We start from the raw sequence: 72,089 nt of genomic DNA, 5'->3' as shown, positions 1-72,089 counted from the left end.
AGATAAGCTGGAAAAACTAGGTGGAGGATTTAAGCAAAAAAGATAAGCCTGTCAACATAATAAAGAGCTGGAGGAAAGAAGAAGGAAGTAAAGAGAAAAGATTCCTCTTACAGAACAGAGGAAGTGTCTTTTGAGAAGTGGCTGTGACTTATCAAAGTGGTCCAATCAGGACTTTTTCAGGTAATTCTGGCACAGATTATCTCTTCTCTACTAGCTAAAAAGAGAAAGCATGTAGACCAGGGAGAGGATTTCTTAATCTCAGCGCTACTGACATTTTGGGCTGAATAATTCTTTATTGTGGAGAGCTGTCCTGTGTATTCCTAGCTTCTACCTACTACATGCCAGTAACATCCGGCCCCTTCTCTCCAATCGTAACAATTAAAAACGTCTCCTGACATTGCCAAATGTCCCCTAGGGGTGCAAAATTGCCCCCATTTGAGAACTACTGCCTCAACAGTAGTAATGTAAAGATAGGGCAAGAAAACTAAATGTTGAATCAAGCTATGTTCAGAGACTGCAATGTGCTGATCAGCCCTGTGGCCAAACCACTCCAAACCATGAGGACACCTGCAGAACTAAGGAAGAGTCCTGCTGGGATTACTAACAAACCATTTGCCCATACTGTGAAGGGGAAACAGGAAAACAGCCTTTAAGTCATGCACTACATAAAATAAACACAATCATTCATTCCCTGGAGCTAAAACCATGGGGATCCCAGGCTAACACACCTTTTCACTTTTCATTCTACATACCTTTAATTTTCACACTGTATACCCATACCAGCAAAGGAAAATGGGTAAACAAAGTCAAAGTCTTTAAACAGTACTTCATAGAAACTAAGAATAATATATAAACTGAATTCCCTGAACACTCAGGGCCTTTTTTTTTTCTTTGCTTTCTCTGTCTAGGTCTTTTCTCGGTCCCTCATTCTCTCTCTCTCTCTCTCTCTATCCCTCTGAGTCTTTCTCAGGCTCTCTCACAATTTGTCCCTGAGAGGAGACAATGCTCTGTCTTTGAAGTGGGACTTGAATCTCCACTTGGCAGGGCAAGGGTGAGGGGAGAAGGTGGCAGATTCGCCCTGTCCTGCATCAGTAGTAGCTGAGTAGCAACATGGGCAATCTGAGTAGCAAACCCTCAGCAGAACAGAGCCAACTCTCAGCCAGCAGAACTGAGAAAAGGAGAAAGGCATAATAGTGTGGGTCACATTGTTTGTGCCCAGAAAAAAAGCCTCTCATGAGACCAGGCTTAACCTGAGCCTCTACATGACTTTATAAATCCCCACTTTTGTTTTTTGATTAAGCTAGTATAGGTTGATTATTTTGTTGTTTGCATCAGAAATCACCCTCTCTAATGCCCTTAAAGTTTTTCAAGAGAATCAAGGTTGGCAGATAAATTGGCTAAAAGAATTGAAATTCCTAAAAACATCTTCAGCTGGTTAGAAGAATGGGTCACTTACCTAGAGTTTCAGATGGTAAAATGGTCACTTGAGAGAAATCAAAATCCCAAGCTGGCACTATTTTCGGGAGTGGAGTCCAAGTTCATAACCACATACAGGTTGCAGGAAGTACATACTGAGAATTCAATACATACACTCACTTGAAACTCATGAACCATATGGTTGGGACACTTCTGAAACCCAAGGTCTTGGGTCACACAAAGAAAATTCATTCCCACTTCGTTAAAAATTACTTAACAGGTTGAGATCTTATGTTGATGGATATGGGATTCCAAAGTAAGCTGTGAGGCAGACTTCCATATAGAAATTTCAAAGGAAGTGGTGAAGAACAAGTCAGATGATTCTTAAACCTTTCATCCACATCAAGGAGATATTGGTGAATGATTTCTTTGGAGATAGTTATTGGCATGCCAAGACCTACTTCACACAACGGGGAGAGAGAGACAGAAGTAAGGGCAGACATCACGTACTAGAGTCTGATTCTCATCTAAGAAATCTAATATTCAAGAAACAATGTGGTATGCTGTGAACAGACACTCTGGGAATACTCTCACTACGTGGTATCTGCCCTCCAGAATGTGTTGAGGCAAAAGATGCATACGTGTTTCCCATGGACTGAATGGAGGAAAGAGTTGATATAGGGTTCACCAAGAGGTGTGAACAGGTCTCAGCGGGGAGAAACTGAAGGTACCACCAGATCCTAGGAGCTATAAAAATGGCAGGAGACAGCTGAAGGCATGTGTATCACCTAGATAAAGGGAACATTAGACAGGTGGGAAGAGAAATCTTGGAAGAATCCGTAAAAACGCCCAAGGAAAACAAGTCAATTTTGAACATTTGCCAGGCCCAGATATTACAGAGCCAATGAACGACAGTAGCAATAAGTTAAGAATGTTTCCCTCCTCTTATCTTTCCTCCAGCCCCACGGGGATCAGAAATCATTCTCATTGAACTGACAGAAAAGAACTGGGGAAAGAAAGAACCCAACCATGGCCCTTTTTCCAGGAAAACCTACTGAGAAGAGGAGCAAGTTCTTGGCCTTTTAAAGAAAATTGAAGTGCTGATTATTACATAGGACTGGATATATATGACTGTGCTTTCAGTGTAAAGTGACTGTAGAACTTTTTATTTCTTAAAGTATAAAAATGGCATTGGGCTTGCACAAGTTTACACCCAATGGCAAGGAAAAACCAGACTAACTGAGAAAATTTTAAAAGGTGGTAGAAATAAAAGTAAAATTGCTTTCTGACAATATACTTACCCAAAGTACCAGTTATTTTTACAATTCATATGAGGGAACTAAACTCATGAGAGAAGAGACAACAAAGGCAACAAATTTCAGAAGTTTACGCCCCTAATAAAAATCAGTCTTTTAAAAAATCCTTTAAAAAACTATGTTTTAATTTTTAAATATAAAGTAATAAAATGTATTAGACAAGACTGGGCATTATTTTAAAAGAACAAGAACACTTAAAAAAACTAGAAGTTTGAAGACAAAAGATATAGTTCATGAAATAAAAATAATCAAAGGTAGGTTGGACAGCAGACTAGACACTGGGGAAAAGAAATTTAGTGACTTGGATGATAAATCTTAGGAAATCATTCAGAGCTTCTCTGAGCTTTTCAAAGATGCCGGTGTCCCAGCACTGTTGAGTTTTTCTCAGGATCTATTCTTTCATATGTTTCCCCCCAATTGCCATCAGTTTATATCAGCTAGGTTCTGCAGCTTGGGGGAGTAGAGTGCTATTTCCTCCCAGAGCAATGACCTAATTTCTTCAGTTGGGTTGCTCTGTGACTTGGTTGTAACTCTTGGTCAGGAGGCAATGAGGGGCAAGACCGTGAGGAAGATAAGGATCATCTGGTGAGGCTTTGTAGGTTTCCAAACAAAAGCAGGCTGTCTTCCCCTAACAAAGGAGAAATTCTGCTTCTGTCGGCCCAGGGTTATACAGGAATCTAGGGCACCCAACATTCTGAGGCCTGTCTATTCAAATGTCCTAATACTAGAACTCAGAGTTTTCTCCCATCAGGGCCCTGGCATTGGCATAGAAGACCTGGGGGAATTGTGCGTTCAGTCTCCTTTGTAACATTACTATTCTTACATCTTGGAAATTACCATCCTTACAATTGGTTCCTAAGTTGGACTTCAGCACTATCTGCCCTGCAGCTGCAAGAGATGAATCGCTTTAAAAACTGCCTTGGGGGCTTTCCAACATTCACAGTGTGCCTGAGTTGACAGCCAAATTGAGCCTACATTTTCTATTTTCAGGGCTTCTGTATCAGTCAGAGTTTGATCAGAAAAATAGAACCACTAGAAATGATCTAGAATAGGGGCTTTATTACAGAGATTCAACCTTACACAATTGTGGGAAATGGTTATATAGTCTATGTTTAGCTGTTGCCTCTGCATCCAGTGCTAAAACTGAAGTAGCCAGGCAAGCAGTCTGGCACAGGAGTCAGAGAAGCTGAAGGGGGAGATCTTGTGAGAACTGCAAGAGCTGCGGGCTGGCAGCTGCTTCACACCCCCAAGGTGAGCCAGTAGATCAGCAACAACATTCATAAGCTGCAACAGCGGATAATACTCCTGCTCACCTTCTGCTATGATCTGAATGTCTGTGTCTCCCCCAGAACTCATGATTAAATCTTAATAATCAATGCAATGGTGGTGGATTAGGAGGTGGGGCCTTAGGGATGAGTTTAGATCATGAGGAAGTATCCTTCATTAGTGGGATTATATATGTCTCTTATGAAAGAATGGGTCTCTTATAAAAAGAGACCTACAGGGCTTCTTATCCCCTTCTACCATATGAGGATGTAATAAGAAGTCTGTGACTTATAAGAGGGCCCTCACTAGACCATGCTGAAAGCCTGTTCTTGGACTTCTGGCTTCCAGAACTGTGAGAAATAAATTTCTGTTATTTATAAGCTCTCTGGTCTGCGGTATTTTGTCATAACAGCTTGAGTGGACTAAGATACCTTCTGATTGTGAAATAAATATGGCTGCCTTTCAAATTTCACACAAATGCACGTGGCCCAAATTAAACCACACTGTGTAGGGAAGAGAATTCTGGGAAATGTAGTTCCGGCTTAGCTCAGGCAACAGCATATTCACCATAGCTCCTAAAGCAGGTAATGAAAGTCAACCCGACCCTACAATCCTTATAATTAGCATTGTCCCCATATTATTCAAGTGTCAAAGCTACTGCATAAGCCTCTCAGGCCACTGTTTTCCCAGTAGGATTCTAATAACTGTGGTGTTACTGGAGGTCAGAAGTCATCACCCCACTTAACACGAGCAGTGGGATCCCCATTCCCTGCAGACCAGAGAGTGATCTCATTCCAGAATGCATTCTGAAGTGCTGCTTTCTAGACCATTTTGGCCTGAATTTCCCCTGGAAAGCAGAACTTGCGACAGGGGCTTGTGTCCAGGCAGCTAATTTGGGAGGTAACTCCAGGGATAGGAATGGTGACAGGGGAGAAGGAAAGTCACTGTGGGAAACTGGGACTCGATCTTGCCAGAATCTCTGAGAAGCTGAGTAAAATGCACCTCAGAATCATTCGCAGGAGAGAAAAATAAAGAGATTATTTATGAATAAAGGGAGTATTTATCTACCTTCTCCCAATTCACATTGGACAAAGTTTGCTCCCTAAGTGTTATCTTCCTTTCACCTTCAGGAGGCAAATGCACGAGTGTAACGGAGGTTCTGTAGGCATCCAGACATGGTGACCTCATAGAAGCCCAGGACAGAAAGTGAAAGCCAGACAGTACAGCTGAGCCAGCAGCATCAGATTTCACCTGCACAGAGCTGGTGGCTGCAAGAATGGCCTGAGTGAAAGGCGAAGAGCAAGGATGTGAAATGGGGCAGAAGTGCTGTCCAAGACAAGAAGGAAGAACAGAAGGAAAAGGAAGAGGCTACAAAGAAGAAACAGAAATAACAAAAGCTTCAGTTCCTGAAATAATGCCTGACCAGGTGGGAATCAGAGTTTCAGCAAGCAGAGGGTCAATTTAACAAGCAGTTACTACCACAGACCTTCAGGCAGTCCCAGCCTCAGGCTGATGACACATGGGAGATCAGTATCAGTCTCCACATACACCTCCCTAAGTCTCCCTAAGATAGCTATTCCCGCACATACACCTCTAAAGTCTCCCTAAGATAGCTATTCCCGTTGCTCTCCTAAGTTATATTAAATTAGTCTGCAGCCATACTCCAGGTGAAAGTAAATGAGGCTCATAATGATAAGGTCCAACACCAGATGTCTAAGTGACCCAGTTACTTACATTTTATTGCCTAAGGACTAAGAGAGAGAAATAAAGAGAGAAAGAGACTACTTGGGCTGTGAAGCAAGGATCAGGAGGCTATATCCATGGGATGGTTCAGAAGAATGAAGATCTAATCGCCCTTGCTAATGAATCATACCAAGAGCCCTTCAACACAGCTTCAACTCTTCCTTGACATGTTTCCATTTTTCTACTTTGTCTCTAAAGAACAGCTTGGGGGAAAAGGTAGGGGCCTGAGAAAGGTTTATTTGAGAATACTGACCTATCAGAGCCCACCCATATAAAGAGACTCCTTTTTCTCTGGCAGCCACCTTAGAAATGTCTCTAGAGAGGGCAACAGCTCCTCTAAGATGTGTAATCCTTATCAATGCAGCAAAAGGGCTATCAAAGCAACAAAGATCACATGGCTGTTAAGATAAAGGTTTGGCAGTTCCAGGCTGAGCTTATCAACGTTTAGCAGTAAGAGAGTTTTGTTGCTTCGACTGCATTTAAAAAGTTCATTGATTTGTAGCTAATACCAAGTTGTCATAGTTTCATGAGTAACAGCTTGCGGTTTGCAGAATCAAAGCCTTTTCCTGAATCAATAATAGCAGATTCATTGAGGTGGTCTGAGCATCTGCAGAAAGGAGAGAAGCCAAGAAAGATACCCAAGTAGAGAGAAGAAGTAAATTTGGTCAGACCATAAGTGGTCTATAAAAGAAGAAAAACGACACTCTCCTTCCCAAAGCAGCAAAAATTGAGCCTATTAAAAATTTCAAATGATTTGTAAAGAGATCATTGTTTTGGGGAAAATGTATAGATTAAATATGTGCATATATACATGTAATAAATTGATACTTTGATCTTAAAAAATAAGATTTTTTAAAGCTCATCAGTTGGCTTAATCTTCATCAGGAAGCTTTTCCACATCCCGAGCTTGGCACGATTGAGCATTTTTCTGACCCAGCTTCTTGGAAAATATTGACCTGTACTTCTCTATTTTCCCTGGGGGAAAATAGGCACACTGTAGGCACACACACACACACACACACACACACATTGTCCTGACCCCACTAAGATGTATTTCTCATAATAGTTTAGTATCGTGTTAGACTTTCACAGCATTTTCTATGCATAAATTTGAGCTTCATAACACCCATGTTGGGCTGAGAGAGCTGTTATTTTATCCTCTTTAGATTGTGGTAAACAGTGAGTCTTCGAGGGAGTTAGAACATTCAGTTCAATTCTAGTGGTGCCCAAGGCAGACAACACTAACTGATCAAGGAACTCTTCACCAGAAGCTCAGACTAAGCCTCAGAAACTGTCCCTCAGCAGACCTCCAGGCAGCCATTATCGATTGACAGAAGATGACATGAAAGATAAAACCTATTTGCCATCGTGGACCAAGCGATCTGCCCAAGGTCTAGGACTACTTCATGGTACAGCCAAGTCACACATTTCTTCTTTCAGTGCTTTTTCTATGAGGTAGAAGGCTTTTACCTCTATGAAGTGGGCTTGCCCTTCCTACCAGTTATGGCCACCTGGGGTTTTTGCATCTCTGCATACAGCTGCCGAATCTCATTCACACTCACTATCCAGGACGCTTAACACCTAACAGAGAGCTCTTAAAATTTTTGAAATTACATATGTGGTTCACATTGTATTATTATCAGATTGTATTGCTCTAGATGTTATATAGCTGTCAAAAGCTTTAAATTAAAGAATGCCATAGATATTTAAATATTTATCGAGCCCAAAGAGGTAATCAAATAACTAATAAAATTTCGGAGTGATAAATGCCAACCAAAAAAAAAAATAGATGAAGCAGAGTACGAAGATAAAGAATGATAGTGGGTAGAGATAGGGTGAGCAATTTTAGATAAGGTTATCATGTAAGGTATCTGAGGAGGTGGCATTGAAGCAGAAACTTGAATGAAGTGAGAGGTGTGCCATCTAAAAATCTGGAGGAAAAAAATGTTCCAGGGAACAGCAAGAGGAAAGGCTTTCAAGAAGGAACAAGTTGCGCATGATAGAGAAATAGCCCAGGGAATACGATAGATGTCAGGGAGGCCATGGTGAGGAGTTTCTGTTTTATTGTAGGCGTGATGGGAAGCCACTGTAGAATTTAAAGCAGGTAAGTAATGAAGCTTATTCTGTTTTAAAACATTACATGACCAAATGTGTATTTTTAAAGATACTGATAGTAGTGTGAGCAATGTAATCAGCAGAAGAGTCGAGAACAGCAGTGAGGAAACGAGCTGGGATCACTCACTGCAATACTCCAGTTGAGGATGTCCAATCAGAAATTAGAAAAACAAGTCTGATGGTCAGAAGAGATCCAAAGATATAAACTGATTTGGGAATCAGTAGCTATGTAGATTTGGGTCCTAGATGCAGATGCAAAGGCAGAATTAAACATACACAAGATTTACTGGGGGAAATGCCTTTGAAGGATAAAAAGGGGGAGGCGTATAGGGCAGAGAGAGCCTTCAAACTATAAGGCAGGCATGGCAACTGTGAAGGAGGGGGAAAGAAAGTTTGGGCAGGAAGAGTCTCAGATTGCAGCATAGTTCCAAGAAAGGTTTATCCAGGACCATCGGGTGGAGTAGGGGTGTCCTCATGCCAAAATTGCCCTAGGAAGGGCTCTGCCATGCTTGGTCATTTTGGGAAACAATCTGTGGCAAGCATGGCCTCAGCAAGGATGCAGGGGTGGATCCAGAAGGAGAGAAGCTGGAGCCATCAGTCAATTACATTCCCACAGCAGGAGAGCTAAGCAGCTAGTTTTCACCACCACCATGGCAGCCAAGAATGTGGATGGGCGCATCGCCCCCTGCCTTCTCAGGCAGAGGTAGGACTTAGCTCCCACATCTTCAACTTATCCGTCTGTACTCAAACATATTTTAGAAAGTTGCATCTTTAGATAATTTTTTCTTGCTTTTAAATCTTCCTCTAAATAATGCTCTCTCATTCCCATATCCATCCAAGTTTCTACAAAAAGTTCCACCAAAGGTGCTTCTACTTTCTCATCCCCACTTCCGCGTCAGTCTACTCACTCTCTCATCTGCTCTTCCTTGCAGCACTGAGGCTTCTCCTGCTAAGACTGCCAGTGACCTCCATCTGGTTAAATCCATAGACTCACCAGTTCTTTTCTTACCTGATCTCTCGGCAGCATTTGATGAGGTTAATTATTTACTCCTTAAAATATTTTATCTTCATTGTTGTCTGTGATGTCATATTCATAGTATTTTCTTATTATCTCTCTTATTATCCCTTGCTGGCTCCATACTCTTTCTAAACCTCTGTCTCTTTTCCTTCAGCCTAGCAGAGCCCATTGCCCTCCTGTGTGGTGAGAAGCTGACTTTACATCATGTCTTTCATCCTCTCTCCTCTGGGTCTTTAAGTAAACTCTCAGCTCAGTTCTCCAAGTTTTACCTCTTTGGAAATCTCAATTTTTTTCTTTTCTTCACAAAATCTGTCCCATGCAAATGAAAAGGATTAGTTTTTTCTATGCTTCTTTTTTTAAGTAGTCTATTTTTAAAGCAAGGCTAATCCTTAACACCTTGTTCTCAGCTATGTCTGCCCTCCCCCGAAACAATGAGATACCTCACCTTCAATGAGTGTAGAGCCCTGGGACAAACCAAACTGTTGAGAATGAAATCACCACATCAAACTGTCCATCAAGCATGTCTACCTGTATGTCTCAGAGGCATAAAAAAATGCTACTAAAACTTGTGATTCTCCCCATACCCAAATCTGCATCATCTCCAATCTCCCTTAGCTGAGAATGGCTCCCCTATCCATTCAATTGCTCAAGGCATGAATCTGGAAGACAACTCTTTCCTCTCACCCACCCCTTTCAATGGGAAACCAGACCTTGCCCATTGTGCTCCCTCCCCTCTCCAATTTCGCCTCACCTGTGTCCGCTTCCCTCTATCTCCACTTTACTGCTCAGCTACTAGTCATCATTATCTCTGGATTACTGCAGTAACCTTCCAGCTGGTCTCCCTGCTTCCACTCTTACCTCTTTCCATTTTCTTCCCCACACAGCAGCTTGAGTGACCCGACAAAGCCTATCAGATTATGTGGACATCCTATTCTATTTTAATTGTTTCCCATTGCACTTGCAATAAAGTACAAAATGGTAACATGGCTGACAAGGCTCCACATGTTCTTTCTGCTGCCTCCCTCTTTAGACTTACAGCAAGCTACTTTGCTTCCCATATTCCAACACCGGCCTGCCTTCCCATGGTCTCTGAATGCTCCAAGCACTTTCCTCACTCTGAACCTTCACACATACTGATTCCCAACACCTATCCTTTTGCCTTCTACTCAACTTTTTATCTCAGATTCATCAAAGGGGCTTTTCCTAAACTTTTCAATCCAAAGTTATACTCATGACACTCATTTCTTTTCCTTTATGGCAGTGATTGTGATGTTTGATAGTAAAGTCATTTATTAGATTTACCTGTTAAATGATTGCATTTCAACGGGCAGAGACCAGGCCTACTTTGCTCATCAGCAAGCATAATCCCTAGCACATAGTAGGGACTCACCATTTGCTGACTGAAAAACTGAATGAATTGTCTAGTGTGAGTCAAATAATAAAGGCAAAAGAAAGAAGATGAAACCTTAGGAAAAAAGATAACACGTAAAGAGTAAGCAAAGGAAGAGGAGTTAGTGCAAGAAACAGAAAAAAGAACTTGTGATTTTGAAGAAGCTACAAGTTGGAGGATTGGGCACAGTTTTTATTATATGCCCTAGATGAAAAACATCAAGTGTTGGTGAGAAGTAACTGGAGTTATCACACACTGCTCATATAAGTGTAAAACAGTACATAAACTGTTTGGCAACATGAAAGCTGATTATATGCATACCTTTTGCACCAGCAATTCTACTCCCAAGTTTATGCTAAAACAACCCAAATGCCCATCAACAGTAAAATAAACAAACTGTGATATATTCATACAATGAAACACCAGATAGCAATGAAAATAAATTACACTGCATATAATGACTTAGATGCATTTCACAAACTTGTACAAAAATAGTCAGATATGAAAGTGTACATATTGTATGATTCTATTTGTTTAAAGTTCAAAATCAGGCAAAACTAAAGTATTAGAACTCAGAATAGATAAGACATATGTGGAGGTTTGGGGAACTTGTACATTCTGTTTCTTGATCTGCACTGTTAGCAGGTGAGTTTAGTTTATGAATATTCATTGAGCTATACACTCATGATTCATATATTCTATGTTTGTTATACTTCAATAAAAGTTTACTTAAAAAGACAACTTGGTATTCTTCTATTTAAATTGCTTAGCAGTGCTTAAAATAGATTATCACTCAATCTTTTCAGGAAATGGAAGTGTTGCTGTGTATGCCTCTGAGTGTGTATGTATGTGTGGGTGATGAACATTGAATATTCTTCAGGAATGCAGTAAGGTGAAAGGAAACATCAAATTTATTATGCTTTCTTAAATAACTCAGCTTATGTGCCATAGTGTTTCCATAAAAGATTCTCTATTCAATGAGAGTCAATCTACTTGTATTGTTAAAAGGATCTTACGTAACCCCGACCCTATACCACATCTATCAAAATCCATTTTACCCTTTCCTTTTATTCAGTAAATCACTCAATCACTGAGTATATTCTCTGCACCCAACCTTGTGAGGGATGATGGGGATTCGGAGAAAATTCTGTTTATCTCCCCTTCTTATCACTATTCTTAGAGCCTGAGGAATTCAGCAGGGATGCCTGCCAAGAGCATCTAGCCACAGGAACAAGATCTGGGGCAAGACTATGTGAGGTTTTCACCTAGAATAGCTAGAAGTGGTATAATCAAACAAGGCAAGGGAAGCTGGAGTCCAGGGGGAGAGAATGTTGACAGACAAGCTAACCTCAGGAAACAGACACTGAAGACATCAGAGACCCGTCAGGAAATAGATGTAAAGATGGCCCCAGAAAACAGTGCAGAATCAAGAGTAGCAGTAGGCGGGAACCCCACTGGCCACATCGATAAGGAAAACATTGTTCCTAGAAGTTTTAAAACAATGATAGTGACTAAACATCTGGCTGCTTTTTGTCCTTACCACACACCAGCAATCCTGAAAATGTTAGTTAAATATTCCTGCCTTAAGAATGCTTGCTACATTAGTGTTTATAGCAGTGAAAAACTGGAAGCAGCCTAAATGTCCTTCACTTAAGGAATAGATGAATGTTTTGTGCTATATTCATACAAAGGGACCAGCATTCTATATCTCGACCTGGGAAACTCTAAAGCATAATGTTACTAGTGACAGAGGGCTACATGGTCTAATGTCATTTACACAAAGTTTTAAAACACATAAAACAAAGGGCATGTGTAGATCCGTGTTGTAAAAGTACAAAAGTACATGAACATGACCAACCCCAGGGGGAACTGTGACCCATGGAGGTGGGGAGCAAGGAAAGCAATCAGCAAGCATAAATGGGACATTCTTATTTGTAGTTTTTTTAAACCCAGAAGTGGAAATCACAAGTTCATTACTTTTATTATCTGTTCTCTTTTTATATGTCAGAAATATTTTGTAATATAAATAAAATTTTGACCCCCACACAAAAAAATACTTTTGCATGACAGGGAGGACTATGCCTGCCTGATCCCTCATTCATCAGTGCAGGTGAATGGTTCAGAAAAAGAGCTGACATGTGAAAGTGTCAAAAGCCCATTGTTATTGGTGGCATGAAGTGGGCATAGGTCCAGGTGGGAAAAAAAAATATCTGGCTTTCTGGAAAAGAGCCTCTTGCAATATGTGATCTACAGACCAAATGGCATGTTCTTAACACTGATGTAGGGTGAAAAGGTTATCATCCATGTGACGACAAGCCCCAAAACACCATGCACAAACCTTGTTCCACATAGGCAGGTAGGGATGACTCAACTCCTAACAGCTCTAAGTCTGGAAAACAGCATGCCCATTATAACCAGGCACCGTGACGTTTTGGAATATGTGATGGTAAGGTTTTCCATGTTAAGTATCTTTAAAAGTTGTTATTAGAATCACGTTAGCGCGACACTACAGCAAACGTCCCACATCCACAGATGATTCTTTCCAAGAAACCTATTGGTTTGCTTTTCTTCTCTTTTCCTTCTGAATAGCAGCTGACAGACAAAGGAGAGCTGGCCCGGGCCTTTGATGCCAATGCCAATTGAACAATAGCCCTGCTTGTGGCAATCACCCTTTTTGTTCAGCCAGGAGAATGCTGAGGCTATTGCTCATTGGAGCTCATATATGTGGGTGGCCAGAGCAAGGTGCATTTGGCAGCCAGATGTAGATTCTGGGTGGTATGAGCTGACTGTCCACATAGCTAAAGCTTGGGACTTGGCTGGAACTCCCCTGACCAGTGCAATCAGAGAGACCAGATGGACTCTCCTCCTCGTCCTTTGAAGATGGTGTCCTTTATTTAGCTAAAGGGAAGAGGCAGCCAACCATCTGACCTGAAAAGCATTCTAGGGCAGCCTGGTCCTTTTCGTGCACATCTAAGATAAAGGGAAAGTGCACTGTTGAAAAAAATTTATGGAGAGACTTTGCAAGCCACTTAGGGGTTTGCAAAATCACATGGACAAATGGGCAGCACAGGATCTATTAACCAGAGGCAGCTTCCCATGTATTTTCCTGGGGCAGTTCCACTTAGAAGGCAGGTAACACTTCAGAGAATTTGTCACCATTTCTAGGGGCTTCTATGCTGTTGCCGCTATCACTGCTATGGCTACTACTGCTGCCAGAGCCATTTCTAGCTGCTGGAACTGTTCCTCTCCTTAGACCACGGATCCCCAACCCCCAGGCTGCAGACCAGTATTGGGTGTGTGGCCTATTAGGAGGTGAGCAGCGGGCGCGTGAGCAAAGCTTCATCTGTATTTGCAGCTGCTCCCCAGCACTAGCACACCGCCTCAGCTCCACCTCAGATCATCAGGCATTAGATTCTCATAGGATCACTGATTTCTGGTGCCAAAAGGTTGGGGTCCACTGTTTCTTAAGACCCTCCTTAGGAGAGCAATCTCTACATGGCCATTGGCTGGGGTACAAGAGCTTTGTTTGCCATGCAGGTTTGTGCTGCTCTTAGGTAAAGACACTGAGATATTATCATAGATCCATGGAGTCCCAGTTGTGACCAATGTAGGCCACAGCATAGAGAGTTCTGTTCCTGCCCTCAGTGGGTCACAGATTCCTCTAAGATGCAGCTGAAGTTGGGCCCTCCTAGTTAACAAATCATCTGGAATTCATCAGCCACCTCTTGTTTTGCCCTCTGTCCCTCTAATCTGGTTTCCACTCTGTAGCTTCATATTTTCTCTGCCAATCTCCTTCAGATAGTCCACCTAGTTGGATAGTATTCCCAGTTTGTATGATCAAGTCATCCCTAAATGCAAACTCTTTGCCCATAGAGCCTGCTCAGCGGTCCTGCTCATTCGACACCTGCTGGGGTGGAGGTGGGGGTCTAGAAGCACCAGGCCACTGTGCACAGTTGAATAACTGGTTCGCTGCACAAGGTTTTCCAGCCAAGATGGGGAATGGGGGCTGAAATACCATTCTCAGATCCTGTAGACTTATACTATCTCTGTTTCATTGGCACCTAGTGAGTAAAGTGTCAATATTTGACACCTTTTGTTTCACTTGTTTAAATCATCAACCTCTTTTTTTGAAGAGCAGGTACCCTCTCAACTCCAACCTCATAGTTCTAATGAGAGCTGCTATTACTAGTACCCTAGTACCCAAACATCTGCCCTCGGAGGTGGATGCATAGCACAACCTGGGACTATCAGAATCCTTCCCAAAAGTTTCCAGCTAAGGGAAAAGAGTCAGTGGAGGCCAAGGTAGAAGAACGTGACACCAGAAGGACCAGAGGCTGCATTCCCCACCACGTGGAAGAAGCTAGGGTATAGTTATGGATACCGAAGTCAACATATAAGGAGACAGAGAATCAAGAAATAGAGAGAGTTCTCTGGAGGCCCTGGAGGCCCTGGAGGCCTGACTCAAGGCATAATGGAGGCCTGTTGCACAATCCTCCACACTACTCCTGCCACCCTTTTTCCAATTGTCTTTCATGAGTCAAATCCTCTCTTGGTTTCATCTATTTCGTATTGTTTTAATTGTTAGCAATCAAGAGAGCTCTAATAAACATAGTCCCCAGTAAAGGTGTCAAATACCAACTCTGCTGGGAAAAGAAAATAACATTTATTGAGGGTCATATATATGCCTGCCATGAGCTCAGTGATTTTACATATTATGTCATTCTAATTCTCTTACAACCCAGCAGTAGGTAGTATAAATCTTGCTTTTCAGATGAAAAAAAAAGAAAAAAAGAAAAACCTAAAACAAAAAAAAAACAAAAACTGAGGCACAAAAAACTTAAGGAACATTCCAAAACTCACATAACTTGTGTTGTAAATCTTCTAGAAAGTTAATTCTTTCTTATAGAATGGGAAACAAAAGCTTTGAAATATTCACTACCTTCTTATGGAAGGGCCTTCCCACAGTGATAGCCTCAGCATCAGTTGTGCTAGAAATTGCAGATATACCACATTTTATTTATCAGGTGATGAACATTTGGGTTTTTTCCACATTTTGGCTATTATGAATAATGCTGCTATGAACATTTGTGGACAAGTTTTCGTGTGAACATAAGCTTTTAATTCTCTTGGGTATATACCTATGAGTAGAACAGCGGGGTTTTATGGCAACTCTATGTTTAACTTTTTGATGACCTGCCAGACAGTTATCAAAGTGTCTGCACCATTTTATATTGCCACTAGCATTGCATGAGGGGTCCAATTTTTAATTTTTCCACATCCTCACCAAAACCTATCATCTGTCTTTTTTTTTTTTTTTTTTTTTTTTTAGCTATCCTAGTGGATGTGACATAGTTTTTCATTGGGATTTTGACTTGCGTTTCTCTGGTGACAAGTGATGTTGGGCATCTTTTTATATGCTTATTGGTCACTTGTATATATCTTCTTTGGAGAATATTTTTTCAAGTCCTTGTGTTATTTGTCTTTAGATTATTGAATTATATGAGTTCTATATCTATTCTAGATACAAGTTCCTTATAAGATACACGATTTGAAAATATTTTCATCCGATTTTGGATTGTCTTTTCACTTAGTTGATAGTATCCTTTGAAGCACAATAGTTTAAAATTTTGATTTCCAATTTATCTATTTTTTCTTTTGTTGCTTGTGCTCTTGGTGTCATATCTAAGAAACTTTGTCTAACCCAAGGTCAGAAAGATTTACTCCTTTCTTTTGTTCTAAGACCATTATAGTTTTTACTCTTATATTTAGGTCTATGATCCTTTGTGAGTTTATTTTGTCATATGTGTAAAGAAAGGGTGCCACTTCATTTTTTTACATGTAGATATCCAGCTGACCAATCACCATTGTTGAAAAGAATATTCTTTCTCTATTAAATTATCTTGGCACCTTGTAAAAATCAATTGACCTTAAATGTTAAGGGCTTACTTCTGGACTCAGTTTTATTCCACGGATCTGTAGGCCTATTCTTTTACCAGTACCATACTCTCTGGATTACTGTAGCTATTTAGTAAGTTTTGAAATGGCGACATGTGAGTCCTCCAGATGTGTTCTTCTCCAACATCGTTTCGACCATTGTTGGTCCCTTACATTTCCATACAATTAAACAGTTTTAGATTTATCAAAATAAAACGAAAATTGAGAAGATAGTATAGATTTTCAATATATGCTACATCTTGTTCTATCTACTATTAACTTCTTGCATTTATTCTGCAATTAACTTTTTGTTTGTTTCTAACTTTTCACCATTTTAAGTAATGCCACAGTGGACATTTTTGTGCATAAATATTCTTTTGTATTTTGAGTTATTTACTTGGGGTAGATTTTTTTCAGGGGCATAATTCCCTGGTCAGAGGATTTCAGAACATGCTTGACCCTCTAAAATCAAATCTCTAACTTGGATCTTTTACTGAAATTATGCTCAGAATTAGAGTAGTAATTATGATTTCTAGGTTCATTCAAGTAAAAAGTGTGCCTTTTAAGCATAGCCATTAGCAAAAGATGATCCTGAAGCTAAATAGTTTGTAAGAATTGACTGAGGTCTTAGGTACAAGATGATCTTGATAGCCGTGGGCAGACTTGTTCAAGCCTAACCATGCCAGTCACACTTACTGATCAGCTTAACCATAAATACATAAAAGGGCAGTTAACCTTTTCGATTTGACCACAAGATAAAGAATCAAACAAAAGTTACTTAAATTTGCTTTTATGTGGTGGAATGTTGGTCTAGACCAGTGGTTCTAACAGCATGGTTTACAGACCAGCAGAATCACTAGCCTAAAGAGGTCAGATAGTAAGAGTTGACACTAACATTCAGGTATAAGAGTCAAAACCCTCAACCTTAAAATCTGACATGCTTAGCCTTGCATCTAGCCCCAAGTGCTTGTGTGTGTCTGCTGCAAACATTTTACCTTTCCCCAGTTTATAAGGAAAAGGACGAAGGAAGGATATAAGATTAACTTCATGATAACTGTTTGGGAGTGATCTGATACAGGAAAAAAAGGTAATAAATCACTAATGCTATAAAACCAGTTTTTGGTATTCAGGCTAAGCTGACTGTGGCTAAAGGGAAGTTGCTAGGGCTCAGAGCACATAGCAGGCAAGCTCAATGTACTCTCTGAACTGACATTTGAGAGTGAGGTTTCAGTACATGCTTGTTCATCTCCTGCCACAAATAACCCCCATGATACAGAAACTGAGCAAGTTAGAAGGCTCCTGAGACTCCTTTCTTGAACTTGAACGCTGCAGAGGCTACCACAGTACCTGAGTAACCATTGACCAATGGCTCACTGTTCATGACACTCTGACAGCAGGGAACCATGGTCACACAGCATAGTAGAGTCATCCTCACAGAGAGCATGAAGGTTTTTGAGACTTTGTAGAAAAGTTGCACCAATATGCTTTCACTCCACGCCCCCTGCCCATCCCAGTGGTGATGAGAGTGTGTCATAGTATCAAAAACAGGGTGTAGTTTGCATGCCCTGTGTTCACTTAAAAATCTTATAAATGCTAGAGAGTTATAAATGCTTATAAGTGCTTCAGAGTATAAGGGACCAAGGCAAGCCCTAGCAGTTGAGGGGTTCCCCCAGAGCTCATGAGCTCCGACTTCTCCCTCACCCCAGTCCCTTTAGAGCAGGATTGGTGTTTGGCTTTGGGGCAGGCTGATGAGGCTGAGGCAAACCAACCCATGGAATAGCCCCAGGTTTTTCTCCCAGTCCTGAGTGCTAGAGGTTGGGGCAGAGAAGGAGGAAGGGAGGAGTAACAGAATGAACCATGCCCAGGTCAAAAGGTAGGAAACAGGAGGGGAAAAGGGACTTTATCACCTGAAGGAAGACAAGCTCAGCCAGTGCCAGACAGAAGTTTAGTCTCCCTCTCTGAATTAAAGCAGGGCTCCCTGTCTGATCTATGCCCGAGGGACAAGGAGGAAAGATTGTAGGTCTCCAGAACAGCTCAAGTATGGAAACCCACTCCGGGGTGGGTAAAGTGAAAAAATTAGGTCTAAAACGTATAGCGCCCACTCCTGTGCCAGAATTTAATAATTATCAAGAACTACCCCAAAAGAGAGTTTCCTGCATTTCTTATTGTAATTTCAAATGCTTCCTAGGTCTTAGCAAAGTGGGGTACAAATAATGTTACATTAGCAAGTAATCCCCAGTGTACCTAGTGCCAAATCCCACTGAAGAACTGCCAGACTTATGACCCCATTGGCATTCCCCTCCCCGTTATGATCCTCCTCGAGTGCTCAGAAGCTCTTCCAGGTGCTCCCGAGGGAACCTGGCCCACCGCCTGAGCCCTGTTCCAAACTGTGACCTCAGCCTTCCCTTGGGCCAAGAACTCTGGCAGTCTGTTCTTGCCGCCCACAAGGAAAACTGTTCTGGGACACCCTGTTAATCTACCAAGAGGAGCAAATAGCTCTTTTGTCACTTGTCTTGTTTGGTCTGGGGACTGGAAGAAATTAAGATATCCAGGCAAAAAAGCAATCTGGAGTTCAGAGACCAGACAGGTCAGTATGTACTGCATTTTTATGGACACAAATATGTACTATGCAAACTGGCATTTCTAGTAATTGCCTCTGATAAATAGCAGCATGCTACAGTGCTCTGTGGTTTCGACGTGGTTTTAAACTAAGACATATAGTATAACTTGCATATGTGATTTTTCATTTTTTTCCCCTTAGAGCTAATCTTCACAGATTGTCAGAGATGATAATGATTACTGTTTACTCGGGTAGCTCTGTCCTGGCAGAAGACTGCAAAAGGAAACAGCCTAACAATAACATTGGCCCTTTACAGTAGTTCATCGAGTGCTGCTTGTGGCTGAGGCCAGAGGGGTGCGGGGCTCATTGTGGAGGGGTTGTTTTGTGGAAACTTGTCCGTATTCCTAGGAGGAGAAATTTCACTCGGTAGATTGATCAATTTCCGTGGTGGCACTGGTTAACGTATTTTGTATATTGAAATGTTTTGCTTTTTAATGTATTTTGCATATTAAAATGTTTTGCTTTTTAAAACATTGGAATATTTTTGCTCAAAAAGTGGTGCCTAATTGTTTAAGCAAATCAAATAATTTGGAGGTATATAATAGTCTTTCTCTTTTTCCCTCCAATCCCACTGTTTTGAATTTGCCATTTTTCCTACATTTATTTAAATACATCTAAACATATTCACATGCATAGTTTTGTTTTGTTTTTTTCATAAGGAAGTTCTAGTTGTTAGATACTGACGAATGCCTCTTCTGTGCCAGGAAAACAATCTCACACCTGTGTTCAGAGCTGTAATAAATAACTGAAGCTATCGTGTCAAAACATGCTATTTACCGTGCGACAGGCACTGTTTTCAGCTCCTTAGCTGTCACCTTATTTCTTACAGCAAACCTGTGAGCTAGGTATTATTATCATTCCCATTTTACAAATGAGAAAAATGAGGCTCAGAGCAACTAAGCAGCTTGCACTGGACCATGAGATCTGTCAAGGCAGAACCCCTGCTTTTGTGTTTAGCACAGTATCCCCAGCATCCAACACAGTGTCTGGCATACAGTAGAGCTTCGTGCATACATGCTGGCTGTGCTGTGGCTGCATGGGTTCGTGTGGACACAAGCAGTGGAGTAAAGTTTGAAACCAGGTGCACTTGCTCTTAGCTACCTTGAGAGAATGGCACTGAGGAGAGGGTACAGAGCTTGTGCTTTGGGGCCTCCCATTAGTCCATGGGAATGAACAAAACTCCCTCTTCTGAGCCTGCCCAAAGCCAGGAGGAGTCTACCAACCCTGGCAAGTTGACCTACACCCAAGCAGAGTTCCTTCCTTCCTCAGGGTACTGACTGAAGTTTTATTCCATCTAATGTTCCCGTGAAAATCATGATTCTTGGTGTCCAGATTGTTTATAAAGATGGAACAACAGCCAAGCTTTCTGAAGCCGGGCCAAGGGTCAGTGCTTCTGTCTTCCTAACTGAGGAGAAACAAATGAAAAAAAAAAAAATGAGCAGATGAACGTGTTCTCGACAACCATGTATACCCAGGCACATTCACTGACAATATCTCAATTTATTCCCCAAATGGTAGGTTGATGTTTCAGATGAAGACACTGAGGCTCAGAGAGGTGCAGTGACTGTCCACAGCTCTAAGAGGCCAAACCCACAGTGACTGCCAGTCCAGGCTTCTCCTGCAGTCATTATCTGTGAAAGGTCTTTGCCTTTCGCTTAAGAGCTAAAGCCTGCGGTTTGTGAGTTTAGGGCGGGGAGCAGAGGGGAGGAGGGTGACTGCGGTCATATGCACTGCCATTAACACCAGCACCGCCTTTTTAGAACTCAATAGAAACTAAGACAGTATAAGCAGAAATTAAAGATGCATACGAGTTGTTTTCCCACTTTGATACTGCAAAAAAAAAAAAAATCCCCCAAGAAAATGTCTGTTTGGTCTTTTGTTTTTTGGTAGCTAAAGTTTTGGAGGAAAACATAAGACTGAAATTAAATTGACTTCCAGGGAGAAGGAAGGGGCTGGCTGTATGATAGTGGGGCGGTGGTGTTGGCGGGAACCAGCTTCTGGGAGGATAAGGGTAGAGTGGAAGAGCTTTGTGACTTAGGGCAATAAGGAGGGAACTGAATTCTGGCTGGGCAGCATGTTGAGGGGAGAGACACAAACAACATCTAAATGGCCCCAGGTTGCTTGAGAAAAGGGATCCTTTTAGAAATGGAATTACGGGCAGCACCTAGAGGATGCACAACCCAGAGGAAATGATGCAGGCTCAACAGGAGCAGCATCACATATAGGCAAGGCCAGCAGCTGCGGCTGAGAGATGAAAGCTCTCTAACAATGCAGACGGGCCCTCTGAGAATTGAATCATGGGTGTGAGTCTGTGCAGGCAGCCTCCTGAAGAGTCTGGACAGCTAGGGGTTCCTGCACCAAGTATACAGAGAAGGTGGCCTCTCCTGGGACACACCAGACAAGGACAGTTTTGCTATTGCCACATCAACTTACACCCAGCTGTAGCTGCAGGGTGAGAAGGCTGATGGAGAGGGAAAGGACACTACAGCCACGTGCCACAAAACAACATTTCTGTCAACAGGGAACTGCGTAGATGACGGTGGCCCCATAAGATTAGGATGGATTATAAACAACAACTTTGTTTACAACGTTGAAAGAGAAGGCTGGACCCAACTACAATGTTGCATTTACTGCTAGTCTGAGTGGTTTAAATGGACAAGGAGGCTCAGCACACTGTATACCCACCACGCACCCCTGGCTGGGACCCAGAGTTGGCAAGGGATCGGGGAGCCCAGAGCTGCCACCATCCCATTCCCGCCTGTCCCTGCACCCACACATGCACACACGCCCATGTGCAAAAATTCACTTTCCTTCCGTCCCACTTCTCTTGATCTCTCTTTCTTCCCATTCCCCATATCCATTTATCTCTCTTTTTTCCTCTCTCTCTCCCTCCTTCTCTCCTCCCCTTCTCCATTTTATTATTTCTCTCAAGCTCTATCTCTGGGTCTCTTTCAATCTCTGCTCACTTTCTCTCTCCTTCTCTTCCTTCTCTCTGTTCCTTCCTCCCTCCCTCCTCCTGATATCTACTCTCCCTCCTCCGGCACCTCCCTCCACAACCCTCCCCCAGCCCATCCAACATTCACACATTGTGCACACACACACTTTATCTTTTATACCAATTTCAGCTGTACCTTTTCTAAGTTTAGGTACACAAATATTTACCATTGTTACCTACAGTATTCAGTACAGTAACATGCTATACAGATTCGTAGTCTAGGAGCGATAGGCTCCACCATACAGCCTAGGTGTGTACAAGGCTGTACCATCAAGGTTTGTGTAAGCAGATTCTATGAAGTTCGCACAATGAAATCACCTAACAACTCATTTCTCAGAATGCATCCCCATTATTAAATGGCATATACCGGTATTTATATTTTTTTACAATTCCACCTACTGTCTCAAACTCATTTAGAAAAAAATAACATTTAAAAGCTGGATCTGAATTGAGGGTTTGTAAGTGTTTTTGAGATGAGTAATTTTTTGAGGCTTATTGGTACATTTTTGGAGTCTGCTCCCTCACAGCCTTCCTTCCTGTCCTTCTCCACCACAGTGCACACATGCACAGCCCCACAGCTGGCAATCCTGCCCCTCGAGTTGCATTTTTTCATCTCCCTTCAACCAGCCTTGTCAAAATTAAATGAAACCTACCAGTCCTAGGGATATTCCTCTGCTGTTTCTCTACTTGACAGCTTGTTAATTCTGAAGAAGAGGATTGCATTTGAAAGCAAGGTTTGCCTTTATCTTATTGTGATGCTGTTCTCCTGCCACTGCTTTGAATAATCAGTATTGGGAGGGGGCGGGGAAAAAAGAAAGAAAAAAAAAAACGGTTAACCTCTTTATTGGCCTTCAGTGTGGTGGCTCCAATGAGCTGTCACAAATAGCGTTCCGTAACAAATGAGATTATACCTCTCTTCATTATCCACCCTTTTCATCCACGTACAGTAGCTGTGCTGAGACCTTGAGGGATCACATCAACCAAATCCCCAGTTAGAGTTGTTTAAATATAAAAATCCACACTCAGCTGCACCTGTTCTTTCCGGGCTACCATGGTAAATTTGGGGTTTGTACATAACTTTACTTTAAAAATTCATTTTAAAGTTAACGGAGGTTTGTTTTGCGACTGAAAAGTTATTTCAACATGCATCCCAAATAGCACGGTCACAAATGCAGTATAAATGTAACAGGATCCCAACTTGAGATTTTCATTTTAGCCCAGCTCATTCAAAGCAATAATCTACATTGTGCCAAGCCAAGTGATGGTGACTATGCTAGGAGGATTAAAGGATTATTATTTTTTTTAATCCACTGAAACTCAAGCTATGGCCCTTCTATCAGTAACATTAATAACTATAATGGACTGAATTCACATACCTCTTTTCTTCAAGATTCTCAAAACGTTTTTGCCAAATGTAACTTACTACATTACAGATTAATTTTTAGAGCTGGAAAGAGCCTTAAAGATCAACTAGACAAAGTCTCTATGTAAAGATAAATTTTGAGGCCCAGGGAACTTGGATAACTTGGTCCAATTCTCTCACCCACCTACTGACAAAGCAGAACTCAAACTCAGGCCCTCAGATTTTTAGCCTGGGTTCTTTCACCCATGCCTTTGCTCCTCAAAATGTGGTCCGTGGACTTGCCTCATCAGCGTCACCAAGAGGCTTGCTGGAGAAGCAGAATCTCAGGCTCTGCCCCAGACCCAGAAAATCAGAATCCGCATTTTCACAAGAGCCCTTAGTGTCTGCGTGAATGTTAAAGTCTCAGAAACCCTGCTCTACAACTCAGCCGCCACTATCCATCGTTCTGTGACCTTTGCACTGGACATCAGACCATTTTCTTGACATGCCCAAGGCAGTCCAGTAAAATATGTACAATAATCATATTGAAAGAACATTCTCTACCGAAAGAAAGTGTTATGGTGATATCTGATATGGAAATGGGAGAAAAAGATCAGAAGAGGATCCCCCTGGAGTTTTTATGGAGACCTTAATGCTGTACACCTGGAAAACAGGATCCCCCGTCCTAAACAAGCTTCTAATCAGGTGAGAGAGAGAAATCTAGCTCCCTGGGAGAGAAAAATAGAACCATTAAATTCTAAACTGAGATGTAAAGAGTTTAAAGAAAACTTCCAGTGGGGCACCTCTAATTCTCCCCCTTCTCTGATGCCAGAGAGACGAGTCTAAACTACAATTTTGATAAACTCTCATCCTTAAGTGACCCACTACTACTGCAAGATAAAATCCAAAGTCCTCAAAGTAGTTCTTGGAGTCCCTCAGCCTCAGCACCCTCTTTCCACATCCCCTTCTCACACCCTTGCACCCCAGGAACAGTGTTTGCAGTTTCCTATTCAGCCATCTGTTGGCTCATCTTGGGGCCCTTGCAAGAGGTTTCTGCATGAGTGTGTTCCTCCTTCCCCATCTCATCATCTGACTAACCTTTTCTCATCCTTATGGTCTCTGATTACAAGCCACCAGGAAACGACCTCCAAAATTTGGTTAAGTGTCCCTCCTCTGTACTCCCGTTATGCCCTGCATTATGAACTGAATGTTTATATTCCCCTCAACTCATATGATAAAGCTATAACTTCGTACGTGATGGTTTGTGGAGGTAGGGCTTTTGGGAGGTAATCAGATGAGGTAATGAGGGTGGGGCCCTGTGATGGGATCAGTGCAAGAAGACAGCCCTCACCAGGAACTAAACCTGCCAGCACCTGGTCTTGGACTTCCCAGCCTCCAGATCTGAGCAAAATAAATATCAGTTGTTTAAGGCCCCCAATCTGTGGTATTTTGTTATAGCAGCTTCAGCAGACTGAGATATTCTGTGTTCATCGTTTATGTGCCAGGTTGTTTATTACTGATCTGTCTCTCCCAGAAATGGCAGTCTCCTTGAGATCAAGGAGCATGTCTCTCACTGTCCGTCTCCGAAACATTGGGTTTGGCACATAGAACACACTTTGTAAATGCTTGTTGAATGAAAAACCAGCATGTGAATAAGTATATGCATGCAGGAGATGGAAATTGAGCTAGGCCCTGAAAGATAGATTTTAATGACTATGAAGAAGAGGAAAGGTGTGAGTGTAGGCACAGAAATAAAGATGGCAGTGAGTGCAGAAGTGAGTGCATAGAGAGAACAAGGGAAGTGAAAAGGATAGGGAGGATTTGTTCAAGACAGAGATTAGAAAAAATGAGATTTGAGGACAAACAAAAGAGGTTGATTTTTTATTGTTACTGCTATCAACTTTTAAAATAGTTTATTTAAATATAGTGTAGATAGACTAAAGTACATGCACCTTAAGATTATGACTTGATGAATTTTTACATACATATACTGTTATGGACTGAATTGTGCCCCTCTCCAAAAAAAAATTTATCTGTTAAAGTCCTAAACCCCCATTGCCTCCAAATATGACTATATTTGGAGATAGAATTTTTAAAGAGGTGATTAAATTGAAATGAGGTCAGTAGGGTGGGCCCTGATCCATTATGACAGCTGTTTTAATAAGAAGGAAGGTTAGAACACAGACACACACACAGGGAAGAACAAGTGAGGACACAGGGAGAAGACAGCCATCTGCAAGACCAGGAGAGGGGCCTCAACCCTGCAGGCACCTTGATCTTGAACTTCCAGCCTCTAGGACTTTGAGAACACACATTTCTGTTGTTTAAGCCCCCTAGTCTGTGTATTTGTTATGGAGGTCAAAGCAGCCTAATCCATATACGGTGGAACCACCATGCAGATCCAGGTAAAACCATTTCCAGGATGCCAGAAAGACGTTTGAATTTGAATGCAGTGATGGTTGGAAGTCATTTTTGGTGCCTAAGCAGGAGACTTGCCAAGGCAAAATGGAATTATAGGAAGATTAGCAAGGTGATTGGAGTGAGTAGACTAGGATGAACTGACAGTGGGGGCCGTCAGGATAGAAGAGGGAGGGAAAAAGACAGGGGAAGGATTGGAATGTCGCTCAAGTCAGAGAATCAGTGAGACAGTAGTGATGAAGATAACTAAAAGGACATTTTAAAGAAATGGCAAAATAACAGCGATGAACGTAGAGAAGAATCAAAGACTACAAAGGTTTTGTCCAGGAGACTAAAATGAGGAAGTATTGATGACAAATATTAGATATTTGGAGAAATGATGAGTGCCCCTCTGGGTTTGAGGGAATGGCAGCACATCCAAGTGGATATGACAAGCCCAGAAGGTGGAAATAATAAGACTGGAGCCTAAAGTGAGCAAAGATAGGGTTGCAATAGGAACAGGATTAGAGAAGTGGACTGTGTATGGAGAATAGGGAAGAAAGCCAAAGATGAATACTAACACAGTAACAGAATAATTATAGCAGATATTAAGTGTTTACCACCTGCAAAGTATGCTAAAGCCTTTTACATAGATTATCTCATTTAATCCTCACAACAATCCTGAAGGGATCATTCTGTCAATATCATCCCTGTTCGACCAAGGAGAAAATGAAGCACAGAGAGATTAAGTAACTTGTCTAAGGTCACACAGCTAGCAGTAAGTAGCAGATCTGGTTTCAAACCTAGGCAAAATGACATCAGTTCACCCGTTAATGTGCTTAAAAGAGGAAAAGGAATCTGAATTCCTTTTCATCCCCCAGTCTCCAAATAAATTAGTCTAGTGCTATTCTATTCCATTGTTTAAAATTCCTCAAGCTATGGTGCTTCTGAGCTCAAAGAGTCTTTGCCATCAGTAAGTTCCTCCTGGTGCCTAATCTCCAACACTGGTTGCATTTTAATAAAGGATGCTGGCTTCCCTCTGTTCTGCTGCCTGGGGAGTTTGGGTCAGCTGCCTGTCCTTATCCTCTCACATCCCTGAAGTAAGCATATTTATTAGCAGTTGTTCCAATTACTTAAAAATGTGAACTTCTTTCACTTTTCCTGCATGTCTGACCCTTGAGATCAAGCTCCTCCTTCACGGTCACTTTTCTCTTGAACAGCTCACATTTTTCCATCTCTCTGGCACATGGAGCCCCAGTATAGCTCATAGAAGTCTCTGGCACTCATAGTCCCTGAAGGTCTGGGGGAAGACAAGATTACATTTCCACAAATGTGCTTCCATGCATATTTTGCAATTTCAGAGTTGTCCATAAGCCTGAAGAAATATCTTCTACTGAAGCAAATGAAAGACACTGACAGGTGCAAAACTCTGAACCACCAGAATTTAGCCAAAAGGGTCTCTAGGCCTTTCTCTTCGAGCAATTTAGTTTCTTTCCTACTGTGTTCAAGATTCATCTCTCTGTGTTAATTTTTTTTCTGATAGTTGTGCGTTTATAAAATAGCACCTCCTATACACCCAGCAAATGTGCAAACTGTTTCATAATTAAAGAGATTTCTATTCCCTAAAACCTGGCATTTGTGGTTAAAACACAAGATTTGCTCAGTGTTTTAATGGATGTGTGGCTAAAGGGCCAGAGCCCCACTCAGGATCACCAGCTGAAATGATGCTCAGAACACCCAACCATTATGTTTGAAGTCTTGCATTGCCATTATCAAGTTATTATATGTATGTTTGACCAAGAAAAATCCATTCCTCTTAGTGATATAGCACAGTTCTTTGGAAAGACAGAAAAGGGCCATTTGGGGAAAATAAAGTGCTAAATCTAGAAACATTCTGGATTCCTAATTACTGCTTCCTCCCCCTACACCCAAGTCATCTGAGAGACATTTCTTGTTCCATAGCAGGTGTCTGGCCATGAACATTACAACTTAATTAATCACTGCAGCTATTTATAGTTATGTAGAATGTTAATACTAATCATACCAACAATTAGTATTAACAAGAATAAATTGCACATGTATTGAGCTTTATGATTCACAAAATAATTTCACTTGTTTAACTTTATTTTAGACTCTACCGGTGACCCTGAGGTAGGCAAGGTAGGTTTTAGTATTTCATTTTATAGGTGAGGACACAGAGAGATGATGTGAGTTTCCAGGTAATACACAGTTGGATGGATAAAGCCCTGTGGGCCACATTTGCTTATAGGCAGGAGAATGAAAATAATCTCAAGAGTTGTGATTTCTCTACAGAGTTTAAGTCCTTGATACACAGTGAGTACCTGTAGCGAATAATCTCAAGACCCGCCTGTTCCCTATCTTGTAGATTAAATCAGCTGAGAAACTGTCCATCACATCTGCTACCTGAAGAGTCTAAATCCAAAACACGTAGCTGTCTGATAAGGTTCAGTTTTGAGCCTAAAAGCCCTCAGACTTTCAGAACATTATACCAAATCATTTTTGCCTCATTTAGGTAATGGAGTAAAATGGTTTTAATGTATTCTTTCTGTGATAAATGTGGGTGACACGTTTCCTTCATTAGTGTCAATAATTCACATTAACATTCGAATAGCACCTAGGTTTGATAAAGCATATTTAGTTTTAATATTTGATTCTGTCATAGACCCTGTGAGCCCGGTTGAGTTCACAGTAATATTCCAATTTTTCAGACAAGAAAACCAAGGTACGGTTAATAAGAAGATATTTGAGTGCCTGTGGCATGCCTCCCATGTGGCAGGCACTGCACTACATGCTAAGGGTACAACAATTAAAAAAGCAGATGCAACCCTGATTCTTATTGTTTACTGTCTGGTGTGGGGAATAGACAAGCAAATAATCATGCCAACAAATGTAAAATTTCAACTGAATGTGATATATTCATCCATATATTCTATCAAAAGACTGTGCAACTCATGGATTTTAAAAACATGTCAGGTTTTTTAAAACATGCCAGGTTTTTTATGAAAAGGGGAAAAATATATTGCTCTGGGAAGCCCAGAGAATATGGAAATTTGGCCTTGCCAAGGAGACCCAGCACAGCTCTTCTGGGGAAGTAAAGTGACCTGAGGTAAGGAAATGGAAAGAAAAGGGATCAGTGCCCCCAGGCAGAGGGGAGACCACATGAAAAGGCCCCGTGGTGGGAAGGAGTTAAACATGACAACAGGAGGTCTATGTGATTGGATGGCAGAACATGAAAGAAATGCAGCTCAGTATGAAGCTTCCATGTGAAAGAAAGGCTTTACACTTTTATTCTAATAACAATGAGAAGCCATAAAAGATCTTTAAGCATAGGGAAAGGTGGACACAATTTGTGTTTTAGAAAGATTATTCCAGATATAATGCAGAAAACACATTGAAGGAGGCCAAGATAGATGTGGATTGAATAGTTAGATGAGTATTGCAGATGTCCAAGTGAAAGAGGATAGCTGTGGATGTGGAGATGGAGAACAGGTGGATTGGAGTGATTTTTAGTGGGTAAACTTGATGGAACTGGATGATAGATTGAACATGGGGTGATTATAAAGAAGTAAAGGGTGACCCCAACACTCCAGGCTTATGCAACTGGGTTCATGATTGTACCATGTGGTGTACTGTAATAAGTCCAGATTTGTAGGACAAAGATCATGAGTTTGGTTTGAGATGTATTGAGTTGGAGATCCAACAAGAGGGCCACCTCGAGCAAAATTATAGAGGTGGAATGTAGAGGTCTGGACTGGGGATACAAATTTGTGAATCATTCTTATATAGGCAATAATTAGACCTATGGCCATGAATGAGAAAAGATTGCCCAGAGAGATTATAAAGTGAGAAGAAAAGAGGGCTCCAGGAGAGATTTGGGAATAAACCTATAAAGGAGAGAAAGAATGGCCTGAAAGCCTGGAAGAACACTGGAGGATTGTTTTTGTTTGTTTGTTTGTTTTGCTTTGTTTTGTTTTTGTTTTTTGGTTTGGGGTTTTTTTGGATTGGTTTAATGGTAAATAAACAGAGATTTTCAAGAGTGAGGGAATTGTTAAGTGGTGCTGAGAATGTAAGATTTTAAAAATATGTACATTGAATTCAGGACATGAAGGTCGTTGATGAACTTAAGAGTGGGAGCCAGAGCCAGATTGCAATGGATTGAAGGAGCATGGAAGATAAAGATGTGGAAACAGTGAAATAGCAATTTCAGCGTTTGGTTTTGAAGCACACTTGGGCTCTACGCAAGGCACACGAAATCGAAGAATATAAACATAAAAAATACTAGGTAATAAAAGCCAGTTTTTAGCTTGAATGTAGAAATACATAAGAAGCCAGCACACTTTGCTTTGCAGTTTATCTCCCCTTCCTCTTCTGTCACCTCTTCTTTGGGCACTCGAGCTGCTCACAGGCTTTCCAGTCCCGCCTCACTTTCTAGGCTGACCCATGTCCTCTGGCCCATGGCTCCCTGCCTCCACCACTTAGCACTTTAAACCTCTTTAGAGAGCTGTCATATTGAGAAAGAACCTGATAAACCAATTCTCACTAAGTTGAAAGTGAATGGTAGTTGCATGTGTTAACCCTCTGGGCTAGGGGTTTGCTTTTTCACTAGAGACAATTCCTTAACAAGTCTGAGGGGTTGGGGATACCATTTGGGATGGGCAGGTGTAAAGTAAGGGACTATAGTAAAAGAAAAATATCGTGGATTAAGAATAGCACCTAACTTGCTAGATAATCTCAAAAGAGTCATGTCATCTCTCTCAGACCCCATTTTTCATTTGTTGCATCTGGGATTGAATTATATCTCCAGGCCCTTCCAGTTCTGGCACTGTAAGTCTCTGTAGGAAATCCAAACCCAGTCAGTGGCAAGGCTCCCAGGGAAGGAGAAGAAAATAAAGAAGGATGCAGAGAGAAAAAGACAGTCATTTCTCCTGCCTCTAGGAATATGGTATAAAATTAGGTCGAGATAGAGTAGAATCAATTGAGGTGTATAAATCATATCACTTTTTAAGCACTCAGAGAAGGTGCTATTAAAACAAACAAACAACAACAAAAACAAAAAAACAAAAAAAACTCCTGAAGGCAATCTTCAGTAAAGGAAGGAGTCCTTTTGTAGAAGGCATAAATGCCCCTGAATTTATTCTTTTTTAATCACCTAAATATTCATCTACCAGATTTCCATAAGGCACTAGGTACACTTGTGCCAGTAACAATGTGTAGTAAAGAAATGGTTAAGATGCTCTGATAAAGATTAATGTTTGACTTCTCTCAATTTTTTCTTACACTACATTTGCCTTTGAAAATACTTTTCCCTTTGCATTCCAGCTTTCGAAATATTCCTTAGAAAGTCACTTTATGAAGTAGACAGTGGAGAAGATGTGCTGTTACAAGGAGCGGAGTATGACACGCATCCAAAGTACCTCCTCTAATTAAGAAACATAGTCTGGAAACAAATGGATAGTGTGTGATATGTAAGCAGTTCTGTGTCTGAGCTCTAGTTTCAGGAAACGCATTCCAGTAAGCTGTGTGAGGCCTCAGTGTTTCTGTCCTTGTTGGCTCCCCCTCCCAAGGCTGGCTAGCACTCTGGCCTCCATTTATAGTTACCACTTTCTTCACTTGGAGAAGACAAGCTGTCCAAGTTAATCCATTAGTTAGCCTTCTGCATCGACACAAAACACATGGTGCTCCACGCTTCATTAAGATGGACAAGGTGTTCCAGTCTCTGCGTCCCTGCATAGAGCATTTTGTGGTGGCTGCTCCCAAACAAATGCTTTCATGCTCTGCACCTTTCCTAACACACAGCCTCAGTCCATGGCCACTCTCTTCACTCAATGAACCTGGACAAAGCCTTCTGATCTCTTGCCAGCAGCCACTTCTGTGTTGATTAATACTTCCGTCTCACTCTGTGCCAGGCCAAACTGAGATGCTTTGCCTCCTCCAGCGTTTGCTGTCCATCCAGAAGAGCAAGAGCTGTGCAGCTGGACAGATCTGCTGGCACAGAGCCGGCACTAGAGACAAGATGATTAAGGAAGATAATGATGAATGAAGGACTCACAGGTGAAAAATGACTTCTCCGGAATCCTTATTGATCTGCCAGCTGAGGTCTTTTTCATGTGGAACCTAAATTTGACATTTCAAATAGAACCTGACTCTTGAATAGCTCCTGCAATTTTAGATCTGGCAGTGATTTTAGATGGAATCTAAGACATTACCTTAATGGAGAAACTGAGACTCAAAGCATGGAAGTGACTTGTCAAGAAAACACAGAGGGTCTATAGCAAAGCCAGGGCTCAGACTCAGGTCTAATGTTCAGGTCACACCCCCAGGCCGCAGGACCATTTCCTTCTGCAGGACCCAGGTCCTGTCAATGAACTGATGCTGTATACCTGCAGGTATAAAAGAGCAGGTCAGGCCACACACGGACCTTGGCTCCAAATGGGGTAGTAAAAAGGTGTGCAGAAGTGGGTATGGAACTTAGGAAGGGGGGAACCAATCTGACAAGGAATAGCCAAGAAACTATTTCTCTCTCTAATATACATGGGGCTGGGGGAAGTTACAAGATGGTGCCTCAAATACATAGTCTCCTTTTGGAGAAATCTCTCTTTCCTAAGAAGCATTTCACTTTGGGATTTATTTTTCCATAAAATGAAGGATATGAGGATGGAATCAAACTCCTCTGAGTGGGCCCTGGCAGTCAGAGGCAATAGGGATGGCACCCTCTCTCAACAGCAATCCAGAAATAGGACCTGAATTGGGGAGATATACAACTTGCCTAAAAGCATAGCAGAGTATGCCTCTCCCACAGAATATGAGCGGTCTAGATATCCCCCAATTCAAATGCAGACTGCACTGGGAGCCCCTACCAGTCCCATCTCAGTGATCAGTTAACACCTTGGTATGAGCTATCACCACAGGGTCCCTGACCTGCAAGTGATTGGGCAGAGGAAGAGGACTTCCTGGTCAAGGCCAGGCAAAAACCCACTCTGCCTACTTTACATAACCAAACCACAGATTGTAGAGCTGTGGTCCAAGGAAAACAAAGCATCACCTCATCTTCCCATTCTCAACAAAAGCTCTTGGATCCCCTTGTTAGTGAGAAATGACCCGCCAAGGAGAATCACTGAGAGCCCGTTACACAAGTGAATAGTCACATAACTCATACATACCTTCAAAGCAACGTACACAATGTGCCAAGTACTATGCTAAGCACTAAGCTACAGGGGTGACTAAAGCATAACTCAACCTGAGTTGGGCATATCTAGCAGGGAAGACAGAAGCCCACACAACTAACTCTAATGAAATAGGATAAGGGCTATATAAAAGAAAGTGAAATGAACTAAAATTTTTTACTAACCTACTACGATCCAGTAACTTTATTCCTTCATTAACTCATTCAAAAGACATTTATTAAATGTCTGCAGGAGCTGTGCTAAGAATACAAAGATGAATAGAAAAGATCTTTTCCCTTAAAGGAATCACATACTACAAGAGAAAGATAAATGGGTAAAACGATAAGTAAAAAAAATATATTACAGTTACTACTTCAGAAGTCAGTGCATGCACAGAAGATATTCAAAGGAGTCAATTCTTAAGCGTCTAAATGTCTTGAGTTTTATATAAGAGGCTACATACTATATGAGTCTGTTTATATTAGGGTCTGGAATAAACAAAAGTAGTAATCTACTATGAAAGAAATCAGAAAAGTGATTGCCTCTGCAGGAGTTGGTAGCAGATCTCCTGACTAGGAAAGGACATGGAAAAAACTTCCTGGGTTAGTGGTAATATTCCATATCTTGATAAGCATTTGGTTATATAGGTCAAAACTCATTGAAGGTCAAAACTCACTTAAGATTTGGACATTTCATTGTTTGTAAATTTTACCTAAAAAGGAACTCTAAACAAATATTGAACTTTAGATAATGGTGCACATGATGAAGTATTTGGGGGAGATGTACATATATCTGCAAATTACTTCAAGTTGCATCCAAAATATAAGATGGATGGATAAATAGAGGAATGCATAATGAATAGAGATGTGTTAAAGCACATACAGTAAGATGTCAATTGCAGAATTTAGGTAGTGAGTATGCAGATGTACACCATACAATGTTTCCAATTTTTCTGAAAGTTTGAAATTTTCAAAATGAAATATTAAGGGGGAAAATGAGTCTTGAAAGTTAAGTAGGTATTCCTTAGGCAAACAGGATGAGAAAAGGCTAACCTAACATCATTTCCAACTTTCCAATCCTCATCTTCCTCTCCTGCCTCCTCTGTGAAGCCTGAAATAGCCAAATATCTACTTACCTCCTTGCAGCTCAGGGTAGCCATGTGGAACAGCTCTGGCCAATAAAGCATTAAGAGAGCTCTGCCGGTTCTTCTGGGACTGCTTTTGCTAAGTTGGTGCAGCCTTTTCCTGGCTTGAATCCAAATGTGATATCAGGAACTGTAGCAGCCCCTTGCAGCCATGAAGGCAAATCTAAAAGAACCAGACACCCAGCCTGGCTTTATCGAGCCACAGAATCACTGTCAGCAGCCACCCATCTTCATATTCAGATTTCTTGCCATGTTAGAAAAATAAATCCTTATTTGTTTTAGCCACTATTGGTCAAATTTCCTGTTACTTGCAGTTGAAACTTTCTAAGCACAAGGAAAAAGTGTAAAAAAGTGCAAGCAATCTGATGGCTAGATCCAGAGTTTAGGGAGGAAAATGTGGAGCAGGAAATGTAGCTATAGAAGTTAAGAAGCCAGACCCTGGAGGGCTCTCTTTATGCCATACCAAGGGCTTTGTATGCTCTGGAAGGTGGTGGAGCATGGGGGTAACCTGATCAGATTGCTTTAAGAGCAGTGGCTCTCAAATTTTTATGAAGATTATAATCATCTGGCACTAAAAATACAGATTCTCAAGCCCCTTATCCAGGTTGCAGGAGATGTTATTGGTGCCTTGCCTATAGCCCCTCCTTTATCTGCAGCTTCTGTGACCAGTACCACACACAGAGACAGCTTCCTGTCCCAACACCCCTGCGATTCTCTGCCTGATGGCTTTCTCTAGTCACAGAAGCTTGTGTGCACCCATGAGGGAGGCTGGAAGTATCAGGGAATTAATGCTCCTGAGAGCAACCGATGAGGAACAGGAACTGGAGTGGGAGAGGTAAACACTCCAGCTCCTCACTTATCCATAGGAGAATTCTGAAATGTGTACCTGGCAGTCTCTCAGATCCCCTTGTGGGTGCATCTCCCTTGTCCACAGAGATAACTCTCTCATTAGTACACCTTTTATTGGCTTTTCCTTCCTACCCTGTCTCCCTTCTCCAGACCCCCACCAGAGCACTGCTGGGGTTACCACTCAAACTCTTGGCATTCGAATCCTTGACTAAGGCTCTGGTTTTGGCAAAACCTAAACTAGGTCACTGATTCAGAAACCTGGGGTGGGGCCAGGGAATCTGCATTTTAACCTCATCGCTCTTTAAGTATTCAGATATGTGGACTCAATCTCAGTCCCTCTATCATAAATAACTTTTCCTGTTGACACTGTCAGACAAATTTGTAGATTAGAGTGAAATTCTTCAGTGGCAAGCAGATTTTCCAGTTGAGTTGAGACCAAGAGATTTAGCAAATTCTCTAGCTAATTCAGTTAATCTATTAAAAGTTTCCAAACATAAGCAATTTCAAAGATAAGACCTAACTACAATGGCCCCAAATCGGCTTCCGACACTGAAAGTGATAATCAGGAGATTGACAAAACTCAGCTATAAAAACAAATAAGAATAAATAAGGAATCCTGAATGTTCCTTACCTCATAACACCCAAAATAATTTTGTGTCTAAAATTATTAATATTTAGTATCTATTCGTTTAGTTGATTTTAACTGAAGAAATTATCTTTTACTGAAAAAGAAAATGAGATCTTATCAACTAAAGCAATAATTTTAATTGCGTTTAGGGGACAGATAAAAGCTGTCTGCTGTTGCTTTAACATTCCCTTACTAGGAGAAGAATTTGGGCAAATGTTTCGATACTATCATTTGCCCTCAAATTAGGATCCTAAGAGGAGGAGCTGGTGGGGAATAAGTGAACACAAGATGGGCCAGAGCAGGTTGTGGCCAACTCAAGGGTCACGAGCATCTGGCCCTTCTCTTAAAAAGACTAGATAAGGTTCCCAAAACAGGAAAGATAATGCCCCCTTATTATAAGCTATGGCTCATGAATTTTAAAAAGCATCGTTTAAAGACTTTTCCAACTGTGGTTCCACAGTATTGAATATTTCCAACAAAGAAGGCTTTTTGAGTTGCCTGACATACTAGCACCTCACTAGCAATGATGAGCAGCACACGCTGTTCCCTGCACCTTCTGGCTGCCCCAGCATCGCTGCAGTAGGGAGGCCCAGTCTCTGTGACTTTGTCTGGAGGAATCACAGTAGGTGCCCTGATTTGTTATAAGGGGCACCTACTGTAATGCCATTGAAGACAGACAAGATGTTAGGGAGCCTTCCCATCAAAATCTTCTAGAGTTAGACGGCTCTCTTCAACCCTTCCTGCTAATATCATTTCCCTTACTATTCATGGGGAAATGAAGATGCAAGCTGTCAGAAAGTAAGTGTGGGCTACAAGTAAAGCTGCTGATAGAGGATAAAAGAAGAATGCAAAAATACCACCGAATCAGCTTTTCTTTAATCCTAACAGTAGAGACATAGGGAAGTCTGCATCTTTCCACCTTGAATTAGCATTCACTGGGTGTGCTTTCCTGTAGTCGAAGAGTGAGTTTTCACTCTGAGGAAGCATGCAATGCTCCCTAAAAGTCTCAGGAAAAGCTTAAGAAGAGGGTATTTTGGCATAACGAGAAAATAAGAAACAATTTTATCCATACCTTGAATTACAAGGGGAAAATTTACTTTATTCACTGAATCACTTTTATTGCTCAACAACCACAAACATTTCTTTGAGAGCTTACTACTTATCATGTGCCAGGTGCTTTTCTGGTAATATTGGTATTCCAAAAGGTGAAAGGCAGAGTCTCAGCCCTGGAGAAAGTCATGGTGTAGTAGAAGAGAAATGACGAGAGCCTAAAAGATAAATAACAATCTGAGCATGCATATGCTATGTGATAAATGGTGACCTTATGGGTCAATAATATTATTACAAGGTTTAGATAGATATCTCTTATTGGTATGATATGTATTTCCCTTCCTTAGGATATGTTATTACTGGGGGAGTACAGGGAACGTAGGAACTTAATTGCTTAGAGTAATTTTGATGTTTGCACATAAATGCATAATGATATTATTGATCCTGGATGCAAACTATCAGCAGAAGCAGTTGTGAAACCTGACGGGAGTTTGCACCTGGCAGCCTGGTTTCCCTATTCATCCAGGAGCCACTGAAAGAACCCAAAAGAACCTACCCAAAAGCTCCCAGGATGTGTCTGTGACTTGGGGTGCTTACCAAATGTAATTAACGCTACTAGAGGATAAAGAGACTTTGAGCAACATTATATGGCAGCATCAAATAGGAAAGAGATTGCTCCTTTTATCTCTAGCCATCAAAGTGCTTCACAAATCAATATTAGAAGCTGCATTTTATAAGTTATACCATCATGGGAGATCATGAATCGGCATGCAAGAAAAAAAAGTATCTATTTCTTCTTTAAGAAGTCTATTCATTGTGAATTTCAAGCACTATTATTTGGCCCCCAAATAATTGTGCCCGTTAAAGAAATGAATACTCTACTTATTTACTACAATTATAAGAACAATATCAGAATTCTTAAAAGTTCTGATTAAAGTGATTTTTTAAAGTTTCGATTAAAGCGTTTTTGAAAACAGTGAAAATAACAACAATATCTCCCAGAAAATAATGAGTTTTTTCCTGTTAGCTATTGAATTGTTTACTCCCATAACTGAATAATAACAGCACATCAAAGCTGGCAGTGGTAATTAAATGATTTGTGAACATAGGTTAACAAATTAGTGTATCATGATGTGCAATTTTCTAATTAGGATAAAAATGCTAGTCTTACCTAAAAGACTGACAAGATAGTAGAACAAAAAGGAACAAGTAAAAAGCATCATGCAAAAGATTAGAATATATATAATAATATTATCTTTCTGCTTACTACTTGAGAGGTGCTAAGAGCGTCTTCCAGATCTTACATGTCCAAGTTAAACACACTGGTTCAACTACATTCAGTCAAGAGAAGAGCAAACAACCAGTACCTGTGGATTTGTTATGTTTTCAGGGTGAATGGGGAGCTGTCTACATGACCTCAAGTAACTGAATTGCGTGTTTTTTTTTTTCTTATGACAACCACAAGTATCTCAGGCCTGTGAAGGCATCTAAGAGAAAGGGCCTTTAAATTCTCCTTTAGCTCATGTAGAAACCAGATTTTAAAAAAGCAAAAGCAAAACAAAACAAAACAAAAACCTCAGAGGAAGTAAGGAGTATTCATCTCTCACTCTTATTATTAACCATTTTATATTTATTATCCATTTATTCAATACATATTTACTAGGCACCTACGATCTGCCAACCAAAGCATTAGTTTTTTTTTTTAATTCTCCCAGAAATCCCCGCTCTTTCTCTTCCAGTAAGCGACCTGAGGTGACCTCTGAAAACAGTTCGCTATTCATTTGACCTAGAAAACCCCACAAAATCATGCAAATCAAGAGGTTCAAATCTTTACATTCACTTTAAGAACTCTCGTGAAACTGCCCAGGTTGTCAAGGGTATGCATAACCAAAAAGCTACTAAGTTTCTGAAGGATGTCGCTTTATAGAAGCAATGTGTGTTATTGTGTTGGTATGTGTGCCCAGGCCAAACAGTGGGGTTGGACGCAGGGCCAGTGACCCAAAAAGAGTGCTAAATTTTTGCTGCACATGCTTAAAAATGCAGAATAATGATGAACTTAAGGGTTTAGATGTAGATTCTCTGATCATCAAGCACATCCAGGTGAACAAAGCTCCCAAGATGCTATGCAGAACTGACAGAGCTCATGGGCTGATGAACCTCTACAAGAGCTCTCCCTGCCACACTGACATGATCCTCACTGAAAAAGAGCAGATTGTTCCTAAACCGGAAGAAGAGGTTACACAGAAGAAAAGATATTCCAGAAGAAACTGAAGAAACAAAAACATGGCCCAGGAGTAAATTCAACAACAAATAAATGCTAATAAAAGCAAAAGCAGGAAGAAAAAAGCATTAGGTTTTCTGAGGAACATGAAGGTACATAAAACACACATCTCAAAGAGTTTTCTTTATAATTAGAGAAACAGGCATACAGGCCATAAGGGTATAAATATCAAGTGGTAGAGATGAAGTACAGTAGGATTTCAAGAGAGGGACTGATAACTTCCACCTGGGGAAGTCAAGCTGCAGTGTCAAGAGCTTGGTCTTGACCCATAGGAAGTGATGGGAGTGAAAGGCTTTGCAGTCAGAGGAAATGGCCTGCACAAAGGCACATGCAATTTATTATTTATTCTACCACCAGTAGGGAAGTTTAATCCTAATTAGATCTCAGAAAAGAAGCCAATTTTGTGCTTATTTCCATTGGCAGTAGAAGCATTGGGCAGCTGAAAAAATTTGCTCTCACAACAGCCAGTAACTTAGTGGCACAGCAGGGGTTTGGAGGCTCCAGAATTCTTTTAATCCTCAGTGATCATTTAAACAACCAAACCCCCTAAATATATACAAATCGTGTATTTGAATGGATTTGGAAAAATAAAGAGGCCTGTGAAATGCACACAACACTTTCCTTTCATGTCTCTAAGCAATGCCTGAGATATTGTAGGGCACTTTTGGTCCTAGTTATAGCTCTTCAAACAGGGGAAGCACGTTCTCACTCGGTATATTCCCATTCTACTAACACATCCTCCCTTCAGCCTTGGGAAACAGCCTAAAATTGCTGGCTAAATACAAAGTAAGGATGTGTTGAAGGAAGTTCCCTGCTTTCCCTAATAGTTGCAAGAGTTACCAATAGTTGATGGGCATGTGTGCACAAGTGTAAATGTTATAGCAAAGATCAGACAACAAACTATCAGCAAAGAAAAGTGATTTCTTTTTAGGCTTTTGCTCTGAAAGCTAAAAGTTGTTTAATTAAATGAGACCTTCTGCCCTATTATTGTCACTAAGACATTTTCACTTCACACCAGAGACGACTGCCATGGCAAGTGAGCTATTAATACTTAGTCTCAAATCGTAAACCTCCCACCATTTCAGTTATCCTTGTTTCATCATTCATACCTGGCATTCTGGCCACTGTTGTTCATCTCTCCAGCCTAATGCTATTTTTTTTTTTTTAACTTTTACGTAGAAAAAATATTTAGGCACACCTTTGGAAGAATGTATTTTTCAATATAAGTTACCTGAGTAAGAGAGATATGAAGAACTTGGAGGTGATTCAAATGGAGGCCATAAAGTGGTTTAAAGTTTGTAAAATACAAACAGTTTCTTTCATGTGAAAGAAACTGGCTTGGGAGAAGGGAGGTGGAAAACAGACGTGACCTCACGCTGTTCTTCAAAGGTAAGGAGCACCTCTAGGACAGCTTTTGTAACTTGCTGATGCAGTCTGGGTTATAGGGCCCCACAAACTGTCTCCCAGAAATCAAATGCCCATTTGAGAATGTGTGAGCCTGCTATGGTGAAAGAACTACTGTCATTGTAACAGGCAGGACTGGTGGATTGCAGGCCTGCTCAGTCACCAAGTTGCTGTGGGAGATCTTGTGAAAGTCATTTAACTAATTTTTTTAATGTTTATTTTAAATTTTAAAAAGTTAGACATTTATACAATCCACGAAGTGATCCCCCCGATACTCTAGCATCCATCTGGCACTACATACCACCATTACAACAATATTGACCAAATACCCTATGCTGTACTCTAATTCTCCGTGACTGCTTTGTAACTACTAATTTGTATTTCTTCATTTAACTTCTCTAGTCTTCAATTCTCACCTCTCTAGGATTAGAATATTGGATTCAAGAGATTTAAGAAGATAGACCACATAATTTATTATAAAAATTGGGACATTTTTTCCAGGACAAATGTTAAACTGGACAGGATGTCTGAGTAGCAAGCCAAGAACCATCTCAAAGTTCCCTTATACACTGCCCGTGATTCTCAAAACTTTCTCCCAAGAGTAACCCCAAAACTTTCAATGAAACTCTCAAATTTAAAGGGAAAATAGGCATAGTAACATAACAAAAAATAGCTACTTTGGAAAAGATATTTTTAAGTGGTATTTTACTGTTGTTATAGAAGTGAGAGACAGAAGCAATCTTATGTCAGAAATTAAGAATCGCTCAAAATAGTTTGTTTAAGAAGGGGTCTTGAATTATTTCCAGAATCCTTAGAGATTTTTTTTTAAACATTCAAAGAGGAAAATATATTCTATCACCTATCATTATATCTATCTAATTCATACATAAATTATCTGAAATTAAAGTAAATTTTCTGTAATAAGTAAAATAAACCAAAATATTATCAGAGAACAAAGCAAAACTAATTAGCCAAACTGCAGTGAATTAGGCATTTTAAGCCAATTTTCCAAATTTCTACTTTAACATAAATCCCATTACTTAATTCCAATGTAGCTTTTTAAAACTTGAGTCTAAGACTTTGCCTAGACTGAGACTCTAAAACACGCATCACTATAATGCAGGTGTTCAGAAAAATGTGTGCTTTCAGCCACTTCAATTTCCAGAGATCTAATGCGGTGGAGTGATTGGTTTATAGTTAGTTTTGGAGTCAATTTTTGAGATTTTGCAGCTTCAACATTCAATGAACATTTTAACATAGGAAGTTTAATGATTCACCTTTTGTGCAAATTGCTTTTCTGATGATATTACTGTTGAAATAAAAGGCCTCCTTTGCGGGGGGGGCGGGGTGGGCAGGGGCAGTCTGGGATCATTCTGAAAATCTCAGCATAAGGAAGAACATTCTGAGGACTAGAAGTTTCCAACAGTGAAATAGAAGTACCTGTAAGGAAAGAGCTCTCATCATCAAAAGTATTTCAGTGGGCACTGTGTGGCCATCCTTAGGGTCATAAAGGAGACAATTTTAGATTGGATAAGAGGCTTGATGAGGTGGTCTCTGTGGTAGCAGTCATGTCTAAGACTCACCAGTTGTGTGACCCTAAGGTTCATAGGATCCTGACTTTGAATCAGTAGCGAAAATGTCATCTAACACTGTCCCATGGAGCAGTGCACTTGACACACTAACATCTACCCACAGACCGCCACTGCTCTAAGTGTCTCATGTGTGGTGATGTTAAATTGCTTTCCTGCTGCTTGGCCCAGAATGAAGCTGAGTTTTATTTTGACTAAAGCAATTTTAATGCATCTGGGAGAAACAAAAAGCTCTAATAACACACCTCAGGTCTATGAAAAGAACACATTGCCCCATAGACACTCCATAGTGAAAGAGGAGTACATTGGCACACATAATAAAAATTCTATCTCAGTCATTTAATATTTAGCAAAAGGCCAGAGGAAGTAAAATCAGACCTGGATTCAGTTCAACACCCTGGTCAGTGATGCAATGTGGGCAAATGATGAGCATTTCCATTCATTTACTTTGGTAGATTTCCAAGGCTGCCCCACATCTGTACTGTTAAGCCTCTGTCGGCAGGCAGCAGGACAGAAAACATGCAATGCTCTCCACAATGTTGTGGTGACGCCTCTGGGGCGAACAAGCAGAGTCACTGCTCGCTGGACTGGGCACTGCTTGCAGCAAACTCCACAACTCAAGGAAAAGCCCATCACACCTCTTAAATTTCAGAGCTATATTTCGCAGTGAAATTGAGCAGGAAGTGGAAGGTGGGTGACACAGGAAAGTGAAGGGGTGAGCTAGAAAAGATTCAACAGTGTTTGGGGGCATTAGATGGTGTTTGCCAAAGAAATTAGCTTTACAAAGACAACCTTTCAAGAGTAATCTCTTTTTCTTTACAGGGCTTGACACTAGAAATTCATAATATATGTAGTTTTAAAATAAAGACCAATATGAATGGAAATTTTATCTTCCTCTTTGATCATAAAATGAATATATCATTTAAATGACCTTTGACATCTCTAGGAATGGTCCTCCTACGAATGTTGAAAGTAAAGGAAAACAAAACTCAAATGTTCTCTTTGAATCTTATCTCTGAAAGTGGCTAAAAAGTCAGTTTGTAGTCACCTAAAATGTGCCTTGAAAAATGAACTAAATAAAAGACAGGTGACAAATTAACTCTACAAGAATAAAATGTACTGAACAGATAGATCGAGTCAAGGTCAAGTACAAGTATTTATTCTAATTTGCAGGCTTTCGTGGGAGTCAGTTGACAGCACATAAAGTAGCCATTGTCAGAGGTACTTTCTCACTGTGACTGTGTTCTTTATAGATAATATGGTAGGGCTATCACTCAAAGCATTTTGGCCCCAATAGTAGAGAGATGGGATCCAAAGACCTAAATAAACAATTGACCTTCAATGTGACCTTGAGTAAATAATTTTACTTTCTAATCCTTGTCTACAAATCAAGCTAACAAAACTTCTTTAACTTTTTATTATGGTGATTAAATTTTATAGTTAATCTAATATTTGAAATTTTTAATGTGTGTTTAAATTGTACCAGGCATGAAGGATATAAGAAGACATTTCTCCAAAGATATACAAATGTTTAATAAGCTCTTGAAAAGATATTCAATATCATTAGCCATAGGGATACAAATCAAAACCACAATCATATACCACTAATATCTACTAGACTGGCTATAACTAAAAAGACAGATAATTAAAAGTATTAGTGAGGGTGTGGAGAAACTGGAACCCTCATATATCGCTAGTGAGAATGTAAAATGATGCAGTCACTTTAGAAAACAGTCTGGTAGTTCCTCAGAAGGTTAAACAGAGAGTTATCGTATGACCCAGCAATTCTACTCCTAGGTACACATCCAAGAAAAATGAAAAAATATGCTCACACAAAAACTTGTACATGAATGTATATATCAGCATTATTCATAATAGTCAAAAAAGTAAAAACAGCACAAAATCCATCACCGGATGAATGGATAAATAAAATATGGAATATTCTATAATAAAATATTTCAGCCATAGAAAGAAATAAAATATTGATACATGCTACAATATGAATGAACCTTGAAAACATACTGAATGAAAAAAATCAGTCACAGGTTTTTGTGGCACGAGGCAGTGCAGGATGTCCTTCATGGGAACCAGCGCAAGTGCTAGAAGTTTTGAGAGACGATGATGCTGTAGATCAGCTTGAAGAACTGTGACCCAAAGGAGAACAAATGCTTCTTGGTTGCATGAAGATTGCATAGTCAGCCTTAAATTCACTCCACACCTCAAGTTCTCCATCTGTGTTCTAGGGGACCAGCAGTGGTGAGGCCAAGCTGTGGATATTCCCCACATGGACATCAAGGCACTGAAGAAACTCAGCAAAACTAAGAAATTGGTCAAGAAGCTGGCCAAGAAGTGTGATGCCTTTTTGGCCTCAGAGTCTCTGATTAAGCAGATCTCATGAATCCTGGGCCCAGGCCTGAAAAAGCGTGGCAAGTTTCCTTTCTTCCTGCCCCACAATGAGAACATGGTGGCCAAAGTCAATGAAGTGAAATCTATAATCAAGTTCCAGATGAAGATGTTGCGCTGGCAGTAGCTGTTGGCCGCATGAAGATTGCAGATGATGAGCTTGTGTACAACATCCACTTAGCTGTCGATTTCCTGGTGTCATTGCTCAAAAAGAGCTGGCAGAACATCTAGGTTTTATATATCAAGAGCACCATGGGCAAGCCCCAGCCCCTGTACAAAACTGGTTTTAATAAGTGTCTATAGAAAAAGGAAGGAAAGGAAAGGAAGGAAGGAAGGAAGGAAGGAAGGAAGGAAGGAAGGAAGGAAGACCACATATTGTGTGATTTCATTTACATGAAGTGTCCAAAGTAGGCAAGTCAATAGAGACAGAAACTGGATTAGTGGTTGTCTGGGGTAAAGGGGAGATCAGGAGGGAGTTTGAAAGGTGACAGATAAGAGGTTTGGATTTTTCAGAGTAATAAACATGTTCTGAAATTGATTGTGGTGATGGTTGTACAACTCTATGAATATGAAAAACCATTGAATCATATCCTTTAAATGGCTGAACCGTATGTTATACGAATTATATCTCAATAAACCTATTTAAAAAAAATGTGCCAGGCAATTTGCTAGGTACTCAATACATAATAAATGTGAAATGCGTATGGTATGTGCTTAATAAATACAATGCAAAAACAAAATGCCTCATTTACTTTGAATAAAGGGGAAAAACTTTTAAAAGGAATACAGTACATGTGAAATATAAAAGCCTAAATTAATGTGCTAATTAGGAATAAAATAACCATAACTAAGGCAGATCAGCATATAGTATTGTAGTGGGATATCATTAAACTGTACTTGAGTGTACAGTAAGGCAAAGCCATTAGTGGCAATAATCTTTGGTAATACGCTATTGAGTCATAGTGTTATTTAAACAGAAAGCGAAGGCCATTATAAACTCCACCTGAGAATCAAAGACAAAGAGATAAAATAACAGTTTATTGCAAGCGAATAGATCTGAAGAGGAAATTATGCCTCTATCTCTTTATTGTCTTGGCTGTTGCATTCTGAATGTGCATGATTCTCTTACTACAATAAAACAGAAGCCTTGCCTTTCCCCATTCTGGCATTAAAAAAAAAAAATTGCATACTTCCCTAGTCTTGACCTTTCCTATTCTCTTTTTAGCCCCAGGAGGCTATTATTTTACAACCTAAAAGCTAATGCAACCCTCAGAATTATTGATGAGCATGAATTCCGTGGAAGAAGGCACTGTCCGTATCCTGCTGAAGTAAGACGTGAACAGCCTGGGGAAAGACGCTAACACCTACTGGAGCTTTCAGTGACCCAAGATCTTAGTGTTCTTGTCGAGGCTCGAAGTTACAGATAGAGCAAGGCATCTGGGGGTAGCAAATTAATACAAGCAAAGGCAGTTTTGTGGAATGTTTCAAGTGGCAGTCATACATTTAATATGTGTATCTCTAGGGGAAAGAGCTGATGTTGTCCCAACACTAGTAAGGATCAAAACCGGATAGAAAGCATATTTAGGCACAGGAAACACTTCCTTAAAAATAACAGCAAAATAGAGTGACCACTGAGTGGAGGGGACCCAACAACAACAGCAAAAAAAAAAGAGTTAAGGTTATAAATAAGAGAGGGAGGGAGGGAAGCAAGGATGAAGAAAGAATACAATTGAGTCTGTTAGTGCATTTAAAAATGGCCAGAAAGAGGACTGTTAACTTTAACCAGCAAAGAGAAAAAGATCTCTTTCAAGTACACCCTTTTCACAAAATGAATTGGTGGCAAGAGAAAGTAAGAGATCTTAAAAATTAATATATGTTAAGAAAAAAAGTAAGGTAGTTAGCAGAGGACGGAGATGGCACTTCAAAGTCCTGGAGAGATAATAAGTGGACATAAAATTATTCATATTAATATGACAAGGGGATTGGACTTGCGTGATCAGAAGAAGGCCATGACAAGGATTGATGTGCAGTGGTAGGAACAGAAGGAGAACAAAAGTGAACCATTCAATAAAAAACCAAGGCCAAAATTGACTACTCAATGAACTTGGCTAAAGGAGAACAGTCCAGAAAGACAAAGTAAAATCAGATTCAATGGCAAGTGTAAGAAAGAGAAGAGCAACCACAATGTGTCCCAAACAGAAGCAGGTTTAAGTGAAACTGCAAAGTGTTTCCTGAAAAGCTTACATGATTTTAAAGAAATGTAAAGCATCAGTATTTAGTTGGGAAGAGCAAGAACTTGAAAATAGAACGAAAGTTCTAAGTCTGAAAACAAAAAAAGTCAGTTTGCAATTTACAAATAAATTCACTTTCCTTGTTTTTATTCACTAATTATTTCTTCATTTGACTTTGTAACTGGGAAATACTTTCCCACAACAACAATGTGATAACTGGTGGCTAAATTCCAAATGCAGCCCACAAAAGTCTGTTTAACTATTAGAACTCTATCTTGGTAATAATTCTGATAAAATCATCCTGAGTACTGAGAGCTGGGAGAAAGAAGTGACAAATGTAAGAGAGAAGAGGAAGAGAAACAAGGAAAGGAAAGGATGAGGGGGAAAAAAAGAAGAGGAAAAAAAGATGAAAGGTTTTCTCTTTTTCTCTCAGACACACAGTTGCAAATGCTGACTCCAGTAATGATGGCTCCTCTAGGTGTTAGAAAGCTGTTGAACTCATGGTCAGTTCTAAGGCATCTACAAGCAATGTCCCTTAACCTCCCCTGGGAGAGATTATTGGAATTTTAAAAAGTGTGGACAAGGACATTTGGTAGCGAGTTTCTTCTAAGACAGATCTCACCATTCCTATTTATTTCGCAGCCTCATCCCTCTTTTGCTTCTTTAAAGGATCAAGTGTTTTGACTTAGTGCTTCTGGTGGGTCTTGGTGTACAAGGGAAGGGTAGTTTGTAAATTTTAAATTTATGAAATGGGAATTATCTATACAGAAAAATGGTTTCTTCAATAGTATATAGAGAACTGCTTTTATAAAGTATAGATGAAGTATAAATAGGGACTATATCATTTAATATGAGAAGTACTCAAAATAATGCATTACAAACCAGTGAATACAATTGAGAAATTGTATTCTCAATTGTGAAAAATTGTGTGATTACTCACAGATCTACAAAGGGATGTAATACTTTAGGAATGTAGATATATAACAGATATTTAGGAAAATCATGGAGAGTTAACTTGGAAATTAAGGTATAGAAAGACTCAAGTAATTGAAATTACATAAAAAACAAAAATGGTCAAATTAAATATGACATTTGCATCAGCAAGAAAACAAGATTAGTCAAGCAAGAATGATTAGTATTAGAAAGAACAGAAAAAGAAAATGAAGAGTTTACAAAGCTCATAGTGATTAGAAAATTTGAAAGACAATTGTAAAAATCTAAAGTAAAAAGAACAAAAAGGGACTGAGATAGAAGAAAACCTTCAAAAGAACACAAATATTCAAGTTTTAAAGATATGTATTATGTATGTGAGATAGGTAAATAAATTTGTGAGAGGATTAGAAGAGATTCTTTTAAATGTAATTTCTCAGTAAAGGATCTTCTTATTGGTGACATTTCAGAGGGGAAAAAACCTCTAAAAGGACAATGAAATATCATATGGTGTGTTTTAGTTAATTTATTTTTTTAATATACTGCCTCGATCAGTATCATTATGCCTCTAAATTGCACAAGTAAAGTAGCTACGATTGAAAAATTTTGTCTGTTAATGTTGCTTATTTTTAGCTGTCCAGAAGTTATCTTTATTCATCTTATTTCCTAGGAAGCTCAGTAATTTTCTAATTTATCATCGACATTTAATTACCATTAATTTAATTCATTTAATAAACAAATATTTTATCACATGTAATCATTAGATGCCTGCTCTCAGAAAACAGAGCTGAGAATGTAGCGTTCAGAAAACCGATTCAAGCCCTAGTTTTGTCACCTACAAATAATGTTAAGCAAAGTAACTGAACCTCAATTCCTTCATCTCTTCATAAAATAAAGGTTTTGAACTAAAATAAATTTTATGAACTCTTAAGCCCCTTCTGTGTTTATTATTTTTATGTTTATTATTCTCTAAAAGCTAAATTAATGTTTAGCTTAAAGTGTAAAAGTTATTATTGCAGTCTTGTCATCAGGATGGTATTATAATTCATGATTTTTCACTAAGATTTATTGACAACTTAAAAATTAATAGATACACTAGGTAAAAAGAAAGAGGATAAATGGATTATGGCTTCAAAGACAGTATTTTCACCATTACATGGAGAAAATATTTGAATATCATTTAAAATTTTTAAACATGGAAATTGCATAAATAATATGCAATTATTGTATTAATAATTAATATTAAGTACATGTTAGTATATTTATATGTTAATAATAGCTAATTAATATTAATAAACTAGTATTAATCATAGTTTATAAACTACATGCATGTGCCAAGTGTTTATCATCTTCACAATGACACTATGTAATTTTTGTTATAATCCTTATTTTACAGATAAATGTAAAATAACTTACTGTGTGGCTTAGTCAAGATCTCACAGATTGTAATGATAGAGCCGAGAGGCTTTTACTGCCCCAAATGGGATATTATCATATTAACTACTCAGTGACTTGCTTTTTAAAATTTAGCATGTCCTGACCATGATTCTTTGTTTATAAATTTACTTCCATAGTTTCATTTCTAAGGACTCCATGATATTCCGTTATATGAATGTACTATAATTTATTTAAACATTCTCCCATTTAGGGACATTTAGTTCATTTTCACTTTTTTACTCCTTGTATGTGAATCTTTGCACACATCTTTAAATATTCCTCAGAATAAGTTTTTAGATATAAAATTGCTGGGTTAAAAGCCATAAGTATTTTAAAGACATTTTATATTACCAACTATGTATTTTATTTTAGCCATAGTCTTCATCCTTTGAAGTCTCCGAAGAGGTTGTTAAACTCTTGCTATTTATTGTTAGTAGTTTATTTTGTGGTTCTTACTCTGCCACTTAAAATAGAAATTCAGGTAGGTGAAGAGATATTTCAGTAGTTCCCAACAGATAAAAAGAAAGGAGGACAAATTTTTGTTTTCTTCATCCTTTGTGGAAAATTAGGAAAACTGACAAAGAAAGTGCCAGGAAAGAAATTGATTCTCTATGTGAGTATAGTACTGGGACTGAAAACACAGAAGAAAAATGAAACATTAAGCCCAAGTATTTTGGTACCAAACTTTTTTATAACTGGAGTAATCCAGCTGTTTGACCAATATTTTCAAAAACTCTGGATAGTCAGAACAGAGTTTACCTGTGGGAGTTGGGTTAGGATTTGACTGAGGATATGATTGGCAGGAAGAACCCTCTTCAGGTACTGGAAGTATTATATGTCTAGATTTCGATAATTCATCTAGCTGTACATTAAGACCTATGTACTTTACAGTATGTATGTCATACCTCCAAACGAACAAAAAATCTCAGATTGTTGGCATCATGTAAACCGGACATCTAAGGTCAACTGGATTTTCATTTTACTCCCAGATCTTTTTATATATGCTTTTATTATCATTTAAACTTATTACATATTTAGGCAGTAAACAAACACAGTAAGTCAAACTCTGGTAAGCTGGCAGACTATGTTTTTTTCTTTTTCTAAGTTTGGGTAATTCTTCCATTTCCAATCCCTAACAGTTGCACATTTAGGTAGACTCTAATGTGGGGCTATTATTATTCCTTATACATATCGTGTATCTTTAATTATTAACTGGAGATAAATTTCCAGGAAGCTGCCTCTCAGTGATCTGAAGAGAAGATGACATACAAACCCCAAGCCAACAATTATTCGAAGTTAAATAAAGTACAATGTGTCTAAAACAAATAAGACATTGGTCAAACACTGTTTAGACCACTTGGACCACCTTAGAATAAAATGCTCAGAATGTAGCATTATTTCATCTTTAAAATATATTGGAGTTTGGAGTAATCCAAAAGTGAATAGTGAGCATCCAGATATTCTGCTTTTCCTAAGCATACTCATGTCAAATTTCCCTCTCTAGAAATTCAATCTTAGTCTTTAAATTTAAAGGACAAAACATGAGATTGTGGGAACTTTTCCCAAATCTTAGATACTTAAAAACAATATAGATCTAACTTCTAATAAAAAAGCATCTCTTATTATCAGAGATATCATGACATAAATCAAGATCTGAGCTCTTTTTGATTTGGACTATATTGTACATGCAGTATTTTTATATGGCTGAATAATTAGTTGGTTGCAGGTGTGTTTACATTAGACAGAACTGCTTTCTTTCTGCCTTTCAAACACCCAATTCCTTTTGTTTTTTAGAACATACATTTTAGTTGGCAGCAGCAAGTCAAACCTCAGCCTCCATTTGCATTTCTCTAAACTCTCAGGGAGATAGTGGAGACATTTGTTTGTGAACACAAGATTGTAATATATCTATATTTTTGGTTGGAATCCAGTTCATCTGTTACAATTTAGTGATGTTCTAAGTTTTTGCTTCTACCTCTTAGACCCTAAAATGACTTCATGTCTTGGCTGAGCTTCAGAGTTTCAGCACATACAAACAGATCCAGACTCTCATTCTCCCTACCATCCTGGGCTGTTACCAGCAGTTTTCTGGGGCATGAAAAACATCCAAACTGGCAAACTTCAGAAAGAGCAGACATTTTTTTTTTCAGGAATATTTTGCTTCATCGTGACAAAAAGCCAACCTGTTCTCCTGTTTAAAATATGCAGTGGAGTAATTTTAGCTTCTGAAATTTTCCATTCTGAGTACAAATCTATGTTGAGAAGAAAGCAAAAAAAAAAAAAAAGAGTCCTATCAACTCTCCTAAGCTTAGTAGTTATATGGTACTCTGAAGCCTAAGACACTGGTCTGGAACCCTGCAACTTTCACCTAAATAAGTATCTAGGATACCAGCAGTCAAGTTTACACCTCTCTCCTCCTCACGACCAGCCTGACAGGAAAGGATTCTTCACTGCGAGAACTAAAAAGTCCCAGAAGAAGAGACCTAAGGACACTAGCAGTTATATGTCCTACCAGTGACAAAGCCAGCTTGAAGCTTCGTCGCCCTGCGATGATGCTCTCCAGGCACCAATCTTCTCTGGAACCTGGTATTTCCAGTTAGCTTGTTATTGTAATATTCTTTAATAGGGACAGACAGGCAAGGTACCAGACATTGGAGGAAAGCCTCCAACATGAAAGACAGAGACCAAAGTGAACAAAGCAGGTGGGAGTGTGGGGATGGGGGCATAAAAAAAGGGAAATTAAAAAATTAAAGAGTAGAAAGAAAATTTCACAACAAGTAAGAACAGTCTTAGAGAGAAAATAACACAATGCATGCACAAAACGAGAATGGGGTGTTTTAAAAATAGAACAAGCAGAAAAAATTAGTGCTTTGAAATTAAAAGTTGGGAAGCAAATTCAAAGGAAGGGTTTAAAGACAGAGTTAAAGAAATCTCCCTGAAAGTAATACTAAAAAGTGAAAGAGTTGGAAGATATGAGAGGAAAGCTAATAAGAGGATCAATTCGGGAGGGTTAACGTATGAATAACAGTTTCAGAAAATGAAGAGAAGGAAATTAGAAAAGCAAGAACAAAAACACTCCAACTTAAAATGTCCCACTAAGCGCCTATGACAACAAATGAGACAAACGTTCTATTCCAAATTATATCATCATGAAATTTCAGAAGACAAAGTATAAGGAAAATATCCTAGAAGCTGACAGAAATTTAAATGGCAATGAGATACCATTACATACCTATTATAACAGCCAAAATCCAGAACACTGACGACACCAAATGCCGACAAGGGTATGGAGCAATAGAAACACTCGTTCATTGCTGGTGGGAATGAAATTGGTACAGCTACTTTGGAAGACAGTTTGATGGGTTCTAACAAAACTAAACATACTCTTACCATACAATCCATCAATCATGCTCCTTGGTATTTACCCAAAAGAGTTGAAAACTTATGTCCACAAGAAAAGCTGCACATGGATGTTTATAGCAATTTTATTCATAATTGTTCAAACTTGGAATCAACCAAGAAATCTTTCAGTAGGTGAATGGATAAATAAACTGGGGTACATTCAGACAATGGAAAATAATTTAGTGCTAAAAAGAAATGAGCTATCAAGTCATGAAAAGACATGGAGGAAACTTAAATGTATATCTCTAAATGAAAGAAGCCAATCAGAAAAGGTTACATACTATATGATTTCAATCATATAACATTCTAGAAAACGCAAAACTATGGAGACAGTAAGAATTAGTGTTTGTCAGAGTTTGGTGCGAGTGGCAAGGAGGGGTGCGGAGAATAGAGGATTTGGGGTATGAAAATTCTCTGTATGATACCATAATGATGGATACATGTCATTATACATTTGTCCAAACCCATAGAATGTACAACACCAAAAGTGAACTCTAATGTAAACTGTGGACTTTGGGTGACAATAATGTGTCACTGTAGGTTCATCAGTTGTAACAAATATACCACTCTGGTGGGGGATGTGGATGATGGAGGAGGCTAAGCATGTGTGGGGACAAGAGATAATATGGGAAATCTCTGTACCTACTCTTCAATTTTTCTCTAAACCTGAAATGTTCTTTAAAAAAATCTTTAAAAAAAAAAGTCTTACAAAGAGGAAAAACAGGTCCTATATAATGGCTTGGAAATTCCAATGGCATTGGATTTCCGCATAGTGAAATTGGAAGCTTAGAGCAAATGAAGCAGTGCCTCAATATCCTGAAGGTAAATTATTTTCAACCCAGAATTTTGTTCCCAGATAAACTATCAATAAAATGTGAGAATAAGATAAAGACATTTTAAACCATTCAAGAACTTAAGTTATTTCCACCCATGTTCCCTACTGGAAAGTATATTGCACAAGACAAGAGTTAAAAACTAAGAAAGAGGGATCTGAATTAGGGATGCAGAAAACATGGAGTCTAACTCAGAAGAGTGGCATAGGGAAGTTTTGGGATGATGGCTAATGAAAACCCAAGAATGACAATGATGCAACAAGCTTAGGGAGCTCCCAGGACAGACTAGAGGGCTCTGGGAGGAAAGTCCCAGGAAAATATGGAACTGGCATGTGCCTGGCGTATGTGTGTGTGTATACAGATATACACACACATACACACACATCCATACATATGTATATGTATAGTACATATATACATATGTGTATATGGAGAGAGATAGAGAGAGAGAGAGAGAGAGAGAAGTAAATTGCAGAAATGTTGGAGTATTGGAAAAAATTTGGTAAATGGAAAAGATGCTCCTTGACGTGTGTTGGGGTTATGAGCCAATAAATCCATTGTTTGTTGAAAATATCCTACGTCAAAAATGCATTTAATACACCTAACTTACCAAACATCAGGGCTGAGCCTAACTTAAACGTGCTCAGAATACAACATCCAAAAAAACGCTGGTAACACAGTACGCTGTAGGGTATCAGATGTTTACCCTGCCGATCGTGTGGCTGACTGGGAGCTATGGCATGCTGCCACTGCCCAGTTATCACCCAATATCATGGGAGAGTATCACATGGCATATCTCTAGCCCAGGAAAAGATCAAAATTTGAAATACTATTTCTGCTAAATGTCTCACTTTCACACCACTGTAAAGTCGTAAAGAAAAATTGTCAGTGGAAACATCGTTAAGTCGGAGACTATCTGTATATATTAGTTCTCCAATTAATACTGTCTCACTGAAGAACCCTGACTAATACACTACTCTAGAAGTAAAGATCCCATGAAGTTACCCACGCATGTCCCGTCCAAGTCAGTGCCCTAGAATCAAGAAGCTGGACCTCAGCAGCAAGCTGTTTGCTTATGTATTAAGGTTATACTGCCCAAATTTATTGCAATCCTAAGGCCATTTGCTACTCATTCTGTAAATATAGGAGTCATTCTTCTGCCCTATAACATAAAATCCCATCAGGAGCAAGTCATTCAAATTATCTTCCCTAGAGAGCAGGGAAATGCAATTTTGTGTCCAAAGCAGAGAGGATTCAGAAGTTTACCGAAGTCCTGGGAACTTAAATTGTAGTCAGGGATAATATTGCTGTTCATCACTGTCTACTTATTTTCTATTTAAAGAGTTTTATCTTCCTAGTAGAGGGGGTTGGTTTAATAGCATGTCAGGGGAAATGTCTAGTGAATGTATTGATTGCATATATGATGATAAATGTGGGCAACTTATCTCCTAATCTTCTTCTAGGTTTGCCTAGCTGAGAGCGAATAAAATTATTTTTAATATAGCCAAGAAGGTCTTTTTTCATTGTCTTGGGATGCTGGTACCATACACGTGCCTAAATGACTTGTTTTTTCTTAAAAAAAAAAAGTAAGAATTTGTAGATGAGCACCAGGTGGAAGACATTTCTGTATATGGCACTTTAGCTAGGCATAATTAAGTTATGCTAGGACAGCGCTTAATGGAGGGAACAAATACATACGGTGTTCACATATCTAATGTGTCCACATTTTACAGAGAAGAAGACGGTTATAAGTCCTTAAGGGGGAAAAACAAGGGTCTTCATTACCAAGGGTAAGAAAAAGTTTCTAAGGCACTTCACACATTTGTATGCAAAACAGAAGCAACCTAAAAGGGATAGGAGGAATAAGACTGTTTAACAAAGCAACTTAATTTTATGTCAGCTTTCATTTTCCGATATAAAATATTTCTGAAAAAACGTTGTACAGAAGACAGAAATTCTATCGTCATCTCTCTTTTGCTTGCTGAAGACAAATGCAATACTGATGCTCTAACAAGAAATGTACTTCTGTCACATCCAGAGTGACCGATAATGCTCAGGCCTATCAATTACTCCATTCAAATAATAGGGTTTACTTGCATTTAAGGTCACTTGGGCTATAATACTGTTACTGTCCTTTCTTCTGCTTTATCGTCTCATTTTCAGAGAGGATTGGTAGGAAAAGCTGGAGGGACTGGGCTGTACTCATTCAAGGGAAAAAAACCGTAAACTTTTTATTAACATGAAATCATTTGGGAAATTCTAAATTGATTATTGCTGTTGCTGTTGTTTTGTTTAAATAACTAAATGAGGAAACCTAAAGTAGTTAGTAAAACACAGAACTCCTAGGTGTTAAGTCCAGTTCTATCACTGTGTAGCTGTGTGACATGGGGTAAGGCACAATACCTCTGTGAGCCTCTGTTTACTTATTTCTAAAATGAATATCTTTGACTATAGCCTCTCTAATGATATATAAAATATATAATATATGTAATTATATGTAATTGAATATGATATATAGATGTCTATATACACATTTCCTGAAACAAGTGTACATAGCAATGTAGCCTGCGGGACAATGTCCTGCTGTCCTGGTGGTGCTGCTCCTGCCCTATTTATGGAAGTGCTTGGGCCCACACATTTGGAGGCTATTATATTTTCCTGTAGGCCTGAAGAAAAACATTTTGGTTTAATGTATTAACTTCTGGACTGCTTTTCCTAAGAAATGCAAGGTTTTGGCTTAATATATTTTCCCCAGCATTTTATTTTGTAATATTTCAAACTTTCAGAAACGCTGCAGGAACATACATTAAAGACCATATACCCTTCCCTTAGATTTACCAGTTGTTACCACTCTGCCACCTTGGCTTCCTATTTCTCTCTCTACTCCCTTTCTGGATATATAGGCATTGTTGAATCTATTGAGAATTTATTTCAGACATTCAGCGTATAGCGTCTAAGAAAAAGGATATTTTCCTACATGACCACAGTCTGTTTCTTGAGAAATTTAATATTGATTCAACACTGTTATCTAAAAATATACTCTATATTCACATTTCCCCCAATTATCCCAGTAATGTTCTATATAGATTATTTATTTATTTATTTATTTATTTATTTATTTATTTATTTTTGTATCTTGGGATCCAATCAAGGATTATCTGTTGCATTCAGTTGCCCTCTCTGTTCACCTCTCTCTTATTCTGTAATTTCCCAGGCTTTTTTGTTCGTTTGCTTTTCATAATATTGACATTTTTGAAGAGTTCAGGTCAGTCGTTCTGCAGAATGTCCCTCACTTTAAATTTGCCTAGCTCTGTCCTAATGATTAGATTCAGGTTAAAGATTCTGAAGGAATATTATATAGGTATTGTGTTCTCAGTGTATCACATCAGAAGTATGTGATGTCATAACTGGTGATGCACGGTTTGATCATTTGGTTAAAGAGATCATCACCACATCTCTGCAATGTTAAAATTTCATTTCCCTGTATAATTAATAAGCAATCTTGGACTAACACTGAGATTTTGTAAATATCTTGTTTCCCAAAGGTTTTGGCATCCATTAACCATGGTGGCTGTAAGGTTACTATGTTTTGGTTGTCTTTTACAAAGGTGAATTGAAATAATAAACATATCTCTGGAAGATGGTGGAAAGAATTGGTCAGTGTGGACTTGACCACAGACAAATCCTGTTGTTGTTGGCGGTGGTGGTGGTAGTGATGGTGGTAGTGGTGTGTGTGTGTGTGTGTGTGTGTGTGTGTGATGGAGGTGCTGAGGCAGAGTGAGAAGCTTTGACATGCTGTTAGCATTTTAAGCAGTGTTTTAAGTGAAGGCTAAGATTGGGGTGCCTAATCTGGGGTATCTAAGAAAAGGAAACTTTTATTAGGTGTCGAAGGGAACAGACACACTATACTGTTTCTTTGTTTCCAGTTTCTCTGTAATATGAGACAAGACCTAGAGCTTAAGAATAATGGGCACATATAATACAAACAATAGATAAAAATCTTTTCTTTTTTATGGTGGGTTATACCTTCCTTTATTTCTTCTTTTTCCTCTATTGTATTTTTGGTTGTAATATTACTATGTTTCTGTTAGATGAAATTAGGCATTATTAATAGAAAACACAATTAGAAATTAACATGAGAGAAGCAAAAGTTTGTAATAGATTTGTGATCAAGTAAGAGTAACAAAGAATCTGAACACAGCTCTTTTTATCTTGAAGAATTGAATCACAATGTCTATATTTTTTTCTTCATGTTTCTCTGATTTATTGAAGTTAATTTTCAACAAAAGCAGAATTCTATACTGTCATATGGGACTAGTTATTAATGATAGGGAGAACAAACCAAATGTTGCAATAAAGAGAAACATTCTGCACAGAAGAGCAAAAGTCAATAATAATAGCAATAATCATGATGAGGATAAAGAATGCTAATGAGCTTTGATAAAAGGTCCTGAAAAGTAAAGGTATGCTAATAATAGTACAGTAGCTGGAACAGAGAGCACGGAAGGTGAATTGTGCAAGAGATTACATTTTAAGTGACAAGAACAATCTGGCATAGGAAATGAAGAAGTAAGACCATGAAACAATAGAGTCCATGTATTCAAGCACTAGAAATAGAGAAGTCCTAGCAAAGACTTTTTTGCCTTGTGGAATTATGCTAACTTATGTCTTCCTTTGTTTTCTTCAATTTTTCTCTAATTTATCAGATGATTTGAACCCATAGCAGGGAGAACAATGTTTACTATGATGTCAGTGTTTTAGGAAAAAGAACCAGGAATTTGAAAAGTAAACTTTTTGCAAATACAAAGATTTTATTGTTGCTGGTGTTATGCTTCTAGAATAACTATGATTATTAATTATGAAAAGAGATAATAGTGGATACGATTTGTCTTTGAACAGGAATGTTATGCCACTGAAACAAGCACAATGGAGATTACAAGAGCAATCAACAAAGTACAGGATATTATAAAGACTTACTTTTAAGCTACAATATAGCCAAAATATACTGTTAAGAACCCAGAATTGTCTCAAGAAAGAATAATGAAATACCCATGTTTTATTAGATTTATTTAAAATTAACTGCAAGTTGAACAATCTTTTCAAGCGCCTTTTAACACTTTTGCAATTTGCTGGACAATGATTCCTTTTTTTCTTAGAGCTACAGTGGCTAATCTGATTTTGGTGTTTCAGTGATTATGTCAATTAATGTGTGCTGAGAGTAATTTCATTTGTTGAAATAGATACCAGGTGAATATATAATTAGTAGAAGGTTGTGTCTTTAAGATTTTGAATGCAGTTTTCCAAGATTAGCCACAGTATGGAATAGTGGAGTTCTAAATATAATTAATTTCTGGTTAGTGGCCAAATTGTTATCTATTTTATTCCCTGACAATTAAAATTATAATCTTTTCCCACTTTCTCTTCCAAATCTAAAATACATTAGGGTGACCAAGCATCTTACTTTGCCCAGGATGGTCCTAGTTTTAGCTCTGAATGTCCTCTATCTTGAGACCCCTTCTGTTCCAAGCAAACCAGGATAGTTAGTCACCCTAAAACACTCGTCTCATTTGAAGAGGAATGTTATACTTATAAAGCTTAACTTATCATTAAATAGATTTAACAGATAGAAAAGCAATTTAAAAACAAATTTCCATTCATGTTATCACAAGAAAGCAACTATATAATGTGTAGATTTTTTCCTTCTAAACTTTATGCAAACAATATATAATTTAACGATTATAAAGGCAATTGTAGTCACAAGATATATACAATTTTTTGTTCATTAGTTAACAAATACATTTCTCACACACTCATTTGTGTAATTTTAATGACTCAAAATTCTAACATATTTCTGTTTTAAGTTATTTAATTATCCTTCATTATAGGACATTTATGTTGTTTCTGTTTTTTTCTTATAAATGATAATTCTGTAAATATCTTTGTATATACACTATTGCTCTTTTAAATGTAAGAAATAAAACTTTGCAGAAAATATACATAGAGTATAATTGTATTAACAACATATAAACAGTTCAAATTGTGAATGTTTTCTTCTGATAGCTAATTTCTTTTCAACTACCCTGTTGAAATAACTATTTCATGAAAATTCCTGGTAATATGAGTCCATTCTAGAAACTAGGCAATATTTTTTATTTGGGTAGTTGAAACAACAATGTGTTTGTTTGTTCTAAACATAGAGAAATTTTCATCACAAACGAAGAGGTTGTTTACTTTTATTAGGATCTTTCTTTCAGGCATGTGAAGAAAAATGAGATCACTGGATAATCATAATTTCATAGACAAAGATATACTATGTTCCAAAATTGACAGAGGCATTGAGAAACTCAGATATACTACCAACTCATTTCTAGGGACAGATGCTATGTAGGAGCTCATTTTAATATTAAGTCTGACCAAATCAATTATCTCTTCAGGTTTCCTTTTACAATTTCTGACGTAGAAGCATGAAAATTCAAAAATTCAAGTCTTTATATGTACTATAATTAAAATGCAATACCCTGCATCTACAAAATCTTAACTTGGCAGGATAAGTCATAGAATCAGTTAACAGTTATTGAGCACCTGCCATTGCCTACCCAATCCCTATCCTCTAGAATTTACCAAGTGATATGAAAAAGCCATGGGTTGTGTATATAATAATAAAATAATAGAAGAGTGCGGTACATTTCATTACAGCAGTGTAAAAATTGGGGGGCATGTATCCTTGAGCACCTGCATTATTTATGAAAAAATATTGTAAAGAACTTAAATAGCTATCAACAATATATAAATAAATGTTATAGAATAGTCAGACATTGGAATACTAGGCAAGAATGAAAATGAGTGCACAGGAACTACTATGTGTAACAACACCAACAACTCTCATAAATGAAACATCGAATACGAAAGATGAGTTTTAGCAGAATACATATAGATTAATATCATTTACATAAATTTAAAACAAGCAAAATATTATATATTATTTAGGAACACTTCCAATGAAGTAAAAATATAGAGAAATGCATGCAATGATAATTACGGAATTCAGTAACATGATCCTCTGGGAGGAGGGGGTGGAGGGAGGACACAATCCCAGAGGTACGTTCACATATTATGGAAATGCTTTATTTCTTAAGCTACTGGGGAAATACATGATTGTTCATTATATTATTTTGAAATATTTAACAACACATTAAAATATGCATAAATAAAAGTGCCCTATAAGCAGAAAAGAGGCTGTTAATTCTGAATGGAAGTAGCAATCTGAGTAAGCTTTTTGGATGAGTTGGCCTTGATGGATAAATTGGTCTTGATAGATGAGCAGACATTCAGTAAGTCCAGATGGTAGAAAAGGAGATTCTGGAGTGATGGATCAGCATGGGCAAAGGCATGGAAGTGTTCTGGGCAACAGCTATTTTAGAATGCATAAAAATATTTATGCTGAAATAAAGGCAGTTGATAATATAATTTAGACCATACTGCAAATGGTCTTGAACACAGCAGAAGTGTAAAATACTTACTAGGTTTTATAGATAGAAGATTGCAATTAGGTCTGTAACTTATTATATTCTTCATGTAATTCCAAAGGATTGATGATTTCTTCACCCAGGATGTTATCTTAGTTGAATCTGATCCTTTTAGATCTCTACTGTTCTTCAAATGAAAATAAAATCATGATTCATCACAAATCATCTATCAAATCCAATAGAGAAATTGGTCATCAGGATTATAATCAGTCATAAACATGGAGAGCTCCCATTGGTAGCTTTCAAGTGTTATTTATAATTTTTTCTTATGATTATCCATCAATTTTCCCACCTGATCATGTCAAAGTGAATCTTCAAGTAGAAAGCATTGCTCTGAGAAGGGATAGCAAGACTAGCTGGTTCTGTGAAAATCTAAAGCTTATCAAATATGCCAGAACTGTCTTTTTACATGATCATCATTTGGTCACCAGCAGGTATCTTTCGTTAGCTTCATATGGCAGAGTCTAAAGAATACCGGTTGATCAATATGTCAGTCATCAGAGCCACTGCAGAGAAGATGAAAGTTTATGTTACAATATTGTGGAAAGTGGCACAACATTTAGCAAATCGAACCACACATTTCCTGTCCTCCCCTGCTCAACTTTAAGATTAAAACTGCAGTTTGAAAAACAACTTCCATTGAAGAAAAAAAATTAAAACAGCAGGTGATAATTAGGGCAAAGTTACAACAATGTTATTGCTAACAGGCTAACTGTCTGTTAGTGGAAGCTATCACTTCTCCCAGGAATAGTTATTAAAAAGACCTTATGAGGATTAAAGAAGGGACGTTAAATGTGCTAGTCTCCTTATTTGCTCATTTGGAAATGGCATAGAGACAGATCTATTAGCCACCTCAGTCTACCTTGATCTCAGGGCAGACACACACACAAAATAACTGAAAGTTATAAACGACCAAAACATAAACCTTAGTTGCTTTGAGTTAAAAATCAATTTTCCTAATATATTAAATTCAAATATTATATACTAGTGTGTAATATTAAGAAGGATATAGTAATCATTGCCATGTTGGCAGAGTGCAAAGTGCAAGACTTATAGGGATATAAAAATTTAGTAATTTAGAAAATCTGATATTAAAAATAGCTATTGCTAGTGGAAGCTTCAGAGTTCAATTCAGTTGTTGAGCTATAATAGTATTCTCATACCAGTCAAGGTTGAACGTTCAAGATGTAGTTTGAGTATTAATCATCGATTCAAATAAAAGATTGCATAACTGGAGAGGCTCTCCTGGGTTAAGTAGCTTATTCCTGAACACAGATGTAAGTTTTTTCTTTTGTGTATTCCAGAACCTCTTGAGTGTTTTTCCTACTAAATAAGCAACCTCTTTTGAAGTTATTTCTTTAGCTTTACTCTTTATCAACTATAATCTTTTGGCAAAGTTTTCACCTAAGCTTTTGCTGATGTGAATTATGAGCTCATTCAAAATGACCATTTCAAATTTAAGCTTTATTTTTCATTCTGCACAATAAGAAATTTGGTGATATGCTATGCTTTATTTTGATTTACTATACAGTATTCCATTGTATATTCATGCTATATAGTATTGTGGGAATAAACCATAGCTTATTTATCCACTTTACTGTTGGTGACCATTTGGGTAGTATAATTAATACATAAAAAATAATTATGTAGATACTCATATGTTCACAAATAATACTTCTGTATACTTATATACAGCATTTAATATTTTTTGTTGAAGTATGATATACATATAGACAAGTACGTGTATTACAATAGAATAGCTTGATGAATTTTCACAAACTGACCACACATGAGCAACAAGCACCAAATCCCAAGAAAAAGAACATGACCAACTCCCCAGAAGTCCTATTTATGTCCCCTCCTGACATTAGCTCCCATCATGGGTAACCATTATCCTATCTTCTGATAGCATAAACGAGCTATGCCTGTTTGTGTTTGGTTTCTTTCATTTAGTGTTATATTTATGAGATTTGTATATGTTAATGCATTTGGAAGCAGCTTGTTCATTCTAAGTGTTGTACAGTCTTCGTTATATAAATATATCAGCAATTATTTATCCTTGTTACTGTTAATGAATATTCAAGTTGTTTCCAGCTTGGCGGTTATTACAAACAGAGTTGCTTTGAACTGTTTGATATCTTTTGGTATACATTTGACATTGGTATATTCCTAGGAAATGAATTGCTAGGTCATAGTTTTTTTTTTTTTTTTATATGCTTAAATTTAGTAGATATTGCCAGCTTTCCAAAGTAGTTAGTTGTACTACATACATAGCATTTGATTTCTTGAGGGATCATTCTGAGTAAAGAATTTCAGCATAACCAGTAAGAGAACAAGTTTTGGAATCACTCAGGCCAAATTCAGCTTACCACTAAAAAGCTATGCCATCTATGTATACCCTTCTCAAGCCTCAGTTTACTCAACTGTGAAATAGGTATAATAAAATGAGATATTATTTCAATACAACATAGAACAGTGCTTGGCACATAGTCAGCGTTTAGCTTATGGTGATTATTAATCATTTGGTCTTACAACATAGACAATATGGAGAATTAGAAACAAATATGGGCAATATAATCTACAAACAAGTTTCATTCTCTGATAGAAGGAAATTGAAACTCTGACCCAAAAGGCATTACCAATTCTAGTGAGCATTGCACTTGAACCCTGAAAAAATACAATTAAACATTATCCCAAAATGCATTTGCAAATTACTCTTGCCAGAGGCAAGGTTCTTGGATGCAGTGCATTACCGTCCATTTTTTTCCCCTACCAGACATTACTCTTTAAAGACAAGACTGCCAAGGGCTACTCTGGAAAGTCACTAATAATATACTTTTTATTATATTTGCCAATTTCACACCTTTCTCTACCCAACCCTCAAAGTTGTTGAGAAGTTACTATAATTACAATGTTAGTCCCTAGTTTTCCTTGAAACTTACCAGTATCTACGACATCTTCCACATTCCTAAAAACCCTAAAAATGAGCCCAAATCCTTGCTTCAAATTTCAAAGAACTTGCCTTTTTTGGTAGGTGTGAGCTTGATAACTTCAGCCTGAATTTCAGCAGCTGCTGGAATAGTAGCCTAGAAGTTAACACAGAAGTTACACTCAGTACAGAGGTACCATTTTAGCTAATTGCTCTGGGGGCAGCAGACTCAGTTATCTTAGGTTGGTAATTTTGGAAGGTGGCTCCGTGTTCTAAATAAGTTGAATTAGATTCCATATATCAGTCACTATTCTCAAGAAATAAAGCACACAATCTACTGGAAAAGACGTCATCTTTTAAGGCCAGCAGTAGTGCTGAGAGAGAACTTTTTGAACGTTTAATTGAATTTATTCGGATGAGAAAACTAGTCACTTAAGAGTTTTGCCTAAGGTCAAATGGTATGTTCCCTGGACAGACATAACACTCAAATTCTATCCACAGTTCAGTGGTTGCTCCTCTTTGCACTTGCGCCTTTGCTCCCACCATTGTCCCTTCCCATCCCTGATCTCGAGTTCATATAGATCCAGACCTGGGATCCAGAAGAGGGGATGAAGGAGTGTGACCTAAGGGAATAAACAACCATCAAATTGGCGTCAGGAAGTGCAAGATGAGCGAAGCTTGCATGCTAGAACATAAGATCTAAGAGGGAGGACCTTCTCCGTTTTGTGTACCATTGTATTCCCAGCACATAGAACTGTGCTTGGTTTATTGTAGACTCTAATTAGTTGTTAAACAAAGAAATGAATAAATCAATAAATCTTAGGTGTGTCAGATTGTCATGCTCTTATTGTTTCTTTACCATCTCCTTCCAGTAATACAAAAACATAAAAGTGCACATTTAGATTCAAAAGATGAGTCCTGTACAAGCGTCTGGTATGGTGCCTGACCCATTGTGCCCAATTAATAAATGTCAGTTCATTTTCCTTTTCTTCTTCCCCAAGTGTAGGTTACTCGGGGTAAGGGGTTATGTGCCATGGTGTTTATGTGCCTGGACAGAAAGTGAAGCAGGTATCTAAGAGGCTGGTAAGAAAGAACTGTCAGTGTCTTTCTGATCCCAGTAGATCAATTCCAGTGCCCCGAAAAACGCATGGCTATTTGACCCAGAAAGGCTGGTCGCTTTTGTTGATCGATTCTGGGCTGCAGTCAGCTTTTTAGTACAACTTTTTATTAGCACCGAATACATTGCGGCGAGAGGAGGGGCAATGATAAGGAAAGCCCCAAAGACCCCTCTTCTCCCCAAATAAAGGAAGCCTGCTGAGGTAGGGACAGAGTTTTGCGGGACTAACTGGTCCTCCGGGTGGGGCGGTCCAGGCCCCTTCAGCCCCGCCCCTTCGCCCGCAGCAGCAGCTGAGGTTCAAGTTCGGCCCCGGGCCCCGCGCTGCCGCCTCCGAAGCTGCCTGCGCGTCCCAAAGGCTCCCATTTGAAGGCGAGGAGGGCCCAGAGGTCATCAGGGTGTGGGGTCACTCGGCCACACATTGTGCTATCACGTGAGAGAGAAGTTTGCAACTCTGCCTGTGGGGCTTCCCAGTGTCCCCCAATGGAGGACAAGCCCCCTTGTCCCTTTTTTTGAAATCCCTCCTTCCTTCGCAGCGCAGGTCGCCCGGCGAGAACACCCTGGGGACCTTGCGAGGAGGCCCGGGCCTGGGGTAGGGGGTCGAAGGACAAGTGTCTCGAGGAGGGTGCGGGGGTGGGGTGCGGAGCTGGGAGCACAGAGTTGACAGGGGACAGTGGCACGCACGCATCCCCAGTGTGACTGGCCGGGCATTTCGCGGCTTCCACACCCTCGCGCGCCAACTCTGCCGGGCCGCACCCGACCCCACGCGGACGACCCACTCCACACCCCAACCGCACCCTCACGGCCCACTCCCGGCTCCCCTCCGCCCCCAGTGCGCAGGCCCGGCCGCCCCAGCGCGCATGCCCTGGGCTTGTGAGCGCGGCCAGCCCCCAGCCTTTTGCTTTCTACACACTCTACAACTGGGGAGGAGGCAGGGGAGGAGGGAGCCGGGTCGGCCACGTGATCAGACGGCCGGGGCCGCGGGGGCGGGAGCGCGCGCTGAGCGAGGCGCGGGGAGGGCGGGTGCGCGTACGCGCGCGCGCGGGCGGGAGCAGGGCTGGGCTGAGGCGGGCGGCGGCGGCGGCGGCGGCGGTGGGCTGGCCGCGGAGGGGGAGGAGCGGGAACTGAGCGAGGCGGGCGGGCGGAGGATGGGGCCGTACCCGGGCTCCCGCTGCAGCCGCCCGGGGACACGCCGTGCACCCTCCGGCTCGGGGCTCTCGCGGCGGCGGCGGCAGCGGCAGCGGCAGCAGCGTTAGCGGCGGCGGCGAGAGCGGCGATCTCTGCGCTTCCTGGCCGCGCTTCTCCCTTGGGCTGGGCGAAGCGAAGAGGCGGCGGCGGCACACCGGTGTCTCTCCCGCTGGAGATTTCTGCTTTCCTCATCGAGTGACTCACCCCCTCCCTATTTTTGAGGAAGGGTGACCTCTTCTCTGGGACTGAAAAAGATATTTTTTTGAGGAGGGGGGGTGGGTGGCAGCTTCAGGGTCTGCTTCTTCTCTTCTTTCAGCTCCTTCTCCTCCCCCTCCAAGACCGAAAAGCAAACCCCACAACTGCTCCAGCATCCTCCTTCCCTTCCTCCACCTCCCTTCTCCACCTCTCCCAGTTTTGCCGTCTCCCCTCCTAATTATTTCATTATTATGCTTCCCTCTCTGGGGGGTCTCGTCCCTCTCAGATCGCTCGGAAGCCCTGGCCTCCCTTGGATGCATTTCTTAAAAATTTGGGAGCCTGGGAGTGAGTTTTCTCTGAGGTGTGTGTGAGAGGCGGCGGGGGTGTTTTCCTGCGCGAGGGGCGGGTGAAGTTCATTGCCCCCACTTTCCCGCGACCTTTCGGACCCGATTTTGACTCGGGGAGCAGGCGTTTTCGGGGGCCGGGGGACGCGGCAGAGAATGGCCGCGGGGAGGGCTCCCCAGAGCCTCCCAGTCTCTTGATCAAAGCATTCCGCTATTCTGATTTATTGCCTGCTTGGTGAGTTATTTTTTTTCCTCTAAAGGAGACCTGTGTGTTCAGCCATTACTTTGCTCGGCGCCGCTCACAGGAATCTCCGACCCTCGGTGCCGTGGGCAGCCCCGCACTTGGGCTCCTCGCCTCTCGCCCTCGCTCCCGTCCCTCGCTCCCGTCCCTCCTCCCTCTCTCCGCCCCTTCCCCCTTTTCTTTCTCCTCTCTTTCTTCCCCTCTCTCCCTTCTTTCGGCCGCCGTCTCCCCCGCGCCCTCCTCGGGGCGGAGGGAAGCCGAGAAGAGGGAGGGAGGGGTTGGTGTCAATTTTTTTGTGTGGCCGCGGCCGGAGCCTGTGGCGGGCAGGCAGCAAGCGGGGAGACCCCGGCGCGGCAGAGCCATGGATGGCCCGACGCGGGGCCATGGACTCCGCAAAAAGCGGCGGTCGCGGTCGCAACGAGACCGGGAGAGACGCTCCCGGGGCGGGCTGGGGGCCGGCGCGGCCGGCGGCGGCGGGGCCGGCCGGACCCGGGCGCCCTCGCTCGCCTCGTCGTCGGGCTCCGACAAGGAAGACAATGGGAAGCCCCCGTCCTCCGCCCCGTCCCGGCCCAGACCCCCGCGGAGGAAGCGGAGAGAGTCCACCTCAGCCGAAGAGGACATCATTGATGGATTTGCCATGACCAGCTTTGTCACTTTTGAAGCGCTGGAGGTAAGGGGGACCCCCCTCCCCCCGGTTTCCCTTTATGCACGACCCCACTCGGCTGCGACCGGCTCTGTTGCTTCCCCCGCCGCGTTCTGGCGGGTCTGTCTGTCTGTCTAGGCTGAGGTCTTATTGTTGGGGGGAGCTGGGGGCGCGGGCAGACAGGCAGCAGGAGGGAATCGCAAAGCCGTGCCTGCTCGCCTGTCCCCTGCGCCCCCTCCCTGCGCCCCCTCCACAGCAGATGGGCAGAGAGAAAGGGGTTCAGGCATCACAACAATGCGCCCCCCTCTACCGATAGCTGTGCCCCCATTCCTTCCTCCTCTCCCTCCCCAATCATGGCTTCTTGGCTGGTGGAAGTCTCTGCTGGGTTTGGGGCTCCTGTGGACGGTCTCTGTGTGCTTTCTACAGAACCATATGTCCGTGTGTGTGTGTCTGTATAGTATATACCTTTCCTGGGTGTCCTCGGGACTGGAGACTGATGGGGTTTTGTGGTTTCTCTGCCCCCCTCCTTTCCCACCCCCCTTTTTTGGGTGAAGCTGGGAAAGGGGGCGTTTTCTCCTGGTAGGGAGAAAGGAGGGAGGAGGGGAGAGCAAAGAGGAAAGGACGGAATATCTTTCTGTATTCCGTATGGGGCTCTATTACAGAAAGGGTTAATTATAATATTATCTGTGCACATATATATACACATGTGTGTGTACAAGAGCAATTTGGTTAAAAGACAGAAAAAGGTATACCAGGGAGGAGTGGTGGGAGGAAAGAATAAAATCCTAGCTGGTATCTGAAGGGCTTGTCACCCAATTGTCCCTCTCCCTTTTCTTTTTTTTTGTATTTTCTTTTCTCTCTTTTTTTTTTCTTTCTGATTGGCTTTGTGTGTGTGTATAAATGTGTGTCTTTCTTTATTCCTTGAGCACCTGCAGTGTTGATTTCCAAATGTATATTTTCCTGCCAGGTAACCCGTTCCTGGAAGGGGGAGGTGGGGGAGTTAGAGGGAGACTGTCCAGGGGTCAGGGAGAAATTGTCTTTACCTGAAAGGATCAGATTTGGTGCTGGCATAAGTCAATAGCCTCTATAAATGTAACCCCTTTTTTTCCTCCCTCATTCTCCTATCCTCACCCCAACACACACACACACACACACACACACACACACACACACACACACACACACACACACACACACACACACACACACGGCTTTGAGATTCTGCAGTTGGTCCGGCTTTCTTAAGCACAAAACCAAGATAGGAGTTGGTTTCTAGCCTTCATGCACCTGACATGGTGGTTTGGGGTTCCTGAAGGAAACTTTTCCCTTTCCCTTTGGTTTTTTGCGGTTATTATGGTATTGTTTGAGATGATCAAATGCAAGCTTTGTTAATGACAGCTTAAATCTCATATGCAGTAACTGTACAGGTTTAGATCGCTGGTTCTGTATGTATGTATTTGGTTGTCGGGTTTAAATATTTTTTAAAAAGAAGCCTTCCTGTCAGGGTTCTTTTCTCTTTGAACTGCTTTTTGGTTGGGCTGCTGGTGGTGGATGGTAGCCAGTGGTTGAGAGGGAGGGTGTTTGGTGGTAATCATGGCCATAGATTTTGATGTTAGTGATTGAATCAGATACCCATTGGTTCTAGAACTGGTGCTTTACTGGCTAAAATGGATCTTACACAATTGTTTTGGGTGTTGAGGCTCACCACTTATTAGGATAATTCTAACTGTGGCTTCAACTTTGCCAATGCCATGGTGGGAGGGTACTGTACAGTGTGACCTCTTTCTCTCTCTCTTGCTTTAAAATAGGAATTGAAATGGCAGCATGTATGTTAATAGAAAATGCTGCCTAAAATTTGGTTCACCATTGCTATCTGCAGTTAGTTTAGAACAGTATTTGTAAGAGCTGGTTACAAGTGGTTCAGCTTTCTGTATGGTTTCCTGGGCTGCCCTGTGGTCCCTCTCAGTAAGCAAGAGGGGCTTGCAGATTCCCATGAACGTTTTTGAAGGCTAAGTGGAGGTAAATAGGCAGTTGTTTTCAATCATTTTTATTTTTAATAAATAGATATTTGACTGGACTTGTGATGTGTATATCTGTCTGTTTGGCTTTTGAGAGAAAATGTGCCCAATCTAGTTTCTTTTGGGCTTAAGTAACTTAATTTTTAAAGAAGACCAAGTTTAAAGTGTACTGCTAATGCCATTTCTTGCTGTGATTTTTTCTGCTCCTTTTCTAGATTCAAAACCTGGATTATTTTGGTTAGCTGGATACTATGCTACGTTCATGTCTGAATATCATTTACGAATCTGTGTGTGGGTCTAAAAGGTCTAACTTTTAAAAAGTTTCCTTAAAACTTTATAGAAAAATTTAAACATACAAAAATAGAGAGAATAGTTTGCTAAATCTCAATGTACCCAGTGCCCAGGTTCAGCAGCTACCAGCTTCTATCTCGTCTTGTTCCATCTATATCCCTTCTATTCACTCCCCCCTCCCAGATGTGATATGAGAGATATATACATATTTTTGTATATATTTCTAAATGGTGGTGACTAAAAAAGCCACCAAAACCCCCACAGTACCTTTATCACCTAAGTAAACAACAGTTCTCTAATATTAAACATCCTGTCAGTGTTCACATTTAAGAGACCTAGCGTTTGTAGGAAAGCTGTAAATAAACTTTTCAGATTAAAAATACAGTATGGAATAAAAATCATCATGTATGTCTTGTTCTGTGGGCAAAGGTAGATCTGTTTGCACATTTGTGTCTATGCTGGATGGTCAAAACATGTGTTTCATGATCATTTAAAATAAAACCTGTGCTGTCCTACTGTACTCATTTTGAAAGAGTTATTCAACTATTACCATGAAATGTGAGGGCTTATTAAGAAACAGGCAACTAAACTATGAACTTGGACAGGAATGTATGTTATAGAAGTGCTTATAAATGTTAAGAATTATTATAGATGCTAAGATTTCCATGAAATATGTACTAGTTTTTGTGCCTTGTGTTTAGAAATGAAAACAATTGTTACCACGTATCGTCAAGGCTGCTGCTAGTTTGATGTTGTGATAAGAAACCAGAAATGTTGGCTTGCACAGCCAGGCTTGCACAGCCAGGCTTGTATGCCAGTTAGGAACAATAGCTGGCAAACTGTGGAGTGGCATACTTTGGGTGTTCATGGACACATATAATGACTCCATGATACTGTCTTGAGAAGCTGATTTAGACTTCCCTTTTAAAAAGGAGGCTCCTAATCATAATGAAATGTGCTGTTATAAATTGTTCCAGTCCAACTATAGTTTTACTAATGTTGGAACAAAAGTAAGAAACTTGCCTAATGAGAACCAGCATTTTTATGTTGATTATTTTTTTACTGTTGTTGGATTTTATTTAAAATGATGAAAGCTTTGGGGTAGTTTGAGAAGCCCCACACTTTATAGGTGGTGAAACTCGCTGAGGTAATTTCATATTCTGCAGGACACTTGTCTTAAGTAATTGTGCCCTGAAGTTCAAGTATATGATTGTGAAGAGTCTCATGATAGAAGATAAGAGGGTAGGTGAGGAGGCTAAAGTTGAATGTGGTGTTCTTTTCATTAGGCATTGGAGAAGCAGGATTACCATTTGGATATTATATTGTTTATTTGGATATTCTTTGAATAATAGGTTGAGAGTGAGTATTCCCAGATGTCATACCTCTTTTTTTTTTTTTTTTAAAGTGGCTTCTAGCAAAAAAAATATAAGTGGAAATATTAGGGTTTTAGTACTATCAGTGTCCCCTAGTCAGATAATATTGTCTTTCTGTTCTTATTTGGGTTTCTTTCTGTGTAGTCTCAATTAGTGAGTCACGTGAGCACTATAGCTGAAAATTTATCTTTGCAAGTCCATTATTTCCCTACTTCAGTCCTCTGCTGTGAACCGGATTCTTAGTGCAGCCTCCTTTTGTACAACTGACCAAGAGAAGCAAGGATGAAATTGGTGGGATTAGCAGACAGGAGGCCAATTAGAGCTTTGTGAAAATTAAGGAAGACTCATTTCTAATGGGTAGAGGATCAAACCAAGACTTTCATGTGATCTTCATTTCTTAGCTCTATTTCAGGGCTTACCCCTAAACGTTACACAGCTGTGGCATAAATAGACTGTATAGAATTTGTTTTGCTTATAATATGCCATGTTAATAGGCTCTAGTAATTTATTATGGCCAAATATCACTTATTCACTTGTTTTAAAAATATTAATCATGTTCCTGTATTAGTCAGCAAATATTTGTGGAGTGCTTGCTATGTGCAAGGCACTAGAAAGAGTACAGAGAAACCTAAAATATATGTAGCATCTTGAAGGAGTGTGCAGTTTAGTTGATAAATTAAGTCCCGCACCTACAAAATAATTTTGAATCAGGCACTCATGTGCCAAATACCAACTAAGTGCAGTAGGCTTTCAGAGAAAGAGTAGTGTGATGGGCTGAAGTGTTTGAGAAGGCTTCATGGAGAAGATGGGGCCTGGAAGGGTGAAGTGATCTGGATAGACTGAGAAGAAATGTGGGATGGGAAGTGTGTTCTAAGAAGAGGGAATAGTGAAGGAGGAACAGAAAACAGATGAGCGAGAAGGTGCTATTTGATTCGAGCTTGGGGGCAAGGAAAGTAGAAATGAGTACAAAATTATAGAAGTGAGTACTTGTTAGGGAGTCAGGAGACTAGTGAAGAAATATGTTCTAGGCTTAGCTGTCCTAAGTAGTTGAGTGACCTTGGGAAGTTAATTCTAAAAGCATCATTTTCTTAATCTATTAATTGAGAGGTTTAGACTAGTTTTAGAGCAAAGGTGTACCCAAGCTGGATGGGAGCATAGCTCTGCCAGATGTTCATAGGTTGTGTTCCAGACCCCAAAAATGTGACCTACCCTCAAATAGTTTTGGAACTTGATGGGCTAGACAAAATTAAAGGGATGTCTTGTTTGTTCTGCCAGAATTAAGTCTTTTATTATGAAAACATGAGTTTTGA

The 72,089-nt window shown here is 39.8% G+C and overlaps 1 protein-coding gene and 1 pseudogene across 1 annotated transcript in view; both read left to right on the top strand.

Annotated features, from left to right (window-relative positions):
- The first annotated feature begins 43,706 nt into the window (after nt 1-43,706).
- LOC120591463 (60S ribosomal protein L10a-like) lies at nt 43,707-44,387 on the top strand (annotated as a pseudogene).
- A 21,260-nt stretch (nt 44,388-65,647) lies between these two features.
- Nucleotides 65,648-72,089, top strand: part of AUTS2 (activator of transcription and developmental regulator AUTS2) — a 1,077,358-nt gene continuing 1,070,916 nt past the window's right edge. Inside the window, 1 exon segment of the mRNA XM_039849320.1 lies at nt 65,648-67,124. Within this exon segment, the coding sequence (XP_039705254.1) occupies nt 66,816-67,124 (309 nt within the window). The 5' untranslated portion in view covers nt 65,648-66,815.

Source organism: Pteropus medius, unplaced genomic scaffold (genome assembly GCF_902729225.1).
Source record: "Pteropus medius unplaced genomic scaffold, Ma_sr-lr_union100, whole genome shotgun sequence".
In the NCBI taxonomy this organism is placed as follows: Eukaryota; Metazoa; Chordata; class Mammalia; order Chiroptera; family Pteropodidae; genus Pteropus; species Pteropus medius.
Note: the sequence above shows the minus strand (reverse complement) of the source record. Positions and strands in the feature narration are given on the sequence as shown.